The sequence below is a fragment of the Balaenoptera acutorostrata genome, chromosome 12, assembly GCF_949987535.1.
Source record: "Balaenoptera acutorostrata chromosome 12, mBalAcu1.1, whole genome shotgun sequence".
NCBI classification, from domain to species: Eukaryota; Metazoa; Chordata; class Mammalia; order Artiodactyla; family Balaenopteridae; genus Balaenoptera; species Balaenoptera acutorostrata.
Genome location: NC_080075.1, coordinates 10,144,082 through 10,215,186, shown reverse-complemented (window position 1 = coordinate 10,215,186; position 71,105 = coordinate 10,144,082). Strand labels below are relative to the sequence as shown.

At 45.4% G+C, this 71,105-nt stretch overlaps 2 protein-coding genes across 8 annotated transcripts; both read left to right on the top strand.

Annotated features, from left to right (window-relative positions):
• The first annotated feature begins 16,930 nt into the window (after nt 1-16,930).
• On the top strand, nt 16,931-20,002 carry ITPRIPL1 (ITPRIP like 1). 6 transcript variants are annotated; one of them, XM_007197345.2, is made up of 3 exons: nt 16,931-17,177; nt 17,352-17,454; nt 18,307-20,002. In XM_007197345.2, exon 3 carries the CDS (start codon nt 18,321-18,323, stop codon nt 19,962-19,964), a length of 1,644 nt encoding a protein of 547 aa, XP_007197407.1. In that variant the 5' UTR covers nt 16,931-17,177; nt 17,352-17,454; nt 18,307-18,320; the 3' UTR covers nt 19,965-20,002. The 6 variants fall into 6 exon arrangements, with proteins under 6 accessions (XP_007197407.1, XP_057414145.1, XP_007197405.1 ...); XM_057558162.1 differs by having other exon boundaries at nt 16,931-17,271; nt 17,363-17,454; XM_007197343.2 differs by having other exon boundaries at nt 16,931-17,271.
• Nucleotides 20,003-25,701: 5,699 nt separating this feature from the next.
• Nucleotides 25,702-64,446, top strand: NCAPH (non-SMC condensin I complex subunit H). Of its 2 annotated transcripts, none has more exons than XM_057558160.1 (18): nt 25,702-25,794; nt 34,599-34,842; nt 35,007-35,097; nt 35,797-35,889; nt 36,217-36,355; nt 36,835-36,959; nt 46,490-46,679; nt 47,779-47,870; nt 48,622-48,830; nt 52,438-52,586; nt 53,208-53,314; nt 53,701-53,823; nt 56,280-56,390; nt 57,601-57,774; nt 59,107-59,220; nt 60,455-60,543; nt 61,390-61,465; nt 63,961-64,446. In XM_057558160.1, the coding sequence occupies exons 1-18, from the start codon at nt 25,776-25,778 to the stop codon at nt 64,018-64,020; spliced, it is 2,205 nt and encodes a 734-aa protein (XP_057414143.1). In that variant the 5' UTR covers nt 25,702-25,775; the 3' UTR covers nt 64,021-64,446. The 2 variants fall into 2 exon arrangements, with proteins under 2 accessions (XP_057414143.1, XP_057414144.1); XM_057558161.1 differs by having other exon boundaries at nt 25,709-25,794; nt 34,623-34,842.
• Nucleotides 64,447-71,105: the final 6,659 nt, after the last annotated feature.

The following is a 71,105-nucleotide window of genomic DNA, read 5'->3' as shown; positions in this document are numbered from 1 at the left end:
AGCACAGACTCTAGGTGCACGGATTTCAGTAGTTGTGGCACATGGGCTCAGCAGCTGTGGCTCACGGGCTCTAGAGCACAGGCTTAGTAGTTGTGGTGCACGGGCTTAGTTGCTCCACGGCATGTGGGATCTTCCCAGACCAGGGTTCAAACCTGTGTCCCCTGCACTGGCAGGCAGATTCTTAACCACTGCGCCACCAGGGAAGCCCACTATTGTGTCTTGACTGTTTTTCCTTTGTTTCTGCATTCCCTCCCTTTCCTAATTAGTAACTGTTTGAATCTGCATTTTGGAACTCAGGGAAAGTCTAGGAGGCTGAAGCCTTTTTTCTACAAATAAGAAACAGGAGACCTGTAAAGGCTTTTGTACCTGGGAGGGCCCCACAGGGTCCTGCTCAGTTGCACTACTCCCTCATATCATACACAAACATTAATTCAAAATGGATCAGACCTAGATATAAGAGCTAAAACTGTAAAATTATTACAAGAAATAGGTGTTAATCTTCATGACCTTGAGTTAGGCATTGATTTCTTAGTTATGATGCCAAAAGCACAAGCAGCGAAAGAAAAAACTGATAAATTGGACTTCATCAAAATTGAAAATGATTGTGCTTCAAAGGACACCATCAGGAAAGTGAAAAGACTGATAAGGGACTAGTATCCAGAATATATAAAGAACTCTTACAAGTCAATAAGAAGACAAATAACCCAATTGTAAAATGGGCAAAGGATTTGAACAGACATTCCTCTAAAGAAAATATATAAATGGTCAATAAGCACATGAAAAGATGCTAACAACATTAGTAATTAGGGAAATGCAAGTCAAACCACTTTCAGACACTACTTCACATCTACTAGGATGGCTATAATAAGGGCAGACAGTAACAAGTGTTGGCAAGAATATGGAGAAATTGGAAATCTTATACATTTCTGGTGGGAATGTAAAATGGTGCAGCCACTTTGGAAAATGGTTTGGCAGTTCCTCAAAAAGTTAAACAGACATCATTTGACCCAACAATTCTACTCTTAGGGCTCTATCTACCCAGAGAATTGAAAACAGATGTCTACACAAAATCTTATATACAAATGTTCATAGAAACACTATTCATAATAGCCAAGAAGGGCTTCCCTGGTGGCACGGTGGTTGGGAATCCGCCTGCCAATGCAGGGGACACAGGTTCGAGCCCTGGTCCGGGAAGATCCCACATGCCGCGGGGCAACTAGGCCCGCGCGCCACACCTACTGAGCCTGCAAGCCACAACTACTGAAGCCCGCATGCCTAGAGCCCGTGCTCTGCAACAAGAGAGGCCACCGCAATGAGAAGCCCACGCACCACAACAAAGAGTAGCCACCACTCGCCGCAACTAGAGAAAGCCCGTGCACAGCAACAAAGACTCAACACAGCCAAAAATAAATAAATAAAATAAATAAATGTATAAAAATAATAATAATAATAGCCAAGAAGTGGAAACAACCCAAATGTCCATCAACTGATGAATGAATGCACAAATTCATTAATAGGCAAATCTATCAAGACAGAAAGTAGAGTGGTTGCCAGTGGGGTGGGAATGGGGTGGAGGTAAGGGAGGGTGTAGGAGAGGATGGATGGGGTGTAACTGCTAATGGAACAAATTTTCTTGTTGTGGTGATGAAAATGTTCTAATATTTGACTGTGGTGATTGGTGCACAACTCTGAATGCAGATTTAAAACCATTGAACTGTAAATTCTAGATGGAAGAATTGGGACTTCCCTGGTGGTCCAGTGGGTAAGACTCCACGCTCCCAATGCAGGGGGGGCCCGGGTTCAATCCCTGGTCGGGGAACTAGATCCCACATGCATGCCACAACTAAGAGTCCACGTGCCGCAACTAAAGATCCTGTGTGCTGAAACTAAATGCGCCGCAACTAAGGCCCGGTGCAGCCAAAATAAATAAATAAATACTTTTTTTAAAAAATGGAAGAATTGTATGGTGTATAAATTACATCTCAATAAGGTTTTTTTGAAAAAAAATTAAAAACAGGATTATCCCCACGAAGCTGAAGGACCTGGGAGCACCCCAACAGGCACAGACCCTTGAGGGGACATTAGTTACCAAGTTGGGCTCAGCTCTAGCCTCATTCCAGCCTGCGTGTGCCCCTTTGTACTGCCTCTCCCGGACCTAGATACAGGGTTACCCAGGCTCCCAGGCCCTACATTTCTGTACCTTAAGGCCTGTCACTTCGTTTAGTTACCTCTCAGATATTTATATGTGCAGTAAACTCCGTGAGCACTTTTAGATACACAGAGAAAAATGAGACACAGTTAGAACCCTTGAGAAGTTACAGTCTTGCGGGAGAAATAAAACATACGAATAACTGCAATTAAAAAGCGGAATGCAGTCAGTGCCACAAGGGGGCACTGGAAGATCAGAGAGCTCACTTCTAATTTAGGAGACTGGCTGAGGCTTTGCAGTTGTGATGTAAAAAGGCCGATCAGGATTTCAGTAGAGGCAGGGAGTGGAGGAGATTTCAGGGGGACACAGAAAAAGCAAAAGTATAAATGTGGAAAGACAGAGGCAAGTCCCAGGAACTGTTAAGAGTTCAATTCAGCTGAGTGCAAGGCAAATGTAAGGAATGGAACAATGTGACATAACTTGGATAGATATAACTTAGAATCTCTTGAAAAAATAAGGTCATTGTAAAGAGATTTTGCTTTATCCTAGGAGACAGTAGGAAGCATTAGCAAGTTTCTGGTTTGGGAGATTTTGTTTCTTGCAACTTTATAGCAGGTGTTTGATTAGAGGGACCAACATTTAGATTACGCAAAGGAAAAAAAAATACTATCGATCATGTGGCAAGCATTTGCAAAGTACTTTATTTTTTAAAAAATAATTAATTAATTAATTTGGCTGCACCGGGTCTTAGTTGTGGCATGTGGGATCTAGTTCCCCACAGGGTCTTACCCACCAGGGAAGCCCCTGCAAAATACTTTAACGCACATAATCTCATTTAATTCCCATAAAGTTCTATGAAATATATTGATTTTTCCCATTTTACCAAGGAAGGAACTGAGGCCCATAGAAGATAAGTGACTTGCCTGGCTTCACCTGCCTCAAAGCCGGGCCATCTCATTCCAGATCCTCTTTACAGGGGTTTCCTCACAGAGCTAGTTATGGAGAAAGTGATGCTGACAGTGGTAGGTAAGATGGATAGTGGGAGAGCCAGGGGTGGGGAACCAGAGGCAGGGAGTAGAGCTGGGAGGCCACTGCAGGAGGTGGAGCAGGAGATTAGGTACACCTGATGGAGGGACCATGGGCAGGGGTTACGGACTGTTAGAAATGAGAGTGAAACACCAAGGGACTAGGTGATTGTCTTTGGTGTGTCCCGGAAGCCTTTAAGTTGCCTGAATCCTTGGGGCTGAGAAAGAGGAGTGCTGGGTCACCCAAAAGCCCTTTAAAGGTAACTTGCATATTGGATGGTGAAATGGCTCCTGACTTAGGATTGAACATGCACCTTATAGGGTTAGAGTGAGGCTAAATCAGATGACTCCAGGAAACACAATGTCTTACATCAAGAAGGGAATCAATAAATGATACTTCCCTCTTTATTTGCCTAGAACATCAGTTCACCCAGTAATGCATACTTCGAACTACTTTATTCATTCACTCACTTCTTCACGTAGCAAAATTTACTCTCTCCTATGTGCCAGTCACTATACTAGTTCCAGGACTGTACCAGGAAACCAGACAGAATTTATATATATATATATATATATATATATATATATATATATATATATATATATGATTTAAATATGTAGAGCCAAAATTGATTTTCTAATTATTTCATCTGGTGCATGTTTCTAAAAAAGCTTTGTTCCCTTCCAGGCAGTTTGACGTAGTGATTAAAAGCATGGAGTCTTGGGACTTCCCTGGCAATCCAGTGGTTAAGACTTCGCCTTCCAATGCAGGCGGTGCAGGTTCGATCCCTGGTCTGGGAGCTAAGATCCCACATGCATTGGGGCCAAAAAAACCAAAACATAAAACAGAAGCAATATTGTAACAACTTCAATAAAGATTTTAAAAATGGTCCACATCAAAAAAAAATTTTTTTTTTTAAAGTATGGAGTCTTGTGTCAGACTGCCTGGGTTCAAATCCCAGGTTCACCCCTTACTAGCTGTGCAATCTTGGGTAAGTTCTTTTGTTTGGCCGCGCTTCACGGCTTGGGAGATCTTAGTTCCCTGACCAGGGATCGAACCCAGGCCCCCTGCAGTGAAAGTGCAAAGTCCTAACCACTGGACTGCCAGGGAATTCCCCTGGGTAAGTTCTTAGTGACTCTGTGCCTCAGGTGCATTGTCTGTGTAACGGGGAGAGTTTTACCTACTCCATAGGGCTGCTAAAACTATGCCAGGAAATAGTGCTTCTCAAAAGTATTTATGAAACACTTTGTGTTTGGAGATAGTTTGTGACTCAAACACAGGAAGACTGCCTCATTCTTTGCCATATCCTTCTTTTCTTATCCCAAATGGTCCTACCAAACCTGATGGCCTTTCCACACAGCGCACTGGGTTCTGAATGACTCTTGGCTCTTCCCCAAACTACAGCCCTCACAGAGATGGCCGTTTGCCGGCATAAGGTATATCCAGCAGCATCGCTGTAGGTTGGGGGCTGTACCAGAATGCACTGTTGGGCTGAATATGTGGCCTCTCCAGGTGATTGACTTAAAGGGACTGAGAATTCATTTTTGCCTGTGGGTTGCCATATGCTCGTTTAAAAATGAAATAATGTCATAACAATATAGAAATGTTGACCCCCTGCAAAGGCAGTCATGTGTTAAGGTATGGCTCATACTGGCTCTTTGATAGAACCAATCAGGCAACTGGTGGCTTGCAGTTTCGAGGACTGGTTTCTATCACAGACGGAGGACAGACTTGTGACCGGCTGAATATCCTACTGGGCAGATCCTCTCTCAGGCTCCCCGATTCCTACCGTGCTCTTCCCTCCAATTTCTATGGCAGAGTGGAGCCTTTAAAGAAAAAAACCATACTTGCATTGCATCTTACTGCACTCCTGCCCACCTTTCCCTCTGGGCGCCAATTTGGTTTCATCTTGGCAGCTCCAAGCCCCCAGCCCAGACTGCCGGTTGGGATGAACTCCAAATCCCAAGCCCTAATAATCTTTTCCTGAGGCACCATAGTCTTCCCAACTGTGTATCAAACCAACTTTTTTTTTTTTTTTTGCGGCACCGCACGGCTTGTGGGATATTAGTTCCCTGACCAGGGACTGAACCTGGGCCCTCAACAGTGAAAGCGTGGAGTCCTAACCACTGGACTGCCCGTGGAACTCCCTGCAACCAACTTTTTAATAAGCCAACAAGCATGGACACAATACCTGCCATGTACTCGTGACTGTGCCCGTTGTGAGGAGGATCACCAAACGTAAGCCCTTCTCAGAGGCAGGCCAGCTGAGGGCAGGTTTAGGAAAGGCTTGGAATACTAATTCCTGCCAGAGACCAAGGTGCCAAAGAAATAGGAAAAGAGATCATACACCTATGTGCCCATCACCCTAGAACCTCAGAAACCCCATGGGGGGCTTCCAGTGGTTCCTCCCACTCCCCCCACTAGAAGTAACCACTTTCCTGACTTTTATGTGAGCCACTCTTTTGCTTTTGTTTATAAATTTACTACTTGTGTGTGATCTGTAATCAATATATTGCTCAGGGGGTTTCCCTGGTGGCGCCGTGGTTGAGAATCTGCCTGCCAATGCAGGGGACATGGGTTCGAGCCCTGGTCCAGGAAGATCCCACATGCCGCGGGACAACTAAGCCCATGCGCCACAACTAGTGAGCCCACGTGCCACAACTAGTGAGCCCACGTGCCACAACTACTGAGCCCGCGTGCCACAACTACTGAAGCCCACTCACCTAGAGTCCATGCTCCGCAACAAGAGAAGCCACCGTCATGAGGAGCCCGTGCACTGCAATGAAGAGTAGCCCCCGCTCGCTGCAACTAGAGAAAGCCCGTGTGCAGCAACAAAGACCCAATGCAGCCAAAAATTAAAATAAAATAACTTTATTTAAAAAATATATATATATATATATATATATATATATATATTGCTCAGTTTTGAGAAAACGGGTAGCAAGCACAAACCCAGCTGTGCAAAGAAAGGGCAATGTGGTCCCAATAGATGGAGGCACCAGGAGAAGGTCGGATGAGGCAGAATGTCTGCCTAAGAGGCTGCCTTCAGCTTCCCTGGGCGTCTACCAAGCAGGCGAGGCCACGAGGAGGCCTGGAAGCACAGGCAGTTGGGCAGCCAGCAAGGTGGTGGTTTCAGCTTCTTGAAAAGGGGTACAGGGAATTCCCTGGCAGTCCAGTGGTGAGGACTCCGTGCTTCTACTGCAGGGGGCCTGGGTTTGACCCCTGGCCTGGGAACTAAGATCCCACAAGCTCCACAGCCAAAAAAAATTTAAAAATGAAAGGTATGAAACTAATACTCAACACAGCATATAGTAGGTGAAGTGCTCAAAGACTGGTAGAATTCAAAAAAAAAAAAAGAAAGAAAGAAAAAGAAAGAAAAGGGGTACACGGGAGGTTGTATTTTCTTTTTAAACCTTGTATGGCTAAAACCCTCTTTATTCCTACTCTCTTGTTTGGTAATTTGCCTGAGCATAAAATTCTAGACTTGGAAACCATTTTCCTTCAGAACTTTGAAGGCATTGTTCTTTCATCTCTTTGCTTCTAATGCTGTGCTGAGAAGTCTGACACCATTCTTTCTGATCCTGTGTATGTGACCTGTTTCTGTCCAGAAACTTGTAGAATCCTCTGTTTGTCCTGAGTGTTCTGAAGATACCTTGGTGTGGGTTTATTTTCGTCCATGTGAAGGGCACTCAGTTTCAATCTGAAAACTCATGTCCTCCAGTTATGGGTACTTATTTCATTATTTCTTTGATGAGATTTCCTCCTTTACTTTTTCCCCGTTCTTTCCAGGACACCAAATTGTCATATGTTGGACCTACTTGGCTGACCCTTGTAACTTTTCTCTACTCTTTTCCAGACCTTTGCATGTTCACTCTAACTTGGGGAGATTTCTTTGGTTTTATCGTTCAGTCTCTCTACAGAGTTTTTCATTCCTATTATCAAGTTTTTAATTTCCAAAAATCCTTTTGGATTCTAATATTTTTAAAATTGAATATAGTTGATTTACAATGTTGTGTTATTTCAGGTGTATAGCAAAGTGATTCAGTTATATATATACACATATACATATATGTTCTTTTCCAGATTCTTTTCCATTACAGGTTATTACAAGATATTGAATATAGTCCCCTGTGTTATACAGTAGGCCCTTGCTGTTTATCTGTTTTAGTGTGTATCTGTTAATTCCAAACTCCTAATTTATCCCTCCCTCCCCAGGACTCTAATTTTTTAAAGGTTATCTTGTTCTAGTTTCATGGAGAAAATGTCTTCTCGTAAATCTTTGAGGGTATTAATGAGAGTTCTTTCATGAAGCATTCTTCTCACTGCTTTGTAATGAATTCAGAATTAATTGAAATATGTAATAGTGGTTTAGTTAATTACATCAATCTATAGAATATGACATTACAATGATTACATTCATAGAAAAGACTAATAACATAGGATTATCATGATACATCTTAGAGCAGAAACAGCAAGTTATACCACAGTATTATATATTATTTTCCCCATTTTTTATATATTATTAAAAATTTTAGTCATACCAAAAAACTGAAAGAATTTTATGATGAACACTACCTCAATTCTACCATTAACATTTTACTATACTTGCTTTATTACATATCTATCCATCTATCCAACCCTCTATCCATCCATCAATCCACCTTATTTTTGATGCATTTTGAAGTAAATTACAGGCACCAGTATACTTTCCCCTAAATCCTTCAGCATGAACATCATTAACAACATTTCGATATTTGCTTATAGTTTTTTGTTCATTTCAAATAAAATTTACATGTAATGAAATTCACAGACCTTAAGTGTAAAATTCTCAGTGTTTTGACAAACTCATAAATCTGTGTAAACTCAACCCCCCACCAAGGTATAGAACATTATCATTACCCCAGAAAGTTCCCTCATGCCCTTCTTAATCAATCTCTATCCCTAGGGGGATTCACTGTTATGATTTTTTTCTACCATAGGTTAGTTTTACCTGTTATAGTATTTCAGGTTTTTTTAAAAAATTTATTTATTTATTTTGGCTGTGCCGTGTCTTAGTCGTGGCACGGGGGATCTTTGTTGCCGCATGGGGGGATCTTTTAGCTGCAGCATGCAGACTCTTAGCTGTGGCATGCATGTGGGATCTAGTTCCCTCACCAGGGATCGAATCCGGGCCCCCTGCATTGGGAGCGCAGAGTCTTACCCACTGGACCACCAGGGAAGTCCCAGTATTTCAGTTTTAAAAAAGGAAGAGAAAAAGAAAATTTACGTAAGATGCCTATTGTTTTACCATATGCCAGGCATTGTTCTAAAGTGCTTTAGAAATATTACGTCACTTATTCATATCAATACTTTGAGCAAGGTAGTAGTATTTTCTCCATTTTACAGATAAAGAAAACTGAGATGTAAAGTGGCCAAATAGCTTAGCCAAGGCCTCACAACTGAAGAATGGAGGTAGGGCCCCACAGCCACACTGTTAACGACACTTCGGCCTCTGTGTGAACATCCTTCAGACCTATGTCAACTTCCAAACGCTTACAGCAGTTATCTTGGGTGGTAGGGTTGTGGGTGATTTTTATTTTCTTCCTTTTGCTTACCTGTATTTTCTAAGATTTCTTCAATGAACATATATTACACCTCTTGCTTGTATACCTAAAACTCCAAAAGTTACTTTAAAATATTCCTGATATGGCCCAACACTACTCTTTTCTAAGTCATGACACCCCTCTCACCCGATTTCTCTTCACACTCACAGCCAAACCCTTGAATATTGCCAAGCTGAAGCATGGTCACATTCTGCATCACAGTGTGTCTTCCCAAGGTTCACTTTTGTGTGATATTCATGTGGTCGATCATTTCAACCAAAGAACATGCAAACATCCAGTGTCACATGAGAACCATGTCTGTTAGTTGACAGATGTCACCATGGGTGGGTGAGAGGCAGGAAGTGACTAATTCACCGTGGTTTCGGAATGTTTGCTCTTCTTAAAATGAAGCATAGAGCAAGAGGGAGGAGGTATGGGGATATATGTATATGTATAGCTGATTCACTTTGTTATAAAGCAGAAACTAACACACCATTGTAAAGCAATTATACTCCAATAAAGATGTTAAAAATAAATAAAGTCACAACTTCGACTTGAAATAAATAAATAAAATAAAAATAAAAAATAAAATGAAGATAGAATTTCTCTAAAGTGTAACATGTTTGCTTAAGATGTGCTCTGCATTTTGAAATTAATACTTTAAAGTGTTACTATAGATAAAATTCATTTTTCTTTTTAAAAATTTTATTTTGAAGTAATTTCAAACTTAAATGTACCCTTTATTCACATTAACCAATTATTAATATTTTGCCACATTTGTTTTTACTATTTTCTATATGTTTTCTTCTGAAATAACTTAAAAGTTGCATACATCATGCCCCTTTAATCCTTAATACACCAGTGTGGACTTTTTAAGAATAAGGACATTTTCTTACCTATCCATTTTCTCACCTAACAGTAATGCAATACTATCGCCATATTCTAACTTAGACAGTTATCTCAATAATGTCTTTTATAGCACTTTTTCAGCTTCCAATATCCAATGCAGAATTATACATTTCACTAATTGTCTTATCTCTTTAGTTTTCTTAAATCTGGAGCTACTCCTCTCACCATTATTTTATTTTATTTATTTTTTGGCCGCACCATGCAGCTTTCAGGATCTCAGTTCCCCAATCAGGGATGGAACCCGTGCCCCCTGCAGTGGAAGCTCAGAGTCCTAACCACTGGACAGCCAGGGAATTCCCTTTTTTGTCTTTCTTGACACTGTCATTTTGAAGGGTAAACACCAGTTATTTTGTAAAATATCTTTATATTTGATTTTATGTTTCCCCACAGTACGGGTTATACAAGTTATGCACTTTTGGCAAGAATATTATGTGGGCGATGGTGTGTCCTTTCTATGTTCCAGGAAGCACACCATGGTGATGTTAATTTTTTTTTTCTTTTTTCTTTTTTTTTTTTTTGATGTTAATTTTGACCTCTTGCCAGATCTCTCTGCTGTGAAGCTATTATTTTTCCTTTTGTAATTAATAATCAATTTGTGGGGAGATAGAATGCCTTTTTGACCAGTATTTACTTGATAAAAATGTTTATGCATTTTTTGAATGTTTGTTTTATTCAAAGGCTTAAATATTTAAGAAATGTATAAATGGCTGAAAATCTATGAAAGAACTCTAAAAAACTTTGGAAAAATGCTAATGAAACACGAGAAGAAAAAGTAAGTAGATCAGAATATGGAAAGAAAACTCTGTAATGATGAAGATCAGAACATTAGGAGAGAGAAGTATGGTAATTAGCAAACTGAGAGCAAGATGGGAGAACAAACCGGAAATATGTGTGTATAGGTGAGATCCCTGCTGAGGACTTAGTTCCTGTTCTCATACCTTTCATTGTATCTGATCCAAACATACTTTCCATGGTTATAAAAAATGCTCAAATAAATATTTTTTGAACGAATGAACAATTCATCATGATAGACTTTGGACAGAATCTGCTTACATCTTTGAAATCTCCATTTAATCATTAGCATCTATTTGTTGTCCTCCCAACAGTACAAGTGCTACATCTGGAGGAGACAGCCTGTTGTTTTTCTGAAGAAATATATGAGAAGTAAATAATGTGCAATGATATGCCATTCAGATTGATCAATCAGGAGTGGTGCATTTTATGCACAGGTAGCAGCTCTTCCATTAATAATTCTCCTCCTCCACAGGGCATTCCTGGCTGATTGAAAACAAGGCAGCAATTTTCGACTTCCCCTTTACGTTCAGAAGCATCAAAAACATACAGGTCTGTCCACACAGGCCTTGACTGCACAGCAAGCTTCGAAAAATGTTTGTCACCAGAGCAAGATAATTTTTGCAACTTGTGATAACAAGAAGCTGGTTTGATGAAAACCTTGCAGCTGTGAAAAAAAATGATTTTTTGAAATTTGTGGTTGAGAAAAATGGTTTCTCACATAGTTGTTTACTGTATCCTGTTATCTTGCCTTGGTTTCCCTGATCTACCACCCATAGCCCCCAAACCAAATATTTTATTTAAGATCTAAATGTTTGTTTATTTGCTTATCTAATTCTTGGCCATAGACCCAATTTCTGCATCATCCTGGTCAGGATTCTGTGTGGATCCTGGGCTTGCTTCCTGTAAGTTATCTCCAACTTCCAAACAGCCTATAAAAGCAAAAAGGGGGCTTCCCTGGTGGCACAGTGGTTGAGAATCTGCCTGCCAATGCAGGGGACACGGGTTCGAGCCCTGGTCTGGGAAGATCCCACATGCCGTGGAGCAACTAGGCCTGTGAGCCACAACTACTGAGCCTGCATGTCTGGAGCCTGTGCTCCCAACAAGAGAGGCCGCGATAGTGAGAGGCCCGTGCACCGCGATGAAGAGCGGTCCCCGCACCGCGATGAAGAGTGGCCCCCACTCGCCGCAACTGGAGAAAGCCCTCGCACAGAAACGAAGACCCAACACAGCCAAAAATAAATAAATTAAAAAAAAAAAAAAAAAGAAATTTGTAAAAAAAAAAAAAGCAAAAAGGTACGATCCCTACCCTACCCAAACACTCTCCCATTTTTCATGGCTGGAACACTCTGTATCATTTATTCAAACCTGTGTCATTCATTTATTCCATTCGTTCATTCAAAAACACTTAGCTGTTGCACAACCAGAACTGAACTAGGTCTAATTTTAGTCTTTGCCCTTGAGGTTCTCAGAATTTCATTAGAGATACCAACAGATGACCAACTCAGCAAGGTGCAGATTTCTGTGGTAAGTGCCATATTTTGTAATGTGAGCACAGATGAGATATCAACACCCAGGAGGGGCGGGTGACTAATCCATGAGCAAGGCCCTCTAAATATATGGGGTTATTTAATCTGCACACTAACCTTAAAAGGAAAGGACTTTTATCATCGTGTTTAATCAGATGAGGAAGCTGAGGCTCTGGGAGGTTCTGGAGAACTTTCCAGGCCCTAGATAGCAGGCAGCGAGACATGGCTCAGAGACCCGGTCCCTGTGCTCTTTATCCTGCCAACCTGGAAGGATGGATCGTGCAAAGGAGGAGTTTTCTTCGCCCCCACGGGGACTGGCAAGGGGACTCGCTGAGCTCCCAGCAATGTCCGGCCCCCGGGGCGAGAGCTGGCGTCTGGATAGGGGGACCAGATCCACGCGAGGGCTCTCAGTCCTTCCGCCTCGTCTTTCCTTGGTTCTGCCCGCAGGCCTTCTGTTGACCTGGGTTTGCAACCTGAGACTCCTCATTTCCAGATCCGGACTACAAGGGTCTTCCTTTGGGGGCGCAGGTCCCTCGGAGGAAGGACCCGCCCCTGCCGTAGCGGCCGCCCAGAAGAAAGCACGCCTTTTTTATCCTGAAATGAAATTTGTCGTTAGTTAAAACGCTCGTCAGGGCTTCCCTGGTGGCGCAGTGGTTAAGAATCCGCCTGCCAATGCGAGGAACACGGGTTCAAGCCCTGGTCTGGGAAGATCCCACATGCCGCCGAGCAACTAAGCCCGTGCGCCACAACTACTGAGCCTGCGCTCTAGAGCCCGCGAGCCACAACTGCTGAGCCCACATGCCACAACCACTGAAGCCCGCGCGCCTAGAGCCCGTGCTCTGCAACAAGAGAAGCCACCGCAATGAGAAGCCCACGCACCGCAACAAAGAGTAGTCCCCGCTCGCCGCAACTAGAGAAAGTCCACGCGCAGCAACGAACACCCAATGCAGTCAAAAAAAATAAAATTAAATTTAAAAAAAACCAAAAACAAAACAACCGCTCCTCACGGACAGTATTTAAACGAAGTGCTAACTGCAACACAATGAGAACTAGAAGGAAAGTAGTTTACAACACCATAGTGAGAACTTCGACATGTCCCAGCCGAGGAAGATCGCCCGGAAGGCGAAGGGGCGAGCCGAGCTGCTGGGGTCGGGGTGGGAGCTGGCATTCCCGGGAAAGTCCGTGAAGGTTCCCCCGCAGAAGCACTCTGCTCGTTAGTGCAGCACAGGGAAGTGATGGCTCAGACCCTCATTCACAGGCTCTCCACTTTCGGGAGGGTCGCGAGCTCCTCGCAACCATGCGCCCCATTACTGTGAGCCCCCAAGCTCGCCCGCGGTGACTGATGTGTCCCGGAGGAGCGGACCCGGCTGAGAGCACGGAGATGGGGGCGGGGGGGGCTTGGGCGTAAGAGGGTGCAGGCGCGGCTCCGGGTACTGTTGCCTCTGAGGGGCGAAGGGAGGGCGCTCGTGGAGCCCCCAGAACTGACCGGGAGGAGGAAGCCCCTTCCCCGGGTCTCCGGAACCCGGAGGACGCCGCTCAGGCACAAATCAGGTCCTGGGTTACACATGCCAGCTTGGGCGCACCTGTTTCTTTAGAAAACGCATTTTGAGCTCCATTCGAGTAAGACACACCAGAGCCCATTCATTCATAATTTGGGCATTGTCTGAATGTTATCTTTATATTGTGAAAATAGTACCTGCTCATTGTTAAACAGTTCAAAAGCGTAGAAAGAGGTACAAGTCACCCGTAATCAATCCCTACACCCTTAGAAGATCACTGTAAATATTTTGGAATTTACCCTTTGAAACTTTTTTCCTAAGCATATTTCCTAGGTAGTATATAAACACAACACATAACACAGTGCTTTTAAACCATAGCATGCTTTTGTAACCTACTTCCCCCCCCCCCTTAATATATTATGGTCTATTTTCCATGTTGATGTAGATTTACACATTCTATTTTTTATATATATAGTATATTTGTATGTTTTTATAGGTGTATTGTGTGATGACCAAAACATGAGTGTAAGATTTATGTAGTGATTTGATTATTTTTGGTAAACATACTGGAAATACGTGGGTGCACCACAAGACTCTTTTACAAAAACTTTATGGTTTGTGTATCATTTAAAAATATCTTCACAGACCTATGGCTCAGCTTATCCCAATGATCATAATTATCTTTTCACGAATAATCTGCCATCCACTCTAGCAGTGGGAGTCTTCTCTGTGTGGCCTCTTTCCACCTTCTATAACATCACCTGAGACAGGCTAATAATGGCTCCCTCACTTTTTTAAAAAAAATTAATTTATTTTATTTATTTATTTCTGGATCTGTTGGGTCTTCATTGCTGTGCGTGGGCTTTCCCTAGTTGCGGCAAGCGGGGGCTACTCTTCCTTGCGGTGTGCAGGCTTCTCATTTCGGTGGCTTCTCTTGTTGCGGAGCATGGGCTCTAGGCTCGTGGGCTTTGGTAGTCGCAGCACACGGGCTCAGTAGTTGTGGCACATGGGCTTAGTTGCTCCGCGGCATGTGGGATCTTCCCAGACCAGGGATCAAACCCGTGTTCCCTGCATTGGCAGGCAGATTCTTAACCACTGCACCACCAGGGAAGTCCCTCAACTCTGAAATATTTTTGCCTCTAGTTGTCCCATGCAGACTATTCATAAAATCTACTTCTTCAGTAACTACAAACTCTGCTTTGGCTTCTTGAAGAAACAGCAACAACTGAACAGTATCAGTAACATCTGTAGATTCATCAAGCCTAGGAAAACCACTCAAAACTGTTTGCCATGTTTTCTAATTGATGACTGATGTTTCTTCCAATGTTCTCAAGTCTTTGAGCAACTGTTCTCCCCAAAAGGCTAATAGTCTTCAACAAATTTTAGGTTTTGCAGGCCAAGAGGCAGAATCAAGTAATTACATAGGTACTTACTTTCCACATATTTATTTTTTAGTGATGAAAATAAATCTATTCAGTTTATTTTTGGGGAAAACTACCATATTTGTTAAATGAGTGACCGCTGCTATAGTTTACTCATGTGTCATTTGTGTACAATCACCAATTAGTGTGAATGACAAGGTGTCCGAATGACTTGGTTTCCTATTAATCCCACTCACTAAGCCAACTTCATGTTGAAGAAGAAAAATCACCAGAAAACAGACCAAGAAATGTCCACTGCTAGAGGGCTTTTTGTTGATTTAAGTGTAATCTTTCAACGGATTAGTAGTTCTCTAGCTTGGAGTCTCTAATTTGATATAGCAACCAACTTAATTTCTGTGCAGACCATGAATTAGCAAATGTCTTCTAACCTGACAATCACTTTAAAAGCAAACCCTTAGTTGACCATGAAAACACACCTTTAAACACATGGCTCTAAACACCATTGTTTTGCCCACTCTGAAATGTATTTTTTTCATCCTGACACTGTCATGTCATAACTTTTAAAATGATAATTTCATTATTATTGCTCAATTGCACTGATGCTTAGTAGGAGTAGCCTGTGGTCTATTCTTCATCATGCAAGTTTATAAAAAAGTAACTTTGGAACTTCAATCATGGTCAGCCAGAAGATGGTCTTTCTTTCCCCCTCCACAATTACATACATCAGTATTTTTGGAAGTACTGTCCAAATTGTTTGACGTCCCCTCTGCATTGACCCTGGATAAGGAAGCGTGAAGCTTGATTGTCTTTCAGCAGAAGGACTTTAATTGGTAATTATGGAGAGATCATTACTTCCTTTTCTCCTTGGATAGCTGACACAGGACAGGAAGGAAGGCTGGGATTCTGTCTGAGACTCTAAAGATCCTTTTCAAAAAGCCCATTCCGTTGGCATTACTTAGTGAATCATAAGCTCGTCCGGTCTCCACACTTTATAAAGTTCTCTTTTACACACCCATCTTATCACCTGAGTCACCCTGTAGATTTAGGATTCTTATTCCCAAGAGGCTAGTAAGGCCTCAGGCCAGGTCTTTGGGTGTTGTCTGGTCCTTTCATGAGAGTCACTTTGATAGGAGAAAGGGGTTGGGGAAAGACACCTGAGTCTGGTGAGGCACATTAAGGATGCTGACCACACACTTCACCTGCTGTACTGAGACAGAGGGGACCTGGGATCCTTTGCTGCAGTGCTTGCACCTGGACAAACATTTCCTCCGCAACAGAATACAAAGAAACTATAAGGGACTAAAAATAACTACATGCATGTGGCACTTGAGGCAAATTATAAACAAGATACAAAAAGACCAAAAACCCAACTGCCACTTCTGAGGTGTCCCAGCAAAAGCAGGGTCCTGGGCAAGATTCCTGCAAAGGGCACCACCAAGAGGGTGGTCAGACCACCCAAGCCACCCCTCCCCCCAGACCCCTGGACCTGCCCCTACCCTCACCCCATTTAAAAAACCAGCTCCCCCCACCCGCTCAGGGAATGAGCAAGGGAAACTTGCTTGTTTTCTCTCTCTCCTGCTGCAGCAGGAGTCCCAATAAAGCCTTGCCTGAATTTCTCATCTGGCCTTTTACAAATTTCTATTGATTAAAGAGTCCAAGGACCCCGGTTGGGAACTACCATTTTGCGCAGGGCCAGCCTGAAGTGGGAATGACGGTCCCCCCGTGCTTTCTTGGTTATGCCAACATCATCCTCACTGTAAGTGTATTCTAAAATCCCATTAAGTGTATTCTCCATTGAACCCAGCTGAGTGAAGCGGACAGCCGGCCCTGCAGTGCCCCCTTGCGCGACTCTAGGGAGGCTGATCGGCTGCGGCGTGAGCGCCCCTCAGCAGCGAGTCTGTGGCCACAGCCCCTCCGCAGGGCCTCGGGAGGCGAGGCGGCGGACACACGGCGCGCGCTGACGAGGAGGGTCACCCGGCCCCAGGGTTGGACTCCTGCTGCGCGCTCGCTGCGCGGCGGGGATTTGGGTGGGCGAGGCTGGGCGGGGCTGGGCGGAGCCTGGACCGCGGGAGCGCGTTGTCCGGCTGGCGCCCTCGGAGCGGCGCGCGGCACCGTGGGGTCTCGGGGCCCGCGGCTCACAGACAATCGGACCCTTGGATAAACATGGTGTGCTCCCCGGGAGAGGGGAGCGGGGCCATGTCCGCGGGCGGACCCGGCGAGGAACCCGGAGCCCCCACCGTGCGTGGGAGAAGGCGGGGACAGTCAGGCCGCGCGGGCTCTTTAAGACCGTGTTCGTGCTAACGCCGACCGTGAGTAACCTGGTCCCAGGTCCCGGGAGAAACCTTGAGTTGGCTTGGTCTAAATAGGAGGATGAGAGTTCAGATCTCTAGGCGTGGAATTTGGGTAAGTTATGAATGGGGGGTGGGGTGGGGCGGCACGTGGCTTTGAGCCAAAGCCCCCAGGTACGTTGTAAATTTTAACAGGGCTCCTGGAGAGGGCGGTGAGACTAAGCAAGGACGAGTTCCAAAGGGAGGAGAGTCCCCCACCTGGCTTCAGCGCCCACGCGGCTGGTCCTTCATGATCTCGGTAAGCCCAGTAGCTTGTGAACAGGTTGGGGTGAGTGCAGGAAGCTTCAGGCCTTTGTGGTGGATGGGTAGGCAGAGGAACCCACTACTGCGGGCTCTCAGGAGTCCTTGGGCATCCGGTTCTTCACGAAGCTTCCTGGGCCAAGAGGTGGAGCTGTGCCTGCCTTTGGGCCTGGCCCACCAATGGGGTATCCGGCAGCCCCGGTAGGACCTCAGAGAGCACAGCAGCAGCAGTGGAGAAGTGGCTGGTGGCACTGTGCCTCCTTGGCCGCCTCCCCCCCGGGGGGTTGGCCCACTGGGCACGGGGGAGGAGGAGCTGCTGAGTGGTCCGATGACACAGGCTGAGCAGAATGAGGACTGTGAAGTGACAGAGGAAGTGGGATGCTACAGCATCCCACCTGGCCTGGGGCTGACGGCCTGGCGAGAAGAAAGGTGTTGCCCAGGCAGACCAGTGCCTTCTGCCCATGGAAGGGAGCCTCTGGGATCAGCAGGGCACACCTGGTGCCCATGGTGGACTGATGAGTTGGGTGAGGCCACCCTAGAACAGGGTCCCCCTCCCCATCCTAGGAATGAAGAGAGTCCCATGTCCACATTCTGGAGGCCTAAATACCACCCACAGCACGTGGAAGGAAAGCAGTAGAGAGGCTGGGTGGCACATCCTGCTGCCCCCCTTTTCCCCAAATCCTCCCAGGCAGGCCACCCTTGCTCTGTCCAACCCCAGCTCTGTGAGCTTTCTGTTCCTCCTGAGTAGCTGACTTCCAGGATTTGGGGTTCCAGGGCTATGGGGAATACACGCTGGAGAGCAGATGAGTCCCGAAGATCACCACTGACTCGCACCCTCCTACTTCTCTAGATGCAGAGGCCTCCATGGCTGTGATAAGCCTTCTGTTCTTGGCAGTGATGTATGTTGTGCACCACCCCTTGATGGTCAGTGACCGGATGGACCTGGACACACTAGCCAGAAGTCGGCAGCTGGAGAAGCGGATGAGCGAGGAGATGCGCCAGTTAGAGCTAGAGTTTGAACAGAGGAAGCGAGCAGCCGAGGAGAAGCAGAAGGCAGAGACCTTCTGGAGGGGAGACACATCCAGTGACCAGTTAGCGCTGGGGAAGAAAGACAGGGGGTGGCCGTTCCAGGCGGATGGCCAGGAGGGGCCGCTGGGCTGGATGCTGGGAAACCTGTGGAACGCTGGCCTCTTTTGCTTTTTTCTCATCTTTGAGCTCCTGCGACAGAACATGCAGCACGAGCCGGCCTTTGATTCCAGCAGCGATGAGGAGGAGGAGGAGGTCCGTGGCGTGCCTGTCACCTCCTACAACTGGCTTACCGACTTCCCCCCGAGGGAGGTCCTGGAATCCTTTCACAAACACCACATCCAGAACGTCACCCGGGACCTGCCCTGCACCTGCGAGTTCGTGGAGAGCTTTGTGGACGACCTCATCGAGGCCTGTCGGGTGCTCAGCCGCCGGGAGGCTCACCCACAGTTGGAGGACTGCCTGGGCATCGGGGCTGCCTTCGAGAAATGGGGAACCCTCCACGAGACCCAGAAATTTGACATCCTGGTGCCCATCGTTCCCCCCCAGGGCACTATGTTTGTGCCGGAGATGAGGGATCTGGCCCTAGGCCGCCGCTGTGGCTGCGTGCTGGTCGAGTCGGAATGCGTGTGCAAGCGCGAGAAGCTTCTGGGGGACGTGTTGTGCCTGGTGCACCACCACAGGGACCACTCAGCCCTCCTGGGCGAGTGTAACAGCTCCATCAAGGCGGCTCTCTGCACCGGCTCCTACCTGGATGTGTGTAAGACCGTGCAGTGGTTCCGGAACATGGTGGGCAATGCCTGGGCCCTCGTGGCCCACAAGTATGACTTCAAGCTCAGCCTGCCGCCGTCCACCACCTCCTGCAAGCTCAGGCTGGACTACCGCTCAGGCCGCTTCCTCTCAATCCGCCTGGTCCTGGGTGTGCAACGGGAAGACACCTTGGTCTACCTGGTGAGTCGGGCCCCTGACCAGGAACAGTTCACCAGCGTGGACTGGCCCGAGTCCTTTGCAGCCTGTGAGCACTTGTTCCTAAAGCTGGTCGGGCGTTTTGCTCCCGAGAACACCTGTCACCTCAAGTGCCTCCAGATCATTTTGAGTCTCCGGGACCTTCAGAGTTTACCCCAGGGAGCTTCCCACCCCATCCTCACCTCTTACCACTTCAAAACAGCCCTCATGCACCTGTTGCTGCAGCTGCCCCTAACAGACTGGCAGCATGGCATGCTCTCCCAGCGGCTCCAGGACATCCTCTGGTTCTTGGGCCGAGGCCTCCAGCGAAGGTCTCTCCATCATTTCCTCATTGGTAACACCTTCCTGCCCCTGACCATCCCGATCCCTAAGACATTTCGTAATGCTGAGCCCGTCAATCTCTTCCAACACCTGGTGCTAAACCCCATGGCACATTCACAGGCAGTGGAAGAGTTCCACAACCTTCTGACCCAGGTGAAAGCTCTGCCCTGTGCCTCGCTGGCTGGGGCACATTAATGTACAGGCCATTAAAAAGGGGGAGAAGGTATTTCTGATTCTCAGGCTGCAAAAGAGTTTATTTTTCAGACACATCAGCAGTATACGTGATCTTCACCTTGCCAGTGGGGGCTATGACAGATTAAGACACTTAGGAGTACGTGAAGTGGTCATGAGGAGGGGTCCAGTCTGCAGGGCCTAATCAAGGCTGGGTCTTTGAAGTTTTCTTCTCCTGACTTAACTTTCATCATGACCCAAAGAGGGCCCAGGGTAACAGATGTTATGGGAGGATCTTGCTGCTAAAGAGTTGAGATCCAGAAGAGGCCTGTGAAGTTGGGTTCTGTAGCAACACTGGAAGTCAGAGAACCAGAGAACACTTCCATTCCAGCTTATTCCTTCTTTTGTGAACGACTCCGAGCACATCCCTTGTAAACTGGTTTCCTTATTGAACTCAGCCCAACTCATATCCAAGCTGATAGCACTCCATTTTATCCCAAATACTGTGATGGTAGCTTCTCGTATTTTAGGATCGAATTTTTCAGACCTCCACTATTTGAAGATATAACCAAGATGTTTATTTGCCATTTTCTTAATTTAGCCCTATTTTCATATGATATGTGCAATATAATATAGCTGTTTTATGCATCTGAAAAGAACTCCAATACTACCCAAATAACTTGACTCACAGACAAATATTAAGTCAACAGTGGCCTGTCCCATAGTTGAAATAATGTATTTACTAAAATTAATTACATCGTCAACATCTGATGACCTCCTCAGTGCCTGGAAACATTATAAAACCCTTAAGGAGGACAGTCTTTTGGGGGGCTCTGAGATGAACAATTACGGTTTCTGAGGGGAGCCACTTATTTGTTAAATGGAAAGGAGGTTTAGCTACCACGTGTAGCTGTGCTTTTTCTCAGTCTGGTAATGCCTTTGTATTCTCTTTTCAAAGAAGACAAAGGGATTATTTGAACTACATTTGTGGGTTTGCAAAGCGGGGTCATCACAATCCAGGCCCACTGCCAGGGCTGGACAGGAAGGGACTGTGAAGCAGTTCAGCTCTAACAAAGTCATAATTCTGGAGATATGATTGGTATATTTCCCCCTCTTTCAAAACCCTGGGCATCTTGGGGAGGAGTGTTAAGAAATGTGACTCTAGTCGTGGGTGTGGTTGTTTTGGAAATACCAGTGCTGTTCCTACCCAGCACTGCCAGGAAGATCTTCGGGGGAGGAGAACCTTGGCCCACATTTAATGTGACCTCCTTGGGGGTTTAGGTGCTGGCCTCGTAGCCTTTGGTTATAGAATCCACACCCTCCCCCCAGCAAAAATAAATTACAGGTGTCCCAGAAGCTGATGCCAGCCAATATTTGGGGCTCCCACTGCTGCACAAGAGCTGCTGTGTTCTCGCGTTGTCTGCTGATATCTGCCAGGTACAGCTTTCAAGTGCAGATGCAATGATGGTTGGTTCTATGCTGGTGGGATTTTGGTGTTTTTAAAACATCCACATGTTTTTTGGGATTTCCCTGGTGGCGCAGTGGTTGAGAATCCGTCTGCCAATGCAGGGGACACGGGTTCGAGCCCTGGTCCGGGAAGATCCCACATGCCGCGGAGCAACTAAGCCCGTGTGCCACAACTACTGAGCCTGTACTCTAGAGCCCGTGAGCCACAACTACTGAGCCCGCGTGCCACAACTACTGAAGCCCGTGCGCCTAGAGCCCATGCTCCGCAACAAGAGAAGCCACCGCAGTGAGAAGCCCGTGCACCGCAACAAAGAGTAGCCCCCCCCCCTCACCGCAACTAGAGAAAACCCACGTGCAGCAACAAAGACCCAACGCAGCCAAAAATAAATAAATTAATTAATTTAAAAAAATACATATGCTTTTTGTTTAGAAAATAATTTGCTGGTGTTTTACTTCCAAATCAATGAAGATTATTTCCTGTATCAGTTGGAATCTGCAATAACAGCAGATCAGCATTCTCACATGCCTGTTCCCAAGAAGTTCACGTTACCCTGATCGCTTCATCCAGTACATCCTGGTGTTTCTCAATGTACTTTGAACCAGTCTGCCCTGTGGTTTCCCAGTGGCATGGCCGGTAACCAGGAAACAGTAATTCAGAATCTTAAAGAACACCCAAGTTATTCATTTTCATGGTGTCCAAACCAAAATATCAGCCAAATTAAAAGATCTTAATGTCTACAAACAACATATATAAACTCCAGAAGGCATAGGCCTGTCAGGTAGAAAGAAGGTGGTATGATCTAGGACTGGGTGGTTTCCAGTCTAGTACAAGACAAGGAAGAAAATGTAAAGTTATGAGTGGGCGGAAGAATACAAAGGGAACAGTCAGCAAAGCTTGGGTGGGGCAGAGAGTATAAGAAAGAGTATAGAAAAAACAAGTATTAATGGGAAGAACAGAGCTGTTGTGCTCTGGGAATACTCTTATAATGAAAGGGGAAGCTTCCAGATACTCAGGAAGCTCAATTTTATTCTGAACAATACCTGGCTGGCACCCAGGATATAACAGCGATTATAGTAATGGGAATACTTAGCATTCACTGAGCATTGCCAATGGTCCAGGCACTGTTCTGCACATCTGGTAACTCATTTAATCTTCACACTATAACCCCACGAAGTGGGTGCTTTAACCCCTCCATTTTGCCTACCAGGAAACTGAGGCTCAGAAGGAGTATACATAGCTCATAAGTGGCAGAGCCTGGAAGAAAGTACCCGTCCTAGCAACCTTCCAGCACGATCTTGGGAATAAGATGTAGGGGTTACAGTGTTTTGAAAAGCAAAAAGCATTATATTAATTTTAAGATAAACTATATTAATTTTAAGATAAAGGGTGGTATGTTATTGTTTGGGAATTCTGGAAGATAGAAATTGTTGGTTCTTAGTCCAGTCCTTAGGAGGTCAGGAATTTTATATCACATACAAAAATTAAAGGCATTTGCTCAGAGGCCAAAACAAATGCAAAGCCATTTCAACTACATGCCCTGTTGAACCCCAGTGATTTGGTGGTTTATATCATGAACTACATTGATATAAGCCAGCTGTAGGCTGGAAGGTCGGGGCAAATTTCAGCCAAAAGACTGTTTGTTCAGGTAGCCAGCTGATAACGCTATTATTCCTCACCTAAACTAAGGCTGTTTGGCGTCCATTTTGGGGAATTAGAATCTGGGTGAGGAGTGAAAACTAGGGAAGGGGAACGGCTCCAGCACTTTTCTGGCAGATGAGGGGTGGAGGAGGGGCCCCATTACTTTTGTAGACAGAAGAGTCGAGCTTTGCACGCCACTGATACCAGTGTTGAACGGATCTCTTGGCACCCGCTGTAGTCCTAATCCCCCCAGACAAAGAAGGCATTCAGAACGGGAGGTGAAAAGACCTGCCTGCACCAGGCGGGCCTGGCCTACAGAAATGCAGGGGGTGCAGTTGGCACTGCACACGGAGCCCCAGGCACTCAGCTCAGGAGGCTCCACTACAACCACCGGACAGCTTCACACCTCAGCCAATGGCTGATGGGTCTCCTAGGAGCCTTCCTCTGCTAAGAGTTCCAAGCCAGTTCTTCAGAGGCTCTAGGTTCAGTGCTACCTGCTACCCTCCCAGCCCCCACTTCTCTTAGATGGTGCATACACGGAACCCAGAGGATCACAACCCGTTCCCACTCTCAAATGCACTTAGAGAACAATGACTGGCACCCTAGCATACACGGAGTCCGTGTGCTCACAGGATCTATTACCTAACTCCTCATAAAGCCCAGTGGAAGGGGGGGGGGTGGTATTATCATCACTGTTTTATAAATAGGGAAGAAAATGGGGCCCAGAGAGGTTAAGACGCCCAATCCAGGATTAAGCTTGTCTTCCAACTTTGCTCATTCAATACATATTTAAGCACTTGCTGTATCCGGGGCTAGCATCAGGCCCTGGGAAAACAATGGTGAGCAAAGACACGCTTTATCCTCATGGGGCTGACAGTCTATGGAGGAGACAGATATGAAATAGTCACCCCAGCAGACGTAAAAGGTGACCTATATGGGAAAAGAATCTAAAAAAAGAGTGGATATACGTATAACTGATTCACTTTGCTGCACACCTGAAACTCACACAACATTGTAAATCAACTATACTCCAGTGAAAATTAACAAAAAAAACAAGGGTGACAAGTTCCACTAAAGCCTCCAGTAAGGACACTTGAGCCTATCAGGGAAGGCCTCCCTGAGGAAGTGATATGAGCTGAAACCTGACAGGAGTTAACTGGGTGAAGATGAGGATGAAGAGGGTGAAGATGGATGAAGACGATCCTACGTAGAGGACGTGGCACATGTAGAGGCCCCGTGGTGGGAGCTGGCACCGTAAGGGCTAGCCTGAAAGGAGGCCCAGTGACTGGAGGGCAAGGAGAAAATGGAGGCAAGGTGCAAAGTGAGGCTGGAAAGGCTGTGGGGACCAGGCCCAGGAGGGCCTTGTAGATCATTTTATAAGCTCCCTGAGCAATGGCACCTTTGAAGCGTTTTAGACTTTGGGAGGAAGCGACAGGTCGGTTTTGTACTTAGCAACCACCACCCTGGGCCCAAGGAGAAGCGGGTCAGAGCAGGTTTGGGGCTGCTGCAGACCAGCAAGAAGAAAATATGGATGAAAAGAGATGCGGAATAGAAGAGATTTTTAGGAAGTAAAAAGAGCCCAGCAATGGATTGTGTGTGAAGGTGAGGGAGAGGGAGGCGTCCAGGATGACCCCTGGGTGCTGATTTGGGTCCCTGGGTAAACTTGTTTTCTTTCTTCTATCCCACACTGCCTTACACTAAAGATTTGAAGGTGGTCACTGGGAGAACAACTTCGTGCAAAAAATAAATAGGCTTAAAAAGTCGTTTTCAACAAGGTAGTACTTATTTGGTTGCCAAAACGACTGAGGGGCACCGTTGGCATTTAGCGAGAAAATCGTGTCAGGGACGCTGAGCAGTCCTACAAAGAGGACAGGAGTCCCACAGGCCAAGCGTTGTTTCACCCTGAATGCCAATAGCACCCTTGAGAAGAAGCACTGTATAAAATGCCATACGTGTGTTAAGACATTATAGGATGTTAAAGGGATATTTGGGGGAACAGGCCTGGCCTTTTCTCCTGTAATACAGTTCTTGGGATGAGATGAAGCAGAATGAACGGATGGGTAGCACATTACACTCGTCTCACTTCCGACCTTAACCTTATGTTTTTTGAAAGGGAGGAAGATATCCAGGAATCTTTTCGCAAGAATCAATAAAAACGATGGTCTTCATTTAAAAAAAAATGTACACACAACTTCGCATCTGTTCTTCCCCTGCCTGGAACACTCCTCATTCGGGTGTCGGCTACCTCTCACCTCCGTCCCACACCCCATCATCACTTTCTACCTCCTAGTGTTTTGCTGCCCTTATAGCACAGGTCGCGATGGGAAAATCAACCTTTGTTTCCTCGGTCACCTGCCTCCCCCATTAGTATGTAAATTCCGTGAAAGTAAAGCCCTCGCCCGCTCTGCTCCACGCTGGGTGAGTCCCTAGCGCCCAGTTCCGCGTCTAGCGCTCCAAAGGAGGGAGTTTTCATACTGTTTCCGGGGAGGTTGGGTGGGGGGTGGTCCATGGATCCATTACAGTCCACCCACAGGACCCGAGCTCGGAGCGCTCAATACCTGACGTCTCACTTCCACGCGGCGCCGCACTACCTTTTCCGCGCGGAGGACCAAGGCAGTCTGCGCAGGCGCGCCTCTGGCTCCGCCCACAGTGGCGTCATCACGGCCGTTATTGCGCTCAGGCGTCTCGGCGCGCGATTTAAAACCAACTCTGGAGACGCGGAGGAGAAGATGGGACCTCCCTGCCCCGGTGAGGCTGAGTGGGTGGGAGGCGTGGCGGGAAGGGCCCGGTGCGAAGAGGTGCTCCGGGCGGCGGGGCTGGCGGGCTGGCCTGAGCTGGGAGAGCGGGTATTCTCGGCCTCGTCGTTGGCCTTGTTCTCCGTCGGCTGAAGTAGAGGCAGGCGGGCTGGGGGAGAGGAGGGCCGGCGCAGGGTGGGCGGACGGGTGCGTTCGGCCAATCAGGACGCGGCTTCGGCCCGCGCCGCTCTTCCCACTGTGAGCCGGATGTGGGACACCTTACCCCCGGGCTCCTACACTTTGCGCGGTGTTTCTTCCTTTAAAAGGAGGTTTTCTTGGAATGCACGTTAGTTCAGGGCCATGGAAGTATTGTGGTTACTGCTGTATGTTTAACACGTATGCATTTATTTTTACATTCATTCAACTAGTATTGAGTGCCCCCTTCGGGCCAGAACCATTGTCAGATGCATAGATATAGCAAAGAACAAAACAGATAAGATCCCACCCTCTTAGAGCATGTGTTTTAGTTCGGGAGACAGACAGGAAACGAAATAATTACACATGAGGCTGAGTACTCAGATTGAGAAAAGCAGAGTCGGGGGAGGGTCACTTTAGATTAGGGAGTCAGGGAAGATCTTTAAGCAGATTCTGGGGAACGTGTTCAGGCAGGAGCAAGTACAAAAAACGGGCAAAAGAGAAAGAGGCTGACATGGGCGAGGACCAGGATTTTGTAACTGAACAGTGAGTGAGGTCGGGCAGGTAGTCAGGGCCTTTGTAGGTCTTGGTAAGAGGTTTGGAAATTTAGTTACATTTTGGACGTGGTAAGTGACTTACCTGAGTCAGGTGAAAGGGTCAATAATCACGTGGATAAGAGCTGGACACTCAGGGCAGTGATTTGGGCTGCTCAGGGAAGTGGCCTGTGGACTGAGAAGTAAATTTGGTCATCATCATCATATAGATGGCAAAACCATGGGAACAGGTGAGAACACTAGGAAGACCCTGCAGAGAAAATACTTGGGACCAACATTTAGAAGCTGGTTAGAGAAGGAAGAGCTAGAAAAATTCAGAAAAGAGTGGTGTTGTAGAAGCCAAGAGTGTTTCAAGAAGCAGAGTGTTGTCAACTGTTTCAAGTGCTGTTGACTCTCAAGAGGGATGAATCCCGAAAAGTGACAATTGGGTTTGGCAACATGAAGTTGTGGTGGTGGGCGTGGGAGCCAGAACAGAGGGGTTGAAAAATGAGTAGGAGTTGAGGAAGTGGATACCGAAAGTGTTTTTGAGTTCAGTAACCATCTGCTGAATGAATGAATGTATAATGATAAAGGGAAGGAGAGAAATCAGGGAAAGACAATTCTGAGAAATAAGGCATGCCTCTAATTCCCATTTTGAGTTCCCCTCTTGGACACATTCCTCCTTTAGTGCTTTCTATTTCTCTTTTTCTCTTATCCCAAGGTCCAACTCCCTTACTTACATTGGTTGCGGTGCCCACATTCAATTAGTCACAAGTCCTCTTGATTCAGTCTCTAAAAATGTCTCTTGCCTCCTTCCTATTTTTACTTTCTTCTTTTTTGTTTGTTTTGACCTCAGCTGAGAGTCATGTTAATCATACTCTTTAGCTTGTGGGAAGCTATCAGGGAAACATGTGAAGTTATTCTTGTATTTTTTTTTTTGAAGTTATCTGCCTAGCGTAATCTTACTTTTTTTTTTAATTAATTTATTTATTTATGGCTGTGTTGGGTCTTCGTTTCTGTGCGAGGGCTTTCTCTAGTTGTGGCAAGTGGGGGCCACTCTTCATCGCGGTGCGCGGGCCTCTCACTATCGCGGCCTCTCTTGTTGCGGAGCACAGGCTCCAGACGTGCAGGCTCAGGAGTTGTGGCGCACGGGCTTAGTTGCTCCGCGGCATGTGGGATCTTCCCAGACCAGGGCTCGAACCCGTGTCCCCTGCATTGGCAGGCAGATTCTCAACCACTGCGCCACCAGGGAAGCCCCTGTTCTTGTATTTTTAATTCTCTTTTATCCCCACTCTTCATTCTTTCCCTTCCCCTTACATGGGCAACCTTTTAGTGTTTGTTGTGTCACTATTTTTAATGTGTTCCTATAAAATGTGCGTTACATTATGCATATTTTTTTCATATCACCAATTCTGAACCAGCTGAGATATACATTCTTATTCTCCTTTGGAGGATGAAGAAGCAAACCCTTAGAGCATTCACTTAAAATTTCTCCAGTTAGTAAGTGAAGGAGCTGGAGTTTGAAGCCAAGCCTTCTGATTCTTAAATCTGGAAACTCTCCCCCCCAGGTCTCTCAGTTCCTTCATCTCTCCCTTCCAAGGATCTTGTTTCTTGGCCTACTCTCATAGGCCATAGCCACTCACCACCGTGGTCACACCCTAGACCTTGTCGTTATCAACAGCTGCGCCACTGTGTCATCTCAGTGCACCCTGCCTCTCAGTCACTCCTGTCTTTCCAGTTTACTCCCTCTTGTTCCCCGACTTCAACAATCCTTTGACCCAGCAGACCTGTATTCTTCTACTTTTCACTGTCTCTCATCTCTCTGCCCTTGTTCCCCTCCTTACTTAGCTTACATTCAATGGTCATTTGGTGTAATCCCTCCCTTTCATATGCCCAAAACCCTTTGCCCTCTTCTTGCCTCCTTACACTTGCTTGACAAAATCACAACTCTGGTTAATCCCAACTCTGCCTACTCTGCTCGCACCCAGTGGTCTCAAGGGGACCCTAAAGCTGCCCAGCATTCACACTGTATTCCCCGGTTCATCCACTCTCCTTCTAGATGATCATTTCGTATCTTCCTTTCTCTCCTGAAATCTCCAGTACCTCCTCCCCAGCCCTCACCCTTACCTGCTGAGTTTTTGGTTTTTAGCTGCGTCCTTTCTTTCATTTTTTAAAAAATATTTATTTATTTATTTATTTATTTTGGCTGCTCCGGGTCTTAGTTGCGGCATGTGGACTTCTTAGTCGCGGCATGCATGAGAGATCTAGTTCCCTGTCCAGGTATCAAACTCCGGCCCCCTGCATTGGGAGCGTGGAGTCTTACCCACTGGACCACCAGGGAAGTCCCTAGCGGCTTCCTATTTTACTAAGAAAATAAAAGCAATCAAAAGATATCCGCAAGTCCACCAGTGCACCTTCTCCCCTACCTGCATTTTTGCCTGTGTCCTCAGTCTTCCTTTTGCTGTGGATGGACTCTATGCGCTCAGCAAGGCAGCCCCTTTACCTGCTTGAGTACATTGTTCAGCAACTTTTACCCTTTCTTCTGCATGATCTCTGTGAATAACGGCCCTCTCAAAGATATCTGGAACCTGTATGTTGTTTTACATGGTAAAAGGGACTTTGTGGATATGATTTTTTAACATTTTTTAAATTAAATTTTATGGTAGTATAGTTGATTTACAATGTTGTGTTAGTTTCTGCTGTACAGCAAAGTGAATCAGTTATACATATACATATATCCACTCTTTTTTAGATTCTGTTCCTATATAGGTCATTACGGAGTGTTGAGTAGAGTTCCCTGTGCTATACAGTAGGTTCTTATTAGTTATCTATTTTATATATAGTAGTGTGTATATGTCATTCCCAATCTCCCAGTTTATCCCTCCCCCCCCCCACATTTCCCCCTTGGTAACCATAAATTTGTTTTGTACATCTGTGACTATTTCTGTTCTGTAAGTAGGTTCATTTGTACCATATTTTTAGATTCCACATATAAGTGATATCATAAGATATTTGTCTTTCTCTGTATGACTTACTTCACTCAGTATGACAATCTCTAGGTCCATCCATGTCACTGCAAATGCCATTATTTCATTCTTTTTTATGGCTGAGTTCTGGTTTGGTATCAGGGTGATGGTGGCCTCTCAGAATGAGCTTGGGAGTGTTCCTTCCTCTGCAGTTTTTTGGAAGAGTTTGAGAAGGATAGGTGTTAACTCTTCTCTAAATGTTTCATAGAATTCACCTGTGAAGCCATCTAGTCCTGGACTTTTGTTGGAAGTTTTTAAATCACAGTTTCAATTTCATTACTTGTGATTGGTCTGTTCATATTTTCTATTTCTTCCTGGTTCAGTCTTGGAAGGTTGTACCTTTCTAAGCATTTGTCCGTTTCTTCTAGGTTGTCCATTTTATTGGCGTATAATTGCTTGTAGTAGTCTCTTATGATCCTTTGTATTTCTGTGGTGTCCATTGTAACGTCTCCTTTCTCGCTTCTAATTTTATTGATTTGAGTCCTCTCCCTTTTTTTCTTGATGAGTCTGGCTAAAGGTTTATCAGTTTTGTTTATCTTCTCAAAGAACCAGCTTTTAGTTTTATTGATCTTTGCTATTGTTTTCTTTGACTCTATTTCATTTATTTCTGCTCTGATCTTTATGATCTCTTTCCTTCTACTAACTTTAAGTTTTGTTTGTTCTTCTTTTTCTAGTTGCTTTAGGTGTAAGGTTAGGTTGTTTATTTGAGATTTTTCTTGTTTCCTGAGGTAAGATTGTATTGCTACAAACTTCCCTCTTAGAACTGCTTTTGCTGCATCCCATAGGTTTTGGATTGTCATGTTTTCATTGTCATTTGTCTCTAGGTATTTTTTGATTTCCTCAGTGATCCATTTTTTTTTAATAACTCATTTATTTTTATTGCTGAATAGTATTCAGTCTTACGGATAAACCACATTTTGTCTGTCCATTCACCGGTTGATGGGTATTTGGATTGTTTCCACTATTTGACTATTACCAATAACACTGCTACAACATTCAGAGAGGGAGAAGGCAGTGTGAAGACAGAAACAGAGATTTGAAGACACTAAGCTGTTGGCTGGGAAGATGAAGGAAGGGGCCTATTTCTTACAAGATAAGAAATGTAAGAAACGCACCCCCAGAAGCCAGAAAAGGCGTTCTGCCCTCAGAGCCTCAGGAAGGAACCAGCCCTATGAATACCTTGACAATATCCCAGAAACATTGGGTTACACATTTCAGACTCTAAAATCCAGAACCATAAGAGAATATATTCATGTTGTTTTAAACCACTAAATTTGTGGTAATTTGTCCCAGCAGCAAAAGGAAACTACAGTAAGTCCCCTACATATGAACGAGTTCCGTTCTGAGAGCACGTTCGTAAGTCCAGTTTGTTCGTAAGTCCAACAAAGTTAGCCTAGGTACCCAACTAACATAATCGGCTATATAGTACTGTATTGTAATAGGTTTCTAATACTTTTCACACAAATAATACATAAAGAAAACAAAAAATAAAACATTTTTAGTCTTTTCTTACTTGAAAAGTACAGTAGTACAGTACAACAGCTGGCATCCAGGGGCTGGCATTGAGTGAACAGGAAAGAAGCGTTACTGACTGAAGGAGGGAGAGGAGGTGGGAGATGGTAGAGCTGCAGGATCATCAGCAATAGGAGACGGAGGGCAAGCTGCAATTTCACTCATGCCTGACATGGATGGCGCAGGTTCTTGTTCCTTGCTGGAACCAGATGCATGTTTCCATCTTCAAAAGTTTGCAACTTGAAGGTTTGTTTAGTAACATATTGTTTAGTCTCCATGTGTTTGTGTTTTTTACAGTTTTTTCCCTGTAATTGATTTCTAATCTCATAGCGTTGTGGTCGGAAAAGATGCTTGGTATGATTTCAGTTGTGGATTTGATTAAGTAAAGGATCTTGAGATGGGGAGATTATCCTGGATTATCTGGATGGGCCCAATGTAATCACAATGGTCCTTATAAGAGGGATGCAGGAGGGCCAAAGTCAGAGAAGGAGAGGTGATGACAGAAGCAAGAGGTTGGAGTGATGGAAGGAAGGGACCATAAGCCAAGGATTGTAGGTGGCCTCTAGAACCTGAAGAAGGCAAAGAAAAGGCTTCCGTAAAGCCTCTAGAGAGAATGCAGTCCTGCTGATACCTTGATTTTAGACTTCTGACTCATGAACTGCAAGAGAATACATTTATGTTCTATGTACCATTAAGTTTGTGGTAATTTGTTATAGCAGCAGTAGGAGACTAATACAGTCTGTTTGCTTCATTTTTTTCTACCAAGCTGGGGTTTTTTTTTTTTTTCATTTTAAGATTAGTTTCTTGACCTCACTTCCCTTTCAACTGCCTTCCTCCCGTTTCTCTTCTTCCTTTACAGCATGAGTCCTTGAAAACCATGTCTCCGTTTTCTCTCTCCAATTTCTCTTCTCCCATCTTCTCTCTTTTTTTGTCCCTCCTATCTTCTCTTGAATCTGTGCCTGTTTGACTTTCTCTTTGTCACCCTGCACTCAAGAAAAACTGCTCTTGTCAATAACCTCTAGGTTGCTAAATCTAATGATCAATTCTCCGTCCTCATCGCATTTGACCTGTCAGCTGCATTTGACATAGTTCATTACTCCTTCCTCCCCTGAAATATTTTCTTCACCTACTTGTGGAATGCCACACTCTCTTTCACTAGTTACACATTCCCCATCTCTTCACAGATTCCTCGTTTCCTTCTCTTTAAACTTTCGAAGTATTCTAGGACTCAGCCTTCTGCTTTTTTCTATCTATCCTCATTTTTTGGTCTTCTCGTCTAGTCTTATGGCTTTGAATACCCTCTCTATGCTTATGACATCCACGTTTATATATCCAGCCCAGAACTTACCCCTAAACTCTAGACTTAAATATCTGGCTCTCTACCCCAGTTGGATGACTAGTAAGTCTCTCAAATCCAGCAGGCCCCAAACTGAGCCCTGACCTTGCCTCCTTTCCCCACAAATATGCTTCTCCTGTAGTCTTCCTCTCTCAGGTCCTGGCAACTCCATTTTATCAGTTGTTCAGGGTAGTGTTGTAGTTATCCTTCATTCTTCTGTTTTTTCTCATGCCCCACGTTTAATCCATCAGGAAATCACGTTGGCTGTACCTGGAGACCATATCCGGTGTCTGACCACTGCCTGCCACCTCCACTGCCCCCTCTCTGGTGTGAGCCACCAGCATCTCTTATCCTGGTTGTTGGTAGTTGCCTCCTAATTGGTCTTCCTGCTTGTCCTTTCAGTTTTCAACATAATAGCCATAGGGATCTTCGTGAAGCATAAGTTAGATCACTTTATTCCTCTTCTTACCACCTTCCAATCATTTCCCTTCTCACTGCTCATGAAAGCCCAAGTCTTTACAGTGGCCCATAAGTAAGGCTTATACACCCCTAACGGTTGTCCCTCCCTTATTCTGACTGATTGGTGCTCCTGCCCTACCAGGCCCTGCAAGTCTTGACACCCTGTGACCTCTCTCACTTCCGTGCTTCCCTCTCACTGCTTCCGCCACACTGGCCCCTCAGACGTGCCAGGCATGTTCCTGCCTCTGTACTTGCTGTTTCCCCTGCTTCCATGTAGCTTCCTGCAAATATCTGCACGGTCTTGATTCTGATGTTACCTTCTTGCTGAAACGTTTCCTTGACCACTATATTAAAAATGACCTCCCACCTCCATTCCGCAGTCTTCTTTATTCCCCTTCCATGCTTTACTTTTACCCATGGCTTTTATCTCCATCTAACATGCCATCCATTTTCTAACTTCTTATTATGAAAGTGTTCAAACATACAGGGACATTGAAAGACTTAGACAGTAAATAGCCTCACACTCACAACTTAAACCCAGTTGTTAACATTTTGCCATATTTTTCCTCTGTATCACACACACACACGCACACACACACACACACACAGTTTTGACTGATTCATTTGAAAGTTGCACACACCATGTCATATCACCCCTAAATTGTTTCCTATGCATCTTCCAAAAGTAAGGATATTCTTCTACATACCATTATATCATTATCACACCTAAGAAAATAAAAATCAATTCCCTAATGTTCCCTGATATCCAGACTATATTCCAGATTTCGCTGTTTATCCCCAAAATGTTGTTTATAGTTAATTTTTTTGTTTGACCAAGGATTGGCTGAAAGTTCAGACATTGTTTTTGGTTTGTATGACTCTTTGGTTTCTTTTGCTTAAGAAGAATCCCCTACTTTTCTTCTTTTCTTTTTTTTTTTTTTTGACATTGACTTTTTTAAGAGCTAACTGTCCCATATTCTGGATTTGGCTAAATGTTTTCTTCTGATATCATTTAACTTGTTCCTCTAGCCCTTATATTTCTTATAAACTGGAAGTTAGATTTAAAGTCTTGGTTAAATTTAGGTTAAACATATTTGGCAAAAGTTTTTTACGGATGATGCTCTGAATTTCATATTTTGTCCCGTAAGGAGATGAGTAAGTTTCAAGTTGTCTCATTTTTAGAGAGGCTACATCTGATTGTTCGGTTAACGTGGTGACTGCTAGGTCTTTCATTGCAAAAGACATTTTTCCCTTTGCAGTTAGCAAGTAATCTGTGGGCAGTTCTTTGGAATATTCTATTTAGTTTACATATTTGTGTTGCTTATTCTGTCTCCCTGCTGGTATTAGAACCTAGTCTGTCTGACATGATAGCCCATCCCTCATCCTTATGTCAGCATCTTATCTTTTCTCTCTTGCCTGGCATCATGGTTATATATATCTGTTGTTCTGCTGGTTTGTGAGCTTATCAGAGGCAGCGACTTTTTCTTACCAGTGTTATATCCCATATAGTGCTTTAGGTTTACAGTAGCTGCATAGTGGATATTTGTCCAGATTGGCAGGAAGCATCAGAAACCCATCACCCCACAAGAAACCCGAACTACAGAGGTTCTAGCCATAGAATATTAGAGTTGGAAAAGATCTTGGTGGGAAATGTGCTGTGAACTTCCACCCTGGGACAGGTCCCAGCCCCTGTTTAGACGTAGAAAATGTCCTGCTGAAGGTTTCCTGAGCAAGTGTTTTGTTCCACTGCTGTCAGCCACAACGAAGAACTCTCCTTCAGGGACCCGTGGATGCCACCACAGTACCTCCTCACCTTCAGAGCAGGTGTTCTCCATGGCCCTGCCCAGGAAGGCCCCTCTCAGTACTCCTGGCACCCCAGTCCTTGAAGACTTTCCTCAGAATGACGACGAGAAGGAGCGGCTGCAGCGGAGGCGCTCCAGGGTCTTTGACCTGCAGTTCAGCACAGACTCGCCTCATTTGCTGGCCTCCCCCTCCAGTAGGTGAGTGGGCGCTGGGCTGCCTTGTTGTGGTGGCCACCTTGACGTGGGTTACGTGGGTTTGCATCACCACAATACCTTGTGGATTCTGGGTCTGGATTTTGAAAAGATCCAGTGTCGTTGATCCTTGCCAGAGTTGTTTGTTTTTTGTTTTTCCTTTCCTTTAGGAATGTTGATGTTTCAGCTACGATTCCTAAGTTTACAAACACACAGATTACTGAGCATTACTCCACCTGTATCAAACTGTCTGCTGAAAATGTGAGTATCTGCCGGTTTAATCAGTGAAGATTTTGCAGCTTGATCAGAGAGGAAATCTAGGCTTCTTGATTCTGTAGAGAATGCATGATCAGTGATTGTGCACTTTTATTCTCTAGCGACTCTTCTCAGTGCTGGTGTTTTCAGTGTGGTTTTACTGTTTCTTATAGACCTTTGGTGCCCCTCTGACAAGTTGCCTGCCCCCTGCGGTGTGTCACGAGGCAGCACACTAGGGGTTAATGGTGTAGTTCTGGAGCTAGATAGTAGATAGATAGTAGGGTTGTGGGCTAATTGTGAGCCCTAGATCTAGCCTGAGTTGGAATCCTGTCACTTACAAAGCTGTGTGGCCTTGGCAAGTCACTCAGCCACTGTGCTGCAGGGTGGTCCTCCTCTGTAAAATGGGAATGAGAATAGTCCCTGCCTGAGAGTTGTTCTGAGGGTCACTGAGCCCCTCTGTGTCAGTGCTTAGAACAGGACCTGCACACAGAACACTCAGGAATTGTGTGCCGTCACTCCAGACCTTGAGAATGAGGAAGTACACACATGGATTTAGCTGTATCACCAGACGTTTGTGGGAATGGATATCTGTGTTGAGATGTGGGATATTCCTGTTTAAAAGCTTGGCTTCCCATGACAGGGTAGCATTATTTATGTAAGCATAGGCTATAAATAACAAACCTTTCTAAAACTTTCTGTTTTCAGAAAATCACCACCAAGAATGCTTTTGGCTTGCACTTGATTGATTTTATGTCAGAGATTCTTAAACAGAAAGATGCCGAACCGACCAACTTTAAAGTAAGAAGGATGTTCACCTTCTCTTGCATCTGAATTAATGCTAGTGATTGCTAATCCTTAGCATAGCACAATAATTGAATTCTACAAATACATGAGAGCCTTCCTTGTTTAAGACATTTTATTAGCTACTTTACTTTCTTTCCTTAACTGATGAAATGTAGAGAAAATATCTTTCTGTTATGCTTTTTTTTATTCCCTGTGTTAGGGGAATCTTTGTCATTTTTTTCTTAAGGGCAAGTACATATTTTATACAGATTGCTGTGTTTTGCCTGTTCAGCTGCTCCTTTTTTATGATCACCATGAGTACAGCTCTGCTTGTTTGACTAGGTGGCTGCTGGCACTCTGGATGCCAGCACCAAGATCTATGCTGTGCGCGTAGATGCCGTCCATGCTGATGTATACAAAGTCCTTGGTGGGCTGGGCAAGGATGCACCATCTCCGGAAGAAGAAGAGGGCCATGGTGCAGGTACATGGGTTGGGATCTGGATGTAAGGGGCTTTTTTAAAGGGTGTAACAGGTAGTTATTTGAGTAACATACTGAAATGAAGTCACAAGAAATCACTTCTCTCATTCTGTTGAAGATATGGACATTTTCAGAATTATATTCGAGAAGATACTCAAACACTAGATTTGTTTTTCTTTGGAAAAGAGAAGGACCTTATAAAAGCTTTTAGATTTTATTTAGACAAGATTGAGTAAACATCACCAACTAGGGAGCTTCTGATTTGGGGGGGGTCTTTGGAAATTGACTTGTATCAGAAACCAAATACTTAATCTAGTAGTTTGGTTTCTCCCTAAGCTGCAGATTAGACGTGCCTGCTGCCTTGAGGGGATGGCATGTGTTTTAATTATGATCACTCTCTAGAGTGTTGAAGAACTTGAATTGATAAGTTCAGTTACATGCTCCAAAGCAGCCCCTGCAGTGCACGGTCTTACTCCTTGTAGATGGAAGTGCAACCGAAACAGGAACAACCAAGAAGGCTCCAAAGCCAAGGAAGAAGCACTTGTACAAAACCATCGAGCAGAATATAAACAACCTCAATGTCTCCGAAGCAGATCGAAAGTGTGAGGTGAGAAACTGTGTGCCCAGTGTAGTCTCTGACTAATTCAGAGGCTCAGTGGCAGAAACTTGCTGCTATGTGCTTGTTCAGGCCTCCAGGGAGTAAAATATTCAACTGGTGTCTCTGCATTGTCATCCTTTAGCTTTACAGCGAAGACTGACAGGGGTAGGTCCCTGCTTTTCCCTCAATATTTCAGAATGATTGAGTAGAACGAGATGGCAAATTACTGAGAAAACCAATTGATTAAAATATTAATTTTCTTCTGTAGTACATGCAGCAGTGGTGATGACAGCTAACATTTATTGTGTGTCTCCCAGGCACACTGTGCTGCCCAAGGCCCGTGACCTGTGTTAACCCATTCTGTCCTTACAACATCCTTGCTACATTTTATGAAGAGGTAATTGAGGTGCAGGGCTGTGGAGTAACTTGTCCAAGATGATGTAATTAGTAAGTAAACTGGGATTTGAAACTAAGTGGTCTGGCTCCAGAATCCATGCTCTAAACAACCTTACATGATTTAGCAAATCCTGAGGAATCTGCTTAAAGGAATGGTACCAGAGGCCTCTTTATAAATTAGCAGTTAATTTAAAGCAAACAGATATTGCTACAATTTAAAAAAAAATTTTTGCTATTAAAAACAATTTCAGTGAACATTCTTGTACCTGTTTGCATTCTTCTGGGAGTATATTTGTAAGAAAATTCTGAGACATGAAATTTCCATTGCCCTCACAAAAAGGTTATACCAACTTACTCTCCCACCAACGATGGACTAGATTATTTCTTTCTCTTACCTGCATCCCACCAACGATGGACTAGATTATTTCTTTCTCTTACCTTAGTAATTAAGGTCATGAGACTGGAATTGATCACCAAGGGAATAAGTGTATGTGGAAAAAGGACTGGTCCCGGATACCCCTGTCTTAACAGTTTAGAGAGCTGAATAAGAAACGTCTAGTAGGTGGGGGAAGACCAGGAGAGTGTGGTATTGAAATGAGAGTTTTAGGGAGGATGGAGTGGTCAACCATGTCAAATATGGCAGCCTGAGGCCATGGTGAGCTTGGCGAAGGGGCCCTGGGGAGCTGCAGCTCAGACCTCCAAGGAAGGGGTGCTGCTTGGCTGATGCTGGTGTCCCTGAGTTTGGAGGAGGGGCTTGGGGGCCCAGGACCCAGACGTCTGAGGAGGGAATGCCCACTGGTGCTGGTGTCTCTTATTGGCACCCAACGAGGTTGGTTCTGTGAGTATAAGGAAAAAGTACAAGTTAAATTCAGCTACTGCCCAGGTAGGACCTGCTGCTGCTGGGGTGGTGAATCACTGCTGGGTGACACTCCCAGGAACAGGAATCCTGCAGAAAGAAGTGGGTCCCTTCTCCTTCCGCCAGCCCTGCCATCTCCCTCTAGTGCCCCCTTTTGGTGGAGCCCAGTAGGGAGCTGCTGGCACAGCTGAAGTGTGGTCTCCAACCCAGCATCACAGAGCAAAGTATAGAAGGTAGGTTTGGTGCTGAGTGGCAATAGCTTAATAACTGCCAGAGAGGCAAAGCCTTGTAATATCTACTTCCAAGAAGGTTCTGTTGTCGGGGACAGGGAGAAAGCAAATATGAAAAATGTTACCTGTTGGGAAATCTAGGTAAAAGTTACACAGAGATTCATATTACTATTTCAACATTCTTGTAGGTTTGAAATTTTTCAAAATGAATTGGGCAGTGGGAAACAAATGGGAAGGGAGGCAGTTTTTTAGAAGAGTTTTGCTATAAATTGGGGCAGAGTAATGGAATGGCAAATGGAGGGGAAAGTAAGGTCCTGAGTTTTTGTGTTTTTTTGTTTTTGTTTTTGTTTTTTTAAAGAATGATATTGTAGTATTTGTTGACATGGGAATATTTGCACAGTATATTCTTTTTTAATTTTTAAAAATTATTTTTGAGGTGTAATTTACTTACAATGTTATATTAGTTTCAGGTGTACAACATAGTGATTCAAAATTTTTATAGATTATACTTCATTTAAAGTTATAAAATATTGGCTCTATTCCCTGTGCTGTACAATATATTCTTGTAGCTTATTTATTTTATACATAGTAATTTGTACCTCTTAATCCCCTACCCCTATCTTGCCCCTTCCCTTTCCCTCTCCCCACTGGTAAACACTAGTTTGTTCTCTATGTCTTTTGAGTCTGTTTCTATTTTGTTATATACGTTCCTTTGTTTTATTTTTTACATTTCACATATAAGTGATAACATACAGTATTTGTCTTTCTCTGGCTTATTTCACTAAGCATAATAACCTCCAGCCATGTCGAGGTCCAGCCATACTGTTGCAAACAGCGAAACATCATTTTTTTTATGGCTAAGTAGTATTCCATTGTGTGTGTGTGTTTGTGTGTGTGTGTGTGTGTGTGTGTATGTACACACACACACATATACACAGCATCTTCTTTATCCATTCACCTGTTGACAGATACTTAAGTTGCTTCCATATCTTGGCTCTTGTAAATAATGCCTCTATGAACATTGGGATGCATGTATCTTTTCAAATCAGTGTTTTCGTTTTCTTCAGATATATACCCAGGAGTGGAATTGCTGGATCAAATGGTAGTTTTGTTTTTAGTGTTTTGGGAACCCTCCATAGTGGCTGCACTAATTTATATTCCCACCAACTATATACAAGGGTTTCCTTTTCTCCACATCCTTATCAGCATTTGTTATTTGTGGTCTTTTTTTTTTTTTTATTTTTGGCTGTGTTGGTTCTTTGTTGCTGCGCACAGGCTTTCTCTAGTTGCAGTGAGTGGGGGCTACTCTTCATTGCAGTGCACGGGCCTCTCATTGCGGTGGCTTCTCTTGTTGTGGAGCATGGCCTCTAGGCATGCGGGCTTCAGGAGTTGTGGCACACGGGCTCTAGAGCGCAGGCTCAGTAGTTGTGGCGCACGGACTTAGTTGCTCCGCGGCATGTGGGATATTCCCGGACCAGGGCTTGAACCTGTGTCCCCTGCATTGGCAGGCAGATTCTTAACCACTGCGCCACCAGGGAAGTCCCTGTTTATCATCTTTTTTAATGATAGCCATTCTGACAGGTGTGAGGTGATATCTCATTTTAGTTTTGATTTGCATTTCTCTGATGATTAGCAGTGTTGAACATCTTTTCATGTGTCTGTTTGCTATCTGTGTGTCTTCTTTGGAAAAATGTCTGTTTACATCTTCTGCCCATTTTTTGATTGGGTTTTTTTTTTTTTTTGATATTGACTTGTATGAGCTGTTTATATATTTTGGATATTAACCCCTTATCGGTCATATCATTTGCAGTTATTTCCTCCGAGTCAAGTAGGTTGTCTTTTCATTTTGTCAATGGTTTCCTTTGCTGTGCAAAAGCCTTTGAGTTTAATTAGGTCTCATTTGTTTATTTTTGCTTTTGTTTCCTTTGCCTTAGGAGACAGATCCAAAAAAATAACTGCTACAATTTATGTCAAAGAGTGTTCTGGCTGTGTATTCTTCTAGGAGTTTCATGGTTTCCAGTCTTACATTTAGGTCTTTAATCCATTTTGTGTTTATTTTTGTGTATGGTGTTAGAGAGTGTTTTAACTTCATTCTTTTGTATGTAGCTGTCCAGTTTTCCCAGCACCACTTATTGAAGAGATCATTTTTTTCCCCATTGTTTATTCTTGCCTCCTTTGTCATAGATTGACCATAAGTGCGTGGGTTTATTTCTGGGCTTTCTATCCTGTTCCACTGATCTATGTGTCTGTTTTTTGTGCCAATACCATACTGTTTAGATTACTGTAGCTTTGTAGTATAGTCTGAAGTCTGGGAGTGTGAATCCTCCAGCTCTGTTCTTCTTTCTCAGGATTGTTTTGGCTATTTGGGGTCTTTTGTGTTTCCATACAAATTTTATAATTATTTGTTCTAGTTCTGTGAAAAATGCCTTTTTGTTGTTGTTTGTTTTTTTAAATGGGAGAATTAACAGCATGTTTACTTGTTGATGGCAACAGTCTAGTGGAGAAGGAATTATTGATGATGCAGAAAAGGGAGGAGAAATGCTAGGGTGGTGTTCGAGCAGGTGAGAAGGGCAAGGATTGGACGGCTTGGATGGGGCTTGTCTGAGGAGCACAGTGGCTGATGAGAGGTGGGGCTTGAGTGTGTGCACATGGGTGCATTCTGGATATTCTTGTCTGGTTGTGCTTCCCCTTCCACCCCCCACCCCCACCCCCATCAGTGAAACAAGCCAGATCTTCAACTGACAGTATAGAGGAGGAAAGTGTTGGAGGTTTGAAGAGAGGATAAGGTAGTAGTAGGGAGTTATGTAAGAGGATGGGGGAGTGGAGGGACTAGGGAAATGTAGTTTGATGGCCAGACAACACTTAGGGTTTCCCTGAGGGCACTGGAGGATGGATTTACAGTGAGGTCAGTCAGCCTGACTTTGTGTCTTTTTTTTTTTTTTTTGCTCTGTCGGGTCTTTGTTGCGGCACATGGGATCTTCGTTGCAGCATGCGGGTCTTTCGTTGAGGTGCACAGGCTCTTTGTTGTGATGCGTGGGCTGCTCTCTAGTTGTGGTGCACAGGCTCCAAAACACACGGGCTCAGTAGTTGCGGTGCGCAGGCTTAGTTGCCCCGCAGGATGTGGGATCTTAGTTCCCCGGCCAGGGATGGAACCTGCGTCCCCTGTATTGGAAGGTGGATTCTTAACCACTGGACCACCAGGGAAGTCCCATGACTTTGTGTCTTTCTCCAGCCATGACTGGCTGTGTGGGTGCAAGCATGGAGTAGGCAGAAAGTTAGATTTAACAAAGGATTGTGTTTAGCTGAGTGAATGTGACACAGCTGAAAGGGGCGCTGGAGCTGAGAGTGTATGCAAGGGGGTGGTTGTGATCATTGTGGAATTGTGGAATTTTAGCTGGGAAAAGAGGTGTGTGAAGGACAGTGTAAAGCCATGTGACCAGTAGACTGTAGGGCCTGATGGGACCAAAGGCTTCTTGGCGTTGGAGACAAGAAAGTGTAGGCTGGAAAGACAAGAGGTGGTTGTCAGAGAGGGGCACTTGAAATTGAGCATACAGAGAGGTTGCAGTCCTGGTTAATGATTCAATTCAGAAAACAGGCCAGGGAGCAAAAGGCAGAAGGGGCAGGGGGTCATGGTAGGATCCCATGAGTCTTGGGGTTCTTAGGATGAAGCACAAGACCACTGAAGGAGAGGATATCAAGGAACTGAGAGGCCAGAATATTAGATGGGTCTACATGGATAGTGAAATTACCGGAAACCACGACAGCAATAATGTTGGAGAACAGGAGTGAGTCAGGAGCTAATATTAAAATCTTCTAAGAAGGGGGTAGGGTTGTGACCTGGGGACTAGAAGGTGATTGCAACAGGGTGGTAGAGTCTGATGGGCAGAGGGTGGTAGGGTCTGATGTTACATTCAAAGGTGAGGGTTGTAGGAATTGGGAAGGAGAATAGTCTGGAAGCTGCGATGAGGAGCAAGGAAATCACCTATCTGACGTCTGGGCCAGCGGTGTGAGGGCTGCGGGAGAGGAAGCAGCCGTCCTGGGGAGACGGTGTCCTCGGGCAATACCGTGTTTCCTTAGAGCTGTGCTTCCCAGGCTTTCGTCATGACACCCCCCCACACACACACCACTGAGCCTTTTTAGATGTTTTGTTCCTATCCCTCTTCCTTGAAATTAATTCCAAAGGAATACAATTTTGCCAGGTAAGGTCAAGGTTGGAGAGGCAAAAATTATTGTAATTTCTAAGATATTTCTCACCTTCCCCCAGGAACCAGTTCCCACCCCCTTGAGAGGATGTTGTCTCAGGCAGATGGTAGTGGTGAGGCTGAGCGTGTGGTGGCTGGGAGTGAGGGGCCTGGCTGCGGTCACTCTGGCTGATGGGGTCCGGGCAGGACGATTCTCCAGCCCGTGTTGGGGTGAGGACTGGGTGCGGATGGGGATGGCCGGGGCAGGGCCCCGAGGCCGAGGCCCAAGAGCCAGGGTAGAGGTGAGGGGGCCAGGCTCTTTAGGGGAGGGAGTTGTATTCTTTTTTTCTATCTATGGGTCAGCATTGGAGGCAGACCATGTAAAGTTCAGATCCTGGTTTTACTGTCTTAGTCGTGTGGCCTGGGAAAAGTCTCCGAATCTCACTTTGTCAAACTAAAAACAGATATCCCTGAGTTTTGTGTTAGTGGGTCAGTATTTGTCAAAGTGCTTGATCCATGGTAATATGTCTCTTACACATCTGAAGGGGAGCCATAAAATCCTCTCCCACCTAACCTTCCCTTCCCCAATTCTCCTTGTTTTTTCACCTTCCCAGGTAATCTGAATATTTACTTCACCATCATTCTTGCTTGTGCTTTTGGTTCTGCACTGAAATGTTCAATTCAACAGCATGGTAGGAAATTCTCTTTTCCTACCATCTTGTGTCTTCCCAGGTAGACCCGATTCTAGGGAGCCCGAGGAGGCTTGCGCTGGCCTCTCCCATGTTCTAAAGAGAGAACGAAAGAGCAGCAATGCTCCTCCCTTCAAGCCTGCGGCTGTCGGGCTTTGGTCTATTTACACAAGTGAAGACAGCAGGATCTTGAAGAAACACCGAGAACCCTGATCCTGGGGAGCTTTTTTTGCTCTGTAATCTGTGGTAAACGTAGAATAACTGAACGTTTGGAAGCTAAAAAAGAAGGGGGGGTGGTGGGCACAAACTTAAAATCTGAAGTTTCAGCTATTCATTGAACCTGCATTCTCTTGGCAATGGCGGGAGATTAGACAGCAGGTGTTCTGTGGGTATGTCTGGACCAGCTGAGAACCCTTGTTTGTATATGAGCTGATCTAATTTGGACACAGCTCTCTGCTGTGTGCAGAATTCTTGCTGTCACGGGGATTCCAGCCTGATTATGCTCCAGTCCTTCAGACCAGGAGGGCACAAATAGACACAGTGTAAGGCAGGTCAAGGCACATACTCAGGAGACCAGAGTGGGTGGAGGCCAGAGTTTCCGGAAGAGGTGAGATTTGAACTGGGCTATGAAGGGAGGGTAGGTGTTTGTCAGGTGGTGACAAGAAGGTGATTCTAGGCAGAGGCATAAGCAAAGGTCACGAAGCAGGAAAAGTTCTGGTTCCTTAGGAAGCTGGACAGTGTGCAAGTTGGGCTACAGCTGTGGATTTTCTCATAAGGCTGAAACAACCCTAGACTTTGTCATGTAGTCTGCTGTCTACCAAGGCCTTCTCTTACTGTTTCTCTTCCTTGCTGGGATCCTTGTTTCAAAAAGTTCATTTATCCAGACTGTACAGTCGTCAATAATTCATTTTCCCACAAATCACTCAAAGATGTAAGTCAAATCTAATTTACATGAGAGAACCATTGTTCTCACACTGACATGATCTAATTCTAGGCAAAAGTGAGGAAAGTTATCTTAGCGTTTCAGCTTTAATGTGGGTCAGTGTACAGTTTCCGTGTTGACTCTTTGAAAGGCTGAGTTTCATTAACTACATGAGACCTCTAGGGATGTTGGGGTCCAGGTGGGAAATCATTGCTCTGGTGAGCATTTGAGGAAGGGAATGGGAATAGCACCACTGGTATTTTTAGGAAAAGGAGTAGGAGAGACCAGAGACAAGGGTTAACTCAGGCGAGGGTTATATTGGTGGCAGTGAGGATGGGAAGAAGGGGTAGGTGGTAGAGACACACTGGGAGGAAAACCCACCAGGCCATGTAACTGACCGGGTGAGGGGTAAGGAGACGGAGAACGTGGAGGTGCCGTAGGTGCTGCTCTGGGACCAGCTTATCGGGAAGCGAGAGAAGACTCTCAGTTCCGGTGAGGTTGGGCTCAGGGTTAAGGGGGCCGGAAAAGAGCCAGAGAGCCACACCTGTCCTCAGAATTAAGAGCCCCTCTCTCCATAGTAGCCACATCCTGAGACATGAGGAAGACCTGTGAACCTGGTACCTGACCTTTTTCCTGTCACCGGGTCTCCTGTAGAGTCCCAGGTGGCTTCTGCCCTCTTGCCACACATGCATGTGCCTTGCCCTGTTCTCCTTTGGGGCTTGGTGACACATGGTTATGCCACTCCTGCTCCTTGACCCCAGCCTTGGGGGTCTTCTGACAACCTCTCCCATGTTTAACCCGGACATCTAACCCTGCTGACTCTGGCTGTCCTTTGCCCGGATCTCTTACTCGTGTTCTTCCAAATCTTTGAAAATATTTCTGTTCAGAGGAGTGATGGGATTCTGCGAACAGATCCATCACGCAGGCTTTTTAAGTCAGCGGAATTTGTTGTGGTAGCATTCTACTAGAGATAGACGTTTAAAAACGGTGACCGTGGAAAGAGACCAGCAGAAGGATACTGTCCAGGTATATTGTAAATAACCAGATTTTTTTAAAATTAATTTTTATTGGAGTATAGTTGCTTTACAATGTTGTGTTAGTTTCTGCTGTACAGCAAAGTGAATCAGCTATACGTATACATATATCCCCTCTTTTTTGGATTTCCTCCCTATTTAGGTCACCACAGAGCATTGAGTAGAGTTCCCTGTGCTGTACAGTATTTCTCATTAGTTGCCTATTTTATACATAGTATCAATAGTGTATATATGTCAATCCCAATCTCCCCATTCATCCCACACCCACTTCCCCCCCGGTATCCATACTTCTGTTCTCTACGTTTGTGTCTCTATTTCTGCTTTGCAAATAAGTTCATCTATATCGTTTTTCTAGATTCCACATGTAAGTGATAGTATACAATATTTTTCTCTTTCTGGCTTCACTCTGTATGACAATCTCTAGGTTGATCCACGTCTCTGCAGATTGCACAATTTCCTTCCTTTTTATGGCTCAGTAATATTCCATTGTATATATGTAGCACATTTTCTTTATCCATTCTTCTGTTGATGGACATTTAGGTTGCTTTCATGTCCTGGCTATTGTAACTAGTGCTGCAATGAACATTGAGGTGTACATATCTTTTTGAATTATGGTTTTCTCTGGGTCTATGCCCAGGAGTGGGATTGCTGGGTCAAGTGGTAGTTCTATTTTTAGTCTTTTAAGGAACCTCCATTCTGTTCTCCACAGTGGCTGCATCAATTTACATTCCCACCAACAGTGCAAGAGGGTTCCCTTTTCTCCACACCCTCTCCAGCATTTATTGTTTGTGGATTTTTAGATGATTGCCATTCTGACCAGTGTGAGGTGATACCTCATTGTAGTTTTGATTTGCATTTCTCTAATAGTTAGATGTTGAGCATCTTTTCATGTGTTTGTTGGCCATCTGTATGTCTTCTTTGGAGAAATGTCTATTTAAGTCTTCCGCCCATTTTTTGATTGGGTTGTTTGTAAACAAACAGATTGACACGATATAAGCTTGTCACCATTTACTGTGTACATTTATCCATCTGGCCACGTACAGCCCTCCTTTTGAACTGGGATGGGATTTTACCTGATCAATTAGAAAGGCCCTCCCCCTTTTTTGATCATGTGCAGAGACATTTCAATCCAGTATATGCAGCTGTGAATGAGCAGGGTCCAGTGAATGAGATTTTCTATTTCCTTTGGCTACATCCCATAATTCTGGGTTCCCTCTGTTTTTCTGCTCAGATCGATCCCATGTTCCAGAAGACGGCAGCCTCGTTTGATGAGTGCAGTACAGCAGGGGTGTTTCTCTCCACCCTCCACTGCCACGACTATAGGAGTGAGCTGCTCTTTCCCTCCGATGTCCAGACTCTCTCCACTGGAGAACCTCTTGACTTGCCGGATTTAGGTTGGGTGGAAATGACCGATTTAAAAGGTAGGTCCACGTGATGCCTTTTAGCAGAGCAGTTCAGTCATCAGAGAAGTTTCTACATAACCATGGGTGTAGTAAGCCCATCATGCTCTTCTGTTGCTTATTTGCCCGGAAGGTTCCCATGGAATGACAAAATGGGCATTTTTTCGGGAGAAACTAAGTTTTCGTCCTGTCTGCAGCATGGAGTCTTCAACAGTAGTAGCCAGTGCTTGTGGTCTGTATGTGCCACATCCTTCAGGTGCCCTGCTAGCAGTCAGTTCTCACAGTCACCCTGGAGTGTCAGAGTTTTGGACTTGGGAGAGGGGCTTTAAGAGACTTGTTGAGCCAGAGGCCTGTTACTAACCCGGGGGTCCTGAGGAGAAGAGGGCTTTGTGAACTGTTTTCAGAATCCGCCGTGGTGGTCTGGGAACAGACCTGTCCTGTTATCAGTCCCTCATACTGGCTTGGCAGTGATTTTATCCCCCTCCCACGCCCCACTCTGGGAGATCCTCTGAGGACAGGCCCAGGGTGGTGTGAGGGCCAGGCGCTGTTCTCCCGTGGAATGATTTTCGTGTGTTACATGAAATTGTTCCTCCCCTTCTGCAGGGCTACGCAGATGTTACGGGGCCCATTCTCCTCCTGTTTATTCTTGTCTAAAATTTGCTGAGTATAACTATTTTGTACTAACAATTGTCCAGGTGTATGCACTCAACTGAGGTAGGTAATCTGTACCTAGTTTAATTTGGGACTAGAATAAGTGGCATTGCACAATTGGCTGTGCACTTAACTATGCTTTAAGGATGGGTTTTTGATTTCCCAGCTCTAGCATAGGGCACGGAGTCTATTTCAGAGTCAGAGTCTGTGCTTCGGGTTTCTGCTGTAGTGTTTTCCTAATTCCTGGGATGCCAGTGTGGAGCCTGCCTCTAGTGCAGGCATGTGCCTGAGTGCACGCCCTCTCCCAGGAGAGAGGTCTGCGAACAGATCGGCTGCCAGCCAGCCTCTTCCCGAGAAACAGGAGGTGGCCGTGCCCCTCCCTCCGTGGTGCTGCTCTGGTCATCTTGAGGGGGCGAGGCGTGTCTCCATCCTGCTCTGAACCCTCTCTGTGATCTTCCTGTGCCCCCAGCGCCCCTGCAGCAGTGTGTGGAAGATCGCCAGATCTGCCCTTCCCTGGCGGGGTTCCAGTTCACTGAATGGGACAGTGAAACGCATAATGAGGTGCGGCCAATTCCTGGGCTTCTGAGGGCTCTGGGCATTTCTCCAACAGCTTGTGGTTTCCGTGAGAGGGCCCAAGATTAGTTCTGCCGATGGGAACCAAAACTGTGGCATCGTTTTTATTTAGCCAGCAGTACAGAAGATATTTCCTTTGGCTCCTCCGTAGGGAGTAAACCCTGGGGCAGGGGTGGGAGTGGTGGTGTGCGCTGCAGCAGGCCCACTAGCCAGCTGGGATTAGAGTACTGGGATCAACTTCGTGTCTGCTTCCCCAGGGTAAGGCAATCCTTCCATTCCTGGGTGCTCGATTCTTATCAGATTTACTCTCAAACATGGTTGTCCCAGTGGCCTCTGGTCTCTTAGGCTGCTGTCAAGCTCGAGGAATTTCCTCCTCTTCAGGGTTGAGTCCCTTGGCACAGAGTTTCCTGAGAAATTATCATGTGTAAAGCTTTCCTCTGTGTATTTTTAGCCTGGCCCCCTTTAGCCTACTTACTACAACCTCCAAAATAAATGGTTTCCATGGAAAACTGTCTTCTCTAAACATGTAGTTAAAGGATGCAGATTCCTGTTCCATGTTTTACAAAATGTGCCTAACGACAATACAGCTTCATCCTGTGCCGCACAATATAAACTTCCTCAGCGCTTTGCTCTCGTGAGAACACTGGCTCCGAGGAGCGGGGGTGGGGGGGGTCCTCCAGCAGTGGCGGGGGTGGTGATGGGAATGCAGAGAACTGGGGGCTCTCTTTGTCCCTTCCAGTCGGTGTCAGCCCTGATGGACAAGTTTAAGAAGAACGATCAGGTGTTTGACATCAATGCCGAGGTGGAGGAGAGCGACTGTGGGGACTTCCCTGTTGGGGCCTTGGAGGACGACTTTGATGCCAATGATGACCCAGACCACACCGCAGTTGGGGACCACACCGCAGCTGGGGACCACACCAAGTTCGGGAGCTGGAAGGAGCCCTGCCAGTAAGGCACTCAGGGCCACGGGAAATGTTCCCGTAGGAGTTTTCCCAGATTTCCTGCTGGGACAGTCTAATTTCGTCTCTGTGATTGGCTGGGCTTGTGTACTGTGTTGTCACACAGGCTGAGCCATTCTGACTCACTGTGGAATCAATCTGCCTTTGAATGTCAGCTCAGCCACTTATTGGTCATAAACGTGACTCACCGTGGAATCAATCTGCCTTTGAATGTCAGCTCAGCCACTTACTGGTCATAAACCTGACATTGCAGGAGTCCATAAGCATAGAACTAAAATACATAAAGTGCTGGGTTATAATAGCTACTTCATTGGTGGCTGTCCTCACCACCTCCATCTTGGTAGCATGGAGGGTGCTCCCTTTCGACGCCCTGCACGTGGTCTGGCTTTTGGCTGAATCACTCCGTATCAGTTATAGACAGAAAACAGGCTTATGTGTTGATTACCAGAAAAAAGTGGCCCCTGCCTAAAGGGCAAAGATGGGTCTGGGCAGTGTTGGTCATAAGATAGGTAGACCGGGGATGAGCAAAGCAAGGAAAACTAAAAAAGCAGGTAAAAATGAGCATATGGGGTGTGGGAGATGGTAGAATTGGTCTCTAGTAATTTAGATTTTTGATTAGTAAGCATCATAAGACAATCTGAACTTTGTTGGCCTTTATTATATGTACTTAATAGATTAGTATTATTTTAATTTGGAATATGATCGGGAAGCAGGATCCCACAATCCTGCAGTGCCGAGGGCCTCTAAAGGTCTTGAATGGGCCTGGGTGTAGCAGATTCCACGAGACTAGAACAAACAGACCCTCTGATAACCCTGTGCCTGTAGCAGCAGCTTGGCAAACCTGGGAGTGGGGACAGGCAAGCTGGTTTAGTATGTGCGAAACTTTAGAAGTTGTCCAGTATAATTTCCCACCGAGGCAAAGATCCCTTCAGGAGCGTTGCTTGAGTGTCTCCAGGATGAGATTGCTTTCTTGAGCTCACTTTGTCTGCCCATGGGGGGAGTGATTAGACTGATAATGCCTCTTCAAATCTGAGTAGAAGTCAAGGGGCTGAATGTTTGGATCTCAAGGAAAAATTACCCCCCTAGGCCCTTTTAGAACCCTCCTCTCCTGATTTTTACTATTACCAGACCTGTGATTTTGTCCCTTTTCCCATCCTGTCTTCTAAGAAGTGGGAAATGGTAGGTAGGTTGGAGGGATGAGCTCTTTTAATACCATTTTCAAATGTCAGAGAAGAGCTATCACTTTTGCTAAACAATGAGGTGACATCTGAGGAACTGGTGTAGTGAAGGACTTTAGTCACTTCCATTTTGTTATTTTGTTATAACCGTATAACCATAGATGGTTATTTTAAACAAATTTTGAACAAATGTCTCCATTTCTCTCCCCAGTTCCAGACAGAACAAAATCTTAGACTCCATCCTACTGAGCGAGCACATTAGGGGCAGGGGACTTAGGTTCTAGTCTAGGGTTTTGTCCATCTTGAAATCCTTACCCCTGGCATAAGGATAGGGGGCTTCCCGGGAGCTCAGCAAGTGTTTGCACTGAACGAAGCCTGACCCTGCCATGGATGGCTGTGAGATGTGGGACAAGTGGCATCACCTTTGGGGTCTTTGTTTTCTCACCCATAAAGTGAACGGTTGGGACTAGATGATAATAGTAGTACCTGATGTTTACTGAGCTCCTTATTATCCTGACTTCATGCCAGACACTCTGCCAGGTGCCTTACCTGCGTTATTTCACATAATTTATATAATATATAAAATACAATCACTTAATCCTTACAACAACCCTATAATTAGGTCCTGTTATCCCCGTTTTACAGGTGAGGAAACAGGCTCAGAGAGGGTAGGAAATGGGGTGGAGCTGGGAGTTGCCCTGCACCCTTGGCCAATCCTGGCTGCATGTAATGAGCTGTGGATGGTAGGATCCACCCCAGAGCACTTAACTGGGGAGACCTTTAACCTGCGGTTAGTAGTGCAGCATGACTGAGCTGGTGGTACATTGAAGGAGGGGACTTGTGGTTGTGGCGGTGGGTAGAAGAAACAAAGACTCCCTCCAGAGGGCAGAGAGAAGCCTGATGGAGGGGTGGGCTATGGATTAAGTTAGTTGGTGAGTGGGGGAGTTGGGACCAGTAGGGTACCTGCCACATAGCATTGTGTATTGAAAGAATTATTAAAAGGCTAGAGTTCAAGCCTCAAGGGCCTCAGTCTGGTTCTGGCCCACAGACTCTCAGAAGATGGGAGCCAAGCTCTTTAGAGCTTTGCCTGTAAGTTCCCAATAAATTGCTCTCCCAGTCGCCATCGCTTTAACAGGAGAGTATCTGAGAATTGAGTGGAGATGCTCCTGAAGCTGTCTTCTTTCTCCCTCTGGGAGAAATGCAGTACAGTGCAGTACAGTTATTACTTAACAACACAGGCTAGGCAGTTACAGACTAAAAGTGGGGATTTTAAAGTATATTTTAATTTAATTTTTAAATTAATAATTTGGCTGCGCTGGGTCGTAGTTGCGGCATGCGGGCTCTTAATTCGGGCATGTGGGATCTCGTTCCCTGACCAGGGATCAAACCCGGGCCCCCTGCATTGGGAGCAAGGAGTCTTAACCACTGGACCACCAGAGAAGTCCCTAGTATAGTTTAATTTTTAAAATTAAGTTTTTATCACACAGTAAATATACAAATACAGTTTACTGGTTTTTAAAAAAAGATTCTGTAGATAAAGGCAAATTCCTTCTTTTAAAGCTTTTTTAGCTTATTCCATAGGCTTGATGTAAAGGAGATTTTTATGTATGGCTCAATACAGGTGAAAAGGTCCTCGCCGTGTGAAGTTTCCTCATTGCCATTACCTTTAGAGGGCACTACAGCAGCACTAATAGGCTTTCTGACCTGGCAGGGGCCTTTAGGTGAAAGCTACCTCACACATTCTAGTACCTTGCAGAGAGGGTGAAAAACCAACCCAAAATTGCCATGCTGGATGGGCCAGTTAGGCACTTCACACACAGCAAAGAGTAAAGCTAGATGGTTTAACAGATAGATTATTAGGGGGGCCCCCAATCATGTGGGGAACATAAATTAGAATAACATGTTTTTCACTTTCAGTAGGAAGTACAGCAGTGTGAGTGGAGCCCTCATTTATGGAAGCATGGTGAAGAAGGAACGCGGTTACCATGTCACGTGGCAGGAAGCCTTGTGTGTGGAAAGACCCTGAGGCTGGGATTCAGGGGATGGTGTCCAGCTCCCAGTTCTGGCTTTTACTAGCTGTGCAGTCTTATATAAAAACTCAGTTTCTTTCTGTTTTCTTGTCTCTCAAATGGGTAAACTTCATTTTATGAAGCACTTTGAAACATCTAAAGTACTTATATAGATACGATCATATTATAAAATGAAGAGAAGCAAAAGCACTGATTAAGTAAAAACTAATGGCTTATTAATGATGATTTATGTTGGACTTACTCTTAGAAATGTTGCCCATTTGTGGAAAAGTAGGTAGAGTCTGCAGCTGCGTCACATGCTGCTTTATGTGTAAATACACAATTGTCTTGTATATATCACCACGTGCATGATTGTACATGTTAAAACATGATTTCACATGTGTTGCAGAGAAGAAATGACTCCCCTCGGGGATGGAGACATTTGGAGCTTGTGTCCCCTTCTATCCATGAAACCTGGAGAGTATTCCTACTTTAGCCCCCGAACCATGTCGATGTGGGCTGGCCCGGATCACTGGCGCTTTAGACTCCGGCACAAACGTATGTACTTCTAGACGGAACTCTAAGAAGAGATAGTGCAGATGACCAGCCAGTCAGCAGTTCAGCCTAGGAAGGGAAATGCCAGTCACTGTCTTGTACCTCCTGACAAGCTGTAGAAATACACAGATAAGCAGCCTCCTGGTTGGACAGTCAGTTGGCCTGGCCTGGGATGAGGGATCAGTTAAGACTGAAGCCTCTGAGTGGGAAGGGTGAGTGCCCAGAGTCAGGAGAGCTGGCCTGTGACTTTGTCCTGACCCAGCACCCATGTGACTTCAAACAGTGGCTAGAGGTGGGAATGTGCCCCCAGGCTCCAGAGGGCCGTGCGAGTTACTGCACCGGCAGCACTCCGCAGCCCTCTGCAGTGCTGTGCCAGTGGTCAATGTTTGCGTTCTCTCTTTGAAAAGAAGTGATTAATTAGCATATCTTTTTAGTATTGTTTTCTTGTCAAAAACACAAATTATAGGGATAAATATTAGGTGCATGATTTGCCTTTCCTAGTGCTGTTATGATGCTCAGACACAAATGCTGCCTTGTGGTTGGTAAGGCTGTCAAGTGATCTTGCAAGATGAGTAAAGAGGCCACAGAAGTGAGCAGTGTTGACATCTGTGTTCATTTCTGCAGAAGATACTACCTCGCAATCAGAGAACAGAAATAAGAGCACAAAGAAGGATTTTGAAATCGACTTTGACGATGATATTGACTTTGATGTATATTTTCGAAAAACAAAGGTTTGTGCTGGATTTATTATCATTTGTGCTTCTTAAATTACTCTTTGCACTCCTCTTTCCGTTTTAGATGTGGTTTTAAAAAATTCATTATAAATTTAACTCTTAGAGTAAATGGATGGCTTCATTCTCCCTCAATCCCTGGAGGAATTAAGAAATAGTCCCAAACTCAGTGGCAGAGAGAATCAATATGAATAAGGTCTAAGAGAATCACTCCTTTACACAAAAGTAGGAAGATCAGTGCTGCTCAAACCCTTCCCAAGCTCCTTCCAAAAAAAAAAAAAAAAGTATATATATATATATATATATATATATATATATATATATATATATACCATTTTTATTAAAGATGCCTAAAAACTACCCCTTTTTTTTTTTTTAATTAATAGGCTGCTACTGTTCTGACCAAGTCCACTTTGGAGAACCAGAATTGGAGAGCCACAACTCTTCCTACAGATTTCCACTATGAGACTGAAAATCTTGTCCAGCTGCATCTCAAACCAGGCACCAGGGTAAGGCTGTTCTTAGGTTCCTTGAGGTCATGTTGTTGTTGAACCTGTTCTTAGCATCAGAGGTATCAAGTGGCGGGTAGTGTGATTGTCAGTGCCCTTCAGGAGAAGGAGAACATGTGAGGAGGAATTCATGTTAGCCCAGGGGAGTTACCGGGAGATCGCATGGGTAAGGCAGAGCCGGAGGGAAAAACTCACAGGACAGATGCACACTCAAGACTTGGAAATACCTCACCTGGTTGGACTGCTGGACACTCTGGTCTACTTGCCGAAATGCAAGGGGGATAAACAACCTTTTGTCAAGGCTTTTACAAGCTGTTAGTTATTTCTTGATTCTTTCACTTTCTCATGATAGTTGCGGATTTACTAGCCAGGTGCTTTCCCCAGCCCACATTGCCTCCCCATGATCAAGGTGTAGATGTGAGCCCACTGTGACATGCAGGGCGACGTAGGTGCCAGTCCTCGGGGGCTCCGTAGCGCTGCACAGCCTGCCTGCGCTCCTTCCATGACTGTTCAGGTGAGCTCTCTAGACTAGCCAGTGTGCACCCCAGTCGCTATTCACTTCATTTGCCTGTGGCCCCTCTGGTGGTGCTAAGCAGCAAGAGGGTGTTCCCATTGCCAGGGTAACCAGGCAGTGGGTCATGCTAAGTTCTGTTTTATCTGGACCCTCTAATCATTTGCATTCCTGGTTGTTTTAATCTTGTGGTGTCAAGTATACAAACAGTCTACAGTTTCCTCTTCCTTATTTTGCCTGTTTCTCCACAAGGCTTAATGATATGTATACAGTTCCCTGAATTCACTGATATCTCACATTCTGTTTTTATAATCCAACACTCATAATTTTCTTTATAATCAATACTGTTCAATTAGCAAAAATACTCTTAAAAATGCAGAAAGAACTAATGTACTGTTACATGTCAATTATACCTCAATTTTAAAAAAGAAAAAAAATGCAGAAAGATACAAAGTTGCAGCAGTAGTAGCAACTGTGGTCATGGTTCAGTATTGCTTAGATGCCAGCAGCTGCTTGCTGTAATCAGAAAATAAAGCCCTGGGGCGGAGGAGCAGAGCCAGGCTGCCGGGGAGCTGAAGGGAGATGGTAGGACACTTCCGCCAAGCCCGGCCCAACTCCAGCTGCTTTCCATGGCCACAAGCCACCTTCTCCTTCCTCAGGCCCTTACTATGAACATTGAAGAATGTGGCTTAGGTGGTAATTTGCATATTCAGATGTGAAGGTTGTAGAAAGTCATTTGATCCTTGCACTCCAGGAGTTTTCTGTGTTTTGTGTGGTTTTTTTTCCATAATTGTTTCTTATAGAGGAAGGAACTCCTGCTTCTGATTATCCACAGTGACAAATTTCCCTGCATGTGTAGTAGGGCAGCCCGGCAGCAGGATCCCGAGATTCCTCACCTCGTCCTTCCAGTAGAGCTACACTAGGACAATGGCTATTAAGCACTGGAAAGTAAACACTGGACTATTAAACACTCAGTCTGGCTAGAGACTATACAGGTCAACCACCCATCCAGTTTAATATCTTAAAGGGTGATTCTAATAGCAACCAGCCAATACATGAGGGGGGTCACATACCCTTCCTGAAACATTTCTTGTAGACTATGGACAATTTAGAGTGTGTCCAGAGGAGAGTATTATTCTAAATGGAGAGGGATCTAGAAATTGTGTCATATGAAGGAAAGTGGAAGAAAGTGGGCATTTCTTAATAAATATCTATTGTTTATTTTTGGATTTGTAATACAAAACCATTGAGGGGTTTTGGGGGGCTATTTTGGAGTATATATTTATATTAAAATATTCAATGTGCTTCTGTAAACTGTACACACCTTTAATTCCATTTCCTTCACCCCAAAGACACACACCCCAGATGAGGATCACTGGCCTAAGGGCCTGCAAATCTGAAGGGCTCTGGTCGACAGGCACTCCCAAAAGAGGAGGCAGACTTGTTCTGTGAGGCCCTCAAAGGCGGAACAAGAGCCGCAGATGTGGTGACAGGGAGCAGAGCTCGGGTTTCTCCCTGTAGCTATGTGGGGAACAGTGATGGCCCAGGAATGGGACCAGCTGCCTGTGAATTAAAGTAGTGATTGAGTTTTCCGTCAGAATTCTTCAAGCAGCAACAAGTGGACTTCTTTTCAGATAGTTGTAGGTGGTTTTGTTTTTAGTGAAGGAACACTTTTTCAAATAAAGTTGTGTGCAGACCTAATTGCAAACCAGCTGCTCTGGTGTATTTGGATGGATGGCGGTTCGGAGCCCTGCTGCCCTGGGCTTGCTCTAGAGTGGAGTTGTGTGGTTAGTTGGAAGTTGGCTGGATTAGATGACCTCTCAGGGCCCTTATAACCCTAATGTTCTGGGACATGATCGTAGGAACTAAGGTTATCTCCCCGACCTAGTTTACTAGCTGCTTTTCTAGAAATTGCTTTCTGCAGTTGTTTTTTCCTTCATTCTAGTTACTTAAGATGGCCCAAGGCCAGAGGGCAGGGACCGAGCACTGTGAAGAAATTGAAGACTATGATTACAACAACCCTAATGACACCTCCAACTTTTGCCCTGGATTACAGGTAAACGGGGCAAGCGCGCCGTCCTCTCTTCTAAGCAGCAGAGTGTTTCTCTCCTGCTTCCCTTCTCGCCCTTTCCTGTATGGCAGATGACTAGAGGAAATTCTGAATCAGGCGGGGGCTTGTGGATGCTTGCCCTGCCCCAGGCATCAGAGAACTGAGCAGAGCTGAGGCAACAGCCAGAACCTTGGCCTGCCTTACTCTAAGCTCTGTACACAGGAAAAAAGTGGACATACTCCATACTCCAGTAAACCGTCAACATGTGGATGGAGTCTTGAGCCTGTACAAAGCACTTATCTTGGCTCTTTTGGGATTTCAAAGGAAAAGAAACACTCTTCTTACTCTTACGAGCTAATATTTTTTGGCTGGGGAGACATAGCACATAGACATGTGCAGACGGTTGTGTCCTAATGGGGAAAAAGAAAGTGTAGAGGGTGGATCTCAGGGGACCAGGTTTGTAGCTCTGATTTTGGTTCTCACATTGTGAACTTGTACAAACTACTCCCCATCTTTAGAACTTAGACTAAATAATCTCAAAATCCCTTCTATGACTCTATGAATGAGATGGCAGATGGAAATATAACAGAAATGGGGGAAATATTAGGCCCCATCTGTGTCCCTGCAAGTGAGGAGAAGGGAAAGAATTGGAAGAATAGTTTATTCACCTTATTTTCTTGCTTGGAAGAGAATTAGGTTGTTACATTTTAGTAAAAATCCAGACTGGCCTCTTGAGCAGTGCTCCTCAAGCTCAGTAGGCCTAAGAGTCACCCAGAGAGCCTGTTAACCGGTTCCTGGGCCCCACCCCAGAGACCTGGTCTGTCCTGCTGGGCTCAGTCCAGGAGTGACTTTCTCACCGGCTCCCAGCAGGACCCCTGCTTGTGGCCAGCCGACAGGTCACGTCTCTGGTGTTTCAGGAGTGCTTTCTGTAAAATGAAATCCTAAATCCATTAGAAGCAGAGGGACACTGGCTGTTGTGATTACTGAATTCCTTTTAGCTCTCACTCCAGAGGGCTCAGTTAACAGACGCCTCTCTAGTAGGGTGCATGTGCAACAGGAAGATGACTAGAGGACCTAGAAGTCCATTCTAGGTTTGACTCAGTGTCACGAACTCTCAGGTGCTCTGCTCTTGCTGTGTACGGAATCTGTGTCAAGGATATTTCTAAGCCCCCCAAACAGCTCTGCCGAGAACTTGAAGAGCTATTTCCTTGCTCAGGCTGCTGACAGTGATTATGAAGAGTCAGATGACTTATTTGTGGGACCAGCTGGGACCTTTGACCATTCTGGCCATCCCCCTACGGCAACACAAGACAACGATGACGCGCCTGAAGTCCAAGGATTAGATATCACCACTTACGGGGAGTCAAATCTGGTAGCTGAGCCCCAGAAGGTAAAGAGGAAGCCAAGAATTATATCTGATATTGTTTGCCTGAGATCTGTTTAATTTGTATCTCTCATGAGAGTCACATTGGTCTGAGCTTGATTGTTTTCCTTCTCGATTTTAACCCATTGCTCTATAAGTGGCTGATTCATTCATTCATTCATTTATTTATGTATTTATTTATTTATGGCTGTGTTGGGTCTTTGTTGCTGCGCGCAGGCTTTCACTAGTTGCGATGAGCAGGGGCTACTCTTCGTTGCAGTGCGTGGGCTTCTCATTGCAGTGGCTTCTCTTGTTGTGGAGCACGGGCTCTAGGCGCACGGGCTTCAGTAGTTGTGGCTCGCAGGCTCTAGAGCGCAGGCTCAGTAGTTATGGCGCACGAGCTTAGTTGCTGTGCGGCATGTGGGATCTTGCCGGACCAGGGATCAAACGCGTGTCCCCTGCATTGGCAGGTGGATTCTTAACCACTGCGCCACTGGACCAATTATGCTAATTGTGTTTGTGTGGAACTAGCCATCTCTCCAAAGATTGTGATAAGCCATATGACTAGGGGTGAGCCAGTCACACAAGCAAACTGTGTGAATGAAGGGTGCAGGCAGAGAAAATGGGTTTCTATGCTGGTTGGGTAAGGCTAGCTACTTGGCTCTGGAAAATCTTGGCCAGATTCAACTCATATTAAATTATCATACATCAAGCATCTATTCCCTACCAAGTGACAGGCTTGCTGCTTTCATATATATTTGATTCACTTATCTCTTACACTGGAATTCCAGGATATCCTTAACGAAGACTGTACTTGATCAAAAATAAATTAGATTGGGGCTTCCCTGGTGGCGCAGTGGTTGAGAATCTGCCTGCTAATGCAGGGAACACGGGTTCGAGCCCTGGTCTGGGAAGATCCCACATGCCGCGGAGCGGCTGGGCCCGTGAGCCACAATTGCTGAGCCTGCGCGTCTGGAGCCTGTGCCCCGCGACGGGAGGGGCCGCGATAGAGAAAGGCCCGCGCACCGCGATGAAGAGCGGTCCCCGCACCGCGATGAAGAGTGGCCCCCGCTTGCCGCAACTGGAGAAAGCCCTCGCACGAACCGAAGACCCAACACAGCCAAAAATAAATAAATAAATAAATAAATAAATAAAATCAAGTAAAACTTTAAAAAAATAAATAAATAAATAAATTAGATTGAAATGAGGGACTCTGTGTATGTCCAAAGAAAGCTCTATAACTTTGTGGTATAAACTAGATTTTTTCATTATTTGAACTCCAGACTTTCTTTTTACAAAGAGCTGGTGGTAAATGCTTCTTTCTTCTGCTTAGTTTTACTCGTTACATACCTATTTCAGGTAAATAAAATTGAAATTCAGTATGCTAAGGCTGCCAAAAAGATGGACATGAAGAAGTTGAAGCAGAGCATGTGGAGTTTGCTGACGGAGATCCCCAAGCAGGCGGATGCAGAGGTAATGGGTTCCACTCATTCTGTAGGTGCCCAGCATGGAGGAGGGTGCGGCTTGTGTCTGAGCTCCTAGATCAGTAGCGCTAATGTGGAAAGCATTCATTCAAAAATACAAGAAAGACATCACACCTCTGAAATGAACCAAGTATATGAACAGGCAGGCCACACAAAAGGTGATACAGATGGTAAACTAGGGTATGGGACATTACTCAGCCTTGCTCGTAATCAAAAAAATACAAATGACGGCATCTTTATGCTGCTTTAAAATAACAGCTTTAAGCAATTAAACAACATTTTTCAGTATGGAGTTAGAGGAAGAACTGGAGTACTTATTTGCTGCTGGCGCAAATTAAGTTGATAAATAACCCTTTTGGAAAGCAGCTTCTAACATCTCAGGTCCCCAAAAATGTTTAAGCTCTTTGATCTAATAATTCTGATTTGGGAAAGTAGGAAAGTAGTTATGTATATTATGTATACATATATATGTATATATATGATGCTGTCAAATTGTCTCTCCTTTAGAGCAAAGTGAAACCCTGATTAACTTGTTCCAAATAAATGGAACTCTCTGGTTAACTAGAATCCTTCCATCTCCTCTTCTAGACTTCTGCTCAGAGAATGTTCTGAGCTTTCCAAACTCAACACATTCTATTATACCTTCCCCTGCTGGTTGAGAAGTGAAAATGCATGATTTGATTAAGGACCCTGAGCTGTAGTCTTGGATGTCAGATAAAGCTTCAGTCATATTCATAAGGTTTTATCAATTAAAGTGGGATGGGATGCAAATATAAGAGAAATGTACTTTTTAAAGAGTAGGAAGAGGGTTCTGTTTAACCTTTGAATTTAAATGACTCATAATACCCTGTCCTCCAGGGATTCTGGTTAATATAGGTTTATTTAAACAAACAACTCTTTATTATGACAATATTCAAAAGTGGAGAGAAAATAGTATAGTCAATGACCACTTCAATGCCCATTATCAATGTTTCATCTATATTATCACCCAGTCCTGTCCGCCCGCCCACCCCCCATCCCCGTCGATGTCAGTGTTAGGGTCTAGGGCTGAGGCACTGGGTCCCTCTATGGATCCTTTTTCTTCAAAATGTACTGAAGAAATTGTTTTGGTTTCATTCTGATGTAGGCTTTTCTTTTTAGAGATACAGCTTTATAAGCTTATGTTGCTCTCTCGAAAGTAAACTGGGCCCAGTCTGATCTCTGAGTGTCCTTTCTTCTGTCAGGCAAACCACAGAGAAAATGGAGAAGCAGGGGACCCAGTACAGGTGGCTGACAAGAAGCTCAGTGGGCTCACAAAGGACCTGCAGAAGAGGTGCTTGCCAACAGACCCCTCCCCTCCCCCTCCTCCCCCTCCCCTCCCCTCCCCCTCTCCCCTCCCCTCCCCTCCCCCTCCTCCCCTCCCCTCCCCCTCCTCCCCCTCCCCCTCCTCCCCTCCCCTCACCCTCCTCCCCTCCCGCCTCCTCCCTCCCCTCCTCCCCTCCCCTCCTCCCCCTCCCCTCCCCTCCTCCCCCTCCCCTCCTCCCCCTCCCCTCCTCCCCTCCCCTCCCCCTCCTCCCCTCCCCTCCCCCTCCTCCCCTCCCCCTCCCCCTCCCCTCCTCCCCTCCCCCTCCCCTCCTCCCCTCCCCTCCCCTCCTCCCCTCCCCCTCCCCTCCCCCCTCCCCCTCCCCACCTCCCCTCCCCCTCCCCCTCCCCTCCTCCCCCCCTCCTCCCCCTCCCCCTCCCCTCCCCTCCTTTCCCCCTCTCCCTCCTCCCCCCCTTCCTCCTCCCCCTCCCCCTCTTCCCCCCGAGCCCCCTCCTCCTCCAAGCCCCAGCTGAGGGAGCACCAGCCCAGGCTGTTGGTATGACAGACCCCTCTGCACACGGACCTGCCACTTTCACACTTCTCACAGTTTTTCTGTTTCTTCTCTGCATTGATAAATGAGTTAATGTAGCCCACCTTTAAAAAGGCATTTTTCTGCACCAGTGGCTGGAATGGAACAGGAAATATTTTATTTCCAAATAAGAAACTGGAAAAACCTGCTTCTAAAAGGCATCTGAAATGTTTCTTTATTTCTCATTAGTTTATTCACTGACCATGTGTATTCATACTTGATGAAAGAGCCTTTGTTCCTCGAATTGCAGTGACAGCTAAATACTTACTAGCCTCTTTGTTTTACAGCCTGCCTCCCCTCATGGCTCAGAACCTCTCCATACCTCTGGCTTTTGCGTGTCTCCTACATTTAGCCAATGAAAAGGTGGGTAAATCTGGTAAGCGTGGGCGTGTTCTCTGTGTCAACCTACTGGAGCTTTTTATTATTCATGGGCGGCCTCATAGGACATCTTAAATACAGAAACTTATGTAGTACCTTCAACCCAGAGCATTAACCAGACACCTAAAAATAACTTAGAAAAAGGCCAACAGGTATGATTAGAAATGAAAATTATGAGGAGGACCCAAATGGGAAAATTTTAGATGCTGAAATTGTGATCTTTCAGTTCCCACCTTGAAACATAAGGTGCTTTTGCATCACTGGGTGTCAAAGGCTTTAAAGGCCCCATCCTGCCAGTGCCAGCGTCAGGACATGCGGGAAACGTGGCGGAGAAAAGAGGGGAGAGATGAGGCTGGATGGAAACAGACGCAGGGAGAGAGCAGAGACGCAGAGGCAGCGCCAGCAATGCTGAGCTGCCATGGGCTGTGAGGGATGTCTTGGGACCAGAGGCGTCTGTCGCGGGAGGGAGACAGCAGGAATGCTGACCGTGACAGTGTGCTGGCTCCTCCTCGTGCCGTGCCAGCCGACGGCTGAGCGGGCGGCCGTGGGGCAGTCACTGAGGAGCAGGCGAGACCCATCTTCTCGGGCCGGCGGACGCTTCCCGGGAGGCACCCCAGCGAGGCAGCCAGCAAGCCCGTGCGTTTGGTGCTGCTTGAGACTTGGTGTCCTTTAGTGTCCCTGGCACTGTGGGCTGGGCTGTAGCATAGGCCGTGAGCATCACCAGTGCTGGGGCTAGACACGTTCAAAGTAACGCTGCTAAGCTTTTTCTTGTTGTTATAAATTTATTTATTTTTTATTTATTTTTATTTTTGGCTGCATTGGGTCTTTGTTGCTGCGCGCGGGCTTTCTCTAGTTGCGCGAGCGGGGGCTACTCTTCATTGTGGTGTGTGGGCTACTCATCATTGCGGTGCGTGGGCTACTCATTGTGGTTTCTTGTCTTGTTGCAGAGCACGGGCTCTAGGCGTGCGGGTTTCAGTAGTTGTGGCTCGCAGGCTCAGTAGTTTCGGCACACGGGCTTAGTTGCTCCGTGGCATGTGGGATCTTCCCAGACCAGGGCTTGAACCCGTGTCCCCTGCCTTGGCAGGCGGTTTCTTAACCACTGCGCCACCAGGGTAGTCCCTGCTAAGCTTTTCTGAGTGAGGTTGGAATCTCACAGCATCCTAGTGGGCGTAGGTGCTGGTGGACTCTCCCACGGGGTGTGTTCCCCTAGCCCGCGCAGTCCCCCAAAATGTCGGGTGCCACCAAAGCTCAGAAACTTAGCCTGAGTCCAAATTCTAAGTGTTAGTGACTTCACTGAGTCGCAGCAGCTGGAGGGTCAGTGCTGCCCTGGGCCGCGTGTCTCTGCTGTGAGAGAGCGGCGTTAGCGCCTCCACTCGGTTCCCGGTAGGCTGGGGCCAAGCAGACACGCGGCTGGAAAGCACGAGTGACTCCAGGCTCCACTGAGGTCCATGTGCTCTGGCTCTGGCACCACCCCGCCTCCCCCAGTGGCAGAGCCAGCTTCTCTTGCTTTGCTGCGACCAAGTCTCTCTAAGGGGCCCCAGGGGGCTCAGCATTTGAAGAATCAGGAGATGGCCCGAGACCATGACCTGCTGGGCTGAGCTTTGGGCTATTTGAGAAGATCTGACTGGTAACACTGGCCAAGTTACCAGATAATCTGCAGGGATCTGGGGTAACTCAGAGCTTAGAGCCACCAAGAGAAATCTTACAACACCTTGTGCCAGAATGTGACCCCTTTTAGGCCTGCCTGCTCCCGGTTTTTCACTCCCATCTGGACTCATCGTCTACCGCTCTGGTAACGAGCTCCCCCGCAGCTGTCGCCTGGGAGGTGAGGTTTGTGCTTTCCGTCTTTAGCAGGAGAGGAAGGTGCGCCACCACACCATGCCGACCTCCAGCGCCAGGCAAGGGAGCGATGGTCCTGGTGCAGTTAGCCTTCCGTGTGAGGAAGGGCTTCTGACGGCTGTTTAGTCCTGAGGGGACGGTTGCCTGGGGCTGGTGGAGGATCCAGGGGATGGGAGGCTCGCGGAGGGAGTGGGAGCAGGGAAAAGGCCTGTGCAGGGATGGGAGGGAGAGCGTGGCCGTCATGGCCATCGCCAAGGGTTGAGGTTCCCGAGCAGTGAGGGAAGGGCCTGGAGAAGGTCATGCATGGCAGGGCTGGCTGACACACGTGTGCCATGGCCCCTGGTGGCCTCCCTATCACTTCCCACAGCTCCTTCCAGGGCCGAGAGCTTAGCTCTTAGACCGTTGACGGAGATTGTTGCAGAAATCAGCAGGCTTGCTTTTTTCCCCCTGCAGTTGGCAAGGATTTGGCAAGGATTTGGAATCAGCTTTTTCATGCAGATTATATTTGCTGTGACAGTTTTACTTGTAGTCATGGGACAAACCTCGTTCTTTGTAGTCACCACCTTGTTACCTCAGAGTTTGTCTTCTGATTCTTGTATCCTGTGGATACCAAAGTTCATGTGTGTTTGATCTTCCTTCAGAATCTAAAGCTGGAAGGAACTGAGGATCTTTCAGATGTTCTGGTGCGGCAGGGGGATTGAGTACGCGGGGAGAGAAGCCCTTGCTTCCTCAGTGACCAGGATGCCTGCACTTGGTGCTTCAGTGCCGTGGGCTGGTGGCAAGGCTGCGGCTGACTGCGCTGTGTGTCTGCTGCTCTTCCCTTCTCTCCTTCACTGTCTGGGAACCAGCTGCCTGACGCTCTGTCCTTGATTGAAGTTTTCTGTTCTGTGGTGACCACCTAGGAGGGAGGAAAGGGTCCTTACTATCCTTGATTAGGCAACTGTGTCCATTCTTTGTATCCATGTATAGTTTGTCTCCTAAATTGCTCTGTTTCCATACTTTATTCTTGTAGAAAAGAATTTCCCAGTAGGCACTTGTCCTTTAACAGCTACCAAATCCATGTGTATAAAATACATCATAAGTGTGCTTATAAATGTTTATATAATGCTTAAAAATAAAATCATTTGGAATAATTTGCTTGGTAAACTATTTGAGTGCCCACTACATGAGTATCAGACCTAGTCCTTATGCTCAAGGGGGATGCAGACTCGTTAGCTGGACAAGAGACCCACGTGTCAGTATAAGGCAGGAAGTGCTTAAGGGCTGAGGTGATTTGTCTTGTAGCAGAGTGGGGATTTCAAGATTGGGTCCATTGGGCCTATCAGTTCTGCTAAAGGGTGATAATAGTGAAAATTGCGAACGTTAAGTGGCTGCTAAATACCTTCTGTGGATGACTTTTCAGCCTTCTTAGCATCCCTGCAAGGGACGTAACTGTTACGGCTCCCATTTTACAGAGGAGAAACAGGTGCACAAAGGTAAAGTAATTCACATAAGAGCAGACAGCTGTCAAGAGGTTGGCCTTGAAGCAGGAAATCTGCTTCTAGATCTTTATTATTAGCTACTACACTATATGTGCTCAAGTCACAGGCTCAATACTTGTAGATGTTGATCCAAGTAATTCTGTCCTCGTCAGGTCCTGGGTCTCTGCCAGAGCATCCTGTCACCATTCATTGGGTAAACAGAGAGCTTGGATGATAGGTCAGAGGCAGTGAAGGATATAATTGGTAATTACTCCTGATAATAAAGAACTTGCTCCTAGGCCAAAAATGACACAAAACAAAAATCAATCCCTTCCCCTTAGGAATGTGCTTTCCAAATCATGTCCAAAATATTAGCCACTCTGCTGTATTGAGAGGGTTAGACTTGTGGACATGCTTTAGCAGGAAAAGCAGTGACACTGAGTGAGAATCCATACCCTGTCCTGGACTTCCCTGGTGGCACAGTGGTTAAGAAACCACCTGCCAATGCAGAGGACACGGGTTCGAGCCCTGGTCTGGGAAGATCCCACATGCCGCGGAGCAATGAAGCCCATGCGCCACAGCTACTGAGCCTGCGTTCTAGAGCCCACGAGCCACAACTACTGAGCCCGCGTGCCACAACTGCTGAAGCCCACGCACCTAGAGCCTGTGCTCCGCAACAAGAGAAGCCACCGCAATGAGAAGCCTGCACACTGCAATGAAGAGTAGCCCCTGCTCACCGCAACTAGAGAAAGCCCGCACACAGCAATGAAGACCCAACGCAGCTAAATAAATAAATTCACACCCTGTCCTGCTGGGGCTGAAGCCTCCAGCATCTTTTCCCAGGCCGGGGGAGTGCTGGTCCTCTTGCTCTGCTCTTATTCCCAGGATTAGAACTAGCCAAGCCCACTTCTTCTCTCAGTCCAGCATACTTCTCCATAGTGGGGTCTGGGCAGGGGCCGAGCTGCCGATAAAAACTGGCAAGAGTGGTAACAGCTTCTTCAGTGAACTCCCCTCCCCTCCACTCTGCTTCTCGCAAGCCTCTCCCTCATTTATATGGTTGCTGTGTCAGAATTCATTTGGCTGCATATAATAAAAAACCCAAATAAGTGGGTATGTGAGATAGTTTATTTCATGTAAAGTACATTAGGAGGTGGGTAGTCCAGAGCTAGTGTGGCGGTTCCATGAACTCATAAAGAGACCAAGGATCACTCCAGCTTCCTCTCTGCCATCCCTAATGTGTAACCCTCATCCCTGTGTGTCAATGTGGCTGCTGGAATCTAGCCATCACGTTATATTCTAGGCGGCAAGATAAGGGGTTGTGAGGGGAAGGCAACCATTAACCTACTTTCTGTCTACAGATTTGCCTTTTCAGGACATTTCATATAAATAAAATCATAACACAATATGTGGTCTTTTGTGACTCGCTTCTTTCACTTCAAGATTCATCTATGTTGTAGCACTTCATTCCTTTTTATGGACGAATAATATTCCACTGTATGTCTAGACTGCATTTTGTTTATCCATCAGTTGCTGGACATTTAGGTTGTTTCTACTTTTTGGCTATTGGGAATAATGCTGCTATAAACATTCAAGCACGTTTTTGTATGGACATATTTTTAACTCTTGTGGATATATACCTAACAGTGGAATTGCAGGGTCATATGGTAACTCAGTTTAACCCTTTGAGGAACTGCCAGGCTGTTTTCCAAACTGGCTGCACCACTTTTACATTCCCATCAGCAGTGTCCAGGTAAGTGGTCCAGTTTCTCCACATCTTTGTCAATAGTTGTTAGCAAGTCCTTTTTATTATTAGCCATCCTAGTGGGTGTGAAGTGATATCTCACTATGGTTTTGATTTGTATTTCCCTGAAGGCTAAGAATGTGTATTCATTTTTCAATCTTTTTTCTCTCTTTTCTTCAATTTCTATCGGTTTCTCTTGAAGTTACTGATTCCTCTGCCATTTCCAATCTGTTCTTGAGCCTATAAAGGAAAACTTTTATTTCATTATTATAGTTTTCAGCTATAGGATTTCCATTTTAAGGTAGCTTTTATTTCTCTTTTGAGATTCCTTATTTCTTCACTGATTATATATTTTCCTTCAATTATTTGAACTTTTTTTTTTTTTTTTAATTTTTGGCTGCGTTGGGTCTTTGTTGCTGCGTACGGGCTTTCTCTAGTTGCCGTGAGCAGGGGCTTCTTATTGCTGTAGCTTCTCTTGTTACGGAGCATGGGCTCTAGGCGCACGGGCTCAGTAGTTGAGGCAGATAGGCCCTAGAGCGCGTGGGCTTCAGTAGTTCCAGCGTGGGCTCAGTAGTTGTGCACGGGCTCTAGGGCGTGCAGGCTTCAATAGTTGTGGTGCACGGGCTCAGTAGTTGTGGTGCATGGGCTTATTTGCTCTGCCGCATGTGAGATCTTCCTGGACCAGGGATCGGACCTGTGCCCCCTGCATTGGCAGGTGGATTCTTAACCACTGCGCCACCAGGGAAGTCCCTGAACATACTTTCTTTTTAACTCTTTCAACATATTTGTAAAAGCTACTTTGAAGTCTTTGCAAAATCCAACATCCAGGCCCATTTAGCATTAATTTCTATTGAATGCTCTTTTTCCTTAATATAGATTATATAATCCTGTTTCTTTGCATGTTTAGTACTTTTTGATTGAAAAATCGGATATCATAGATAAAACGTTGTAGTGACTTTGGATTCTATCATGTTCTTCTGAAGATGCTTAGATATTTACTCAAGTAAGAGTTGGATTCAAACTGCTAACTTTGTATCCCCTATGGTATGAAGTTATTGGTATCTGTTCTTATAGCTACCCACTGTTGCTTTTAAGGCCTGATTCCGTAGGTCTTCCCTCTGCCTGCAAAGTTTAGAGATTGAACAAGGATCTGGGCAGAGATGGGATCATCCTTTCCGTGACTTCCTTGTTAGGATAGAGATTTCCCCCATCTCCGAGCTCCTCCACCCCCTCTGGGCTCTGTCCTTCCAGCCCATCCAGCTTCAGATTTTTTTCCAGGTAAGATGCAAGTAGTTGGGGAATGCACCAGGGGAAAGGAGCATCAAACTCACAGCTCTTGCTCCACACAGCTCTCTCCCAAGAGTAAGCTTCTCTTCACCAGGTGTCCCCGCATAGACACCTAGTTGAACTGTCACCTGGGGAAGGCAGCTGATGCTCAAGAGTTTCTATCTTTTTTCTTCTGAGGGTCTCACACTGCCAGGATTTCTCCCTTTCAAATTCCCAGCTGCTTTCCCTAAACCTGAACTCTGAGTTCTGGCCCCTTTAGCCAATAACACACCATCTTCCACAGCCATAGCTGTGCAATCGGGCAGCTCCCTTGGGCCAGTAAACCACAAATTTGCAACGTGTACATTTTCCAGCTGCAGTTGGGTTTTTTTTTGTTCTGTGTTTAATTAAAAATCTCTTCTGATTAATATTGTTAAAATGGCCATGCTACCCAAAACAATCTACAGATTTAAAGTGATCCCTATCAAATTACCCATGACATTTTTCACAGAACTAGAACTAATAATTCTAAAATTTCTATGGAACCATAAAAGACCCAGAATTGCCAAAGCAATCCTGAGGAAAAAGAACAAGGCAGGAGGCATAACCCTCCCAGACTTCAGACAATACTACAAAGTTACAGTAGGCAAAACAGCATGGTATTGGCACAAAAGCAGACATATGGATCAGTGGAACAGAATAGAGAGCCCAGAAATAAACCCACACACCTACAGTCAATCTTTGTCAAAGGAGGCAAGAATATACAATGGAGAGTGTGTGTTGGGAAAGCTAGACAGCCAATGTAAATAAATGAAATTAGAACACACCCTCACACCACACACAAAAATAAACTCAAAATGGATTAAAGGCTTAAATATAAGACATGACACCATAAAACTCTTGGGACATAGGCAAAACATTCTCTGATGTAAAGTGAACCAATGTTTTCTTAGGATAGTCTCCCAAGGCAATAGAAATAAAAGCAAAAATAAACAAATGGGACCTAATCAAACTTACAAGCTTTTGCACAGCCAGAGGAAACCATAAACAAAACGAAAAGACAACCTACAAACTGGGCGAAAATATTTGCAAACAATGCTACTGACGAGGGCTTAATTTCCAAAATATACAAACAGTTCATACAACTCAATAACAACAACAAAAAAACCAACCCAATCAAAAAATGGGCAGAAGACCTAATTAGACATTTCTCCAATGAAGACATACAGATGGCCAACAGGCACATGAAAAGATGCTCACCATCGCTAATTATTAAGAGAAATGCAAATTAAAACTACAATGAGGTACCACCTCACGTTGGTCAGAATGGCCATAATTAAAAAGTCTACAAATAACAAATGCTGGAGAGGGTGTGGAGAAAAGGGAACCCTCCTACACTGTTGGTGGGAATGTAAATTGGTGCAGCCACTATGGAGAACAGTATGGAGGTTCCCTAAAAAACTAAAACAGCATTACCATATGATCCAGCAATTTCACTCCTGTGCATATATCCAGAGAAAACTATAATACGAAAAGATACATGTACCGCAGTGTTCACTGAAGCACTATTTATAATAGCCAAGACATGGAAGCAACCTAAATGTCCATCAACAGATGAATGAATAAAGAAGATGTGGTATATATATACAATAGAATATTACTTAGCCATAAAAAGAATGAAATGATGCCATTGCAGCAACATGGATGGACCTAGAGATTATCATACTACGTGAATTAAGTCAGATAAAGACAAATATATATCACATGTGGAGTCTAAAAAAATGATACAGGGATTTTCCTGGTGGTCCAGTGGTTGGGGGCTCAGGTGTTCCCAATGCAGGGGGCCCAGGTTCGATCCCTGGTCAGGGAACTAGATTCCCACATGCATGCTGCAACTAAGAGTTTGCATGCCGAAACTAAAAAAGATCCCACATGCTGCAACTGAAGGATGCTGCATGCTGCAACAAAGATCCTGCACATGGCAACGAAGATCCCACGTGCTGCAACTAAGACCCGGTGCAGCCAAATACATAAATATTTTTTAAAAATTAAAAATGATACAAATGAACTTATTGACAAAACAGAAATAGACTCACAGACATTGAAAAGAAACATATGGTTACCAAAGGGGCAAGTGGGGAGGGATAAATTAGGAGTTTGGAATTAACAGATACACACTACTATATATAAAATAAACAAGGACCTACTGTATAGCACTGGAAACTATATCCAATACCTTGTAATAACGTATAATAGAAAAGAATCTGAAAAATAATGTGTGTATGTATATATATATATATATATATATATATGTTATATATATATCTCCAAGTCATTTTGCTGTACACCTGAAACTAACACAACATTGTAAATCAACTATTCTTCAATTAAAAAAAAAAAAAAGAGAAACGTACATAGTAGTACTCAATAAATGTGTGTTGAGGGCTTCCCTGGTGGCGCAGTGGCTAAGAATCTGCCTGCCAATGCAGGAGACACGGGTTCGAGCCCTGGTCTGGGAGGATCCCACATGCCGTGGAGCAACTAAGCCCATGTGCCACAACTACTGAAGCCCGTGCATCTAGAGCCCGTGCTCCGCAACAAGAGAAGCCACCGCAATGAGAGGCCCGCACACTGCAACGAAGAGTAGCCCCCGCTCTCTGCAACTAGAGAAAGCCCGCGCAGCAACGAAGACCCCAACGCAGCCAAAAATAAATAAACAAACAAATGTGTGTTGAATGAATAAGTGATCCCTTTGTAAAACTGAAAAAACAAAATGTGACAATCAGTGAACCATAGAACACAAGACGGGTGTGTGTGTGGGGTGTGTGTGTGTGGTCATAGCTCTAAAAGGACCCAGCAATGGGAAGCTGGACCAGACCCCTAGCCTCTCTGTGCCTCAGTTTCCTCAACTGTCAAATCGGCATAATCATCCCTTCTTTGCCTAATTCACAGGCCTAGTATGTAGAGAGGTGGTCTGGGGAAAGTTGAAGTTGTACAAGCATAATATGATACCTATTAGAGGACCTTCTCCAATAATTTTACAGACGTATACTCTTTTTTTTTTTTTTTTTTTTTGTAATATTCTTTCTTAATCCCCTGCTGAGGCAAATAGGAAGTTCACTGCTTCCTACTAGAATTTGCTACACATTTGCTATTCTGTAAGACTAGGACTCCAGGATCTGAGTTTCCAGGCCAGAGTCCTGTTTCCTAGTGATGATTCAAAGCAAAGAGGAAGTCTCCGTTTACTCATCAGCACCTCAGATGTGCTGGGTGCACTGTTGACATCTGACTAAAGAAGCAACCCGCCTTCCTCTGGGCT

Bases quoted from the DNA above. Each gene is read 5' to 3' on its own strand.
- NCAPH (XM_057558160.1), top strand. The intron at 35,890-36,216 runs GTAAGAAGGATG...TTGTTTGACTAG, and splicing joins CCGAACCGACCAACTTTAAA to GTGGCTGCTGGCACTCTGGA. The intron at 57,775-59,106 runs GTAAAGAGGAAG...TACCTATTTCAG, and splicing joins TGGTAGCTGAGCCCCAGAAG to GTAAATAAAATTGAAATTCA.
- ITPRIPL1 (XM_007197346.2), top strand. From the start codon at position 18,321: ATGGCTGTGATAAGCCTTCTGTTCTTGGCAGTGATGTATGTTGTGCAC.